Below are 72,089 nucleotides of genomic sequence, written 5' to 3'. Positions count from 1 at the left end.
TATGTTTAGTTTTCTGAGGCATCTCCATACTGTTTTCCACAGTGGTTGCACCAATTTACAATCCCACCAAAAGTGTACTAGGGTTCCCTTTCCTCCACACCCTCGCCAGCACTTATTGTTTGTAGACTTTTGGATGATGGCCATTCTGGCTGGTGTAAGGTGGTACCTCATCATGGTTTTGATTTGCATTTCTCTAATAATGAGTGACGCTGAACATCTTTGCATGTGTTTTGTGGGCATCTGCATGTCTTCTTTGGAGAACTGTCTGTTTAGATCTTCTGCCCATTTATTGATGGGGCTGTTTGTTTTGTTGGTATGGAGCTGCAGAAGGTGTTTATAAATTTTGGAGATTAATCCAATGTCAGTCGATTCAGTTGCAAAGATTTTCTCCCATTCTGTGGGTTGTCTTTTCATTTTGATTAGGGTTTCCTTTGCTGTGCAGAAACTTTGAAGTGTGATTAGGTCCCATTTGTTTATTTTTGTTTTGTTGTCAGTACTCTGAGAGGTGGATCTGAGAAGATGTTGCTGTCATTTACGTCAGAGAGTGTTTGGCCTGTGTTTTCCTCTAAGCGTTTTATAGTGTCTGGTCTTATATCTAGGTCTTTAATCCCTTTGGAGTTTATTTTTGTGTATGGTGTTAGAGAGTGCTCTGATTTCATTCTTTTCCATGTGACTGTCCAGTTTTCCCAGCACCACTTATTGAACAAGGTGTCCTTTCTCCATTGTATATTCTTGCCTCCTTTGTCATAGCCTAGTTGGCTGTAGGTGTGTGGGTTTAATTCTGGGCTTTCTCTCCTGTTCCACTGATCTATAGTTCTGTCTTTGTGCCAGTCCCATATGGTTTTGATGACTGTTGCTTTGTAGTATAGTCTGAAGTCCAGGAGCCTGATTCCTCCAGCTCCATTTTTCTTTTTCAGGATGTCTTTGGTGATTCTGGGCCTTTTGTGCTTCCAAATAAACTTTAAATTATCTTGCTCCAGTTCTGTGAAAAATGTCCTTGGTAATTTGATAGGGCTTGCACTGAATCTGTAGATTGCCTTAGGTAGTGTAGTCATTTTGATAATATTGACTCTTCCAGTCCAAGAGCATGGTACATCTTTCCATGTATTTGTGTCATCTTTGATTTCTTTCATCAGTGTCTTATAGTTTTCAGAGCACAGGTCTTTTGTCTCTTTAGGTAGGTTTACTCCTAGGTATTTTATTCTTTTGGATGTGGTGGTAAATGGGATTGCTTCCCTAATTTCTCTTTCTGGTCTTTCATTGTTGGTGTGTAGAAATGCAGTCGATTTCTGTGTATTAATTTTGTATCTTGCGACTTTGCCAAATTCATGGATGTGCTTTGAACAGTTTTCTGGTAGAGTTGTTAGGATTCTGTAGGTATAGGATCATGTCATCTGCAAATCGTGGTAGTTTTACTTCTTCCTTTCCAATTTGGATTCCTTTTTATCTCTTTCACTTCTCTGATTGCTGTGGTGCTTTCATGTTTTTTTCATTTGGTTTTCTGTCTGCTGTCCTTATTAGGTTATTTATATTATTCTCTTCCACATCACTTATTTGCTCCTCTACTTTATTCATTCTGGTCTTTATAGCCTTTAGCTCTGTTTGTATCTCTGAATCTGAATTTTCTATTTTTTTGGCTCCTCCTTTTATTTTCTTGTTCCTTTCTAAAGGAATCTGCATTACTGTCATATCCTCTCTTAATTCCTTCAATATTTTCACTATCTCCCTTTTAAACTCAAGTCTGTCAGACTTCAGAAGTCTGTTTCATTGTTGACTGCTTTAGGTGAATTCTCCTGTTGCTTTAACTGGGAATCATTTCTGAGCTTCATTTTGCTTGTGTTTTTCTTTTTCTGTGAGTTTGGGGAAGCCAAAATTTAGCCTTGTAAGGCTACTTCTATGCAAGGGAACCCCTTTGCATTTTTGGGGATGTTGCTATTTATTTTTAGTGTGGGAGTTTGAATATTTTCTGTCTCTTTCCTCAGTGTGAACAGGCTGTTATCTCCAGGATGCTAAGTGTGTTTTCAGGGAGAAGGAGGCAATGGGTAGGGCCAGCAGTCAGTGCCTAGTCATTGGTCTCTCAACAGAAACAAAGACCTGCAGGTAGGTGGCACAGGCTACTTCTATTTGCAGGGCCCTGGGTAATGGTAATGAGCTCAAGGAGGACTGGCAAGGTGAACAGAGTGTTTGGCAGAAGAAGCAGCAGGGTGTGTGAGTTCCCAGGGTTGTGAGGGCAACAACAGCTTTTGTTGGATTGTAACGCCCTTCTCTGAGGTGATTGGAACCACAGCTTGTGCCTATCCAGGGACCCTAGTGGGAGTGGGCTTTGGCTGAGCATCAATAATAAATGGTGTTTTCCCCTGACAAGCATCAGTAATAAATGGTGTTTTCCCCCTAGACCATGCATGAAGTGATCTATCTCACTTAGCCCACATAGGAGGTGCTGCACAGGTGTTCCGAGTTGCAGGATCCTGGAAAGTGACAGGGATCTGGCATATGGGTACTGCCTGTAACATATAGCAGTGGCAGCAGCAGGGCCGGTGTGTTCTGAAGCGTGCAAGAGCACCAACAGGAGGTGTTCAGTCACAGTGCTCCCCTCTGTGGCGCCCTTGTAGTGAATGAGGCTGCAAGTGGTGCCTGTTCACTGACCCCTAGTGGTATTGGGGTACTGCCACCTCTGGAGCCAGAGATAACTGTGGTGGTTTGCCCCCACCACCTGTAGATCATGCAAGAAGTACCTCATCCTACTTTGCCCCCACAGGAGGTGCTGCACAAGATGCTCTTAGTTGCAGGTTCCTGGAAAGGGAAAGTGATCAAGCATCTGGGCACTGCCCAGAACATTTGGCAGTGGCAGCTGCAGGGAGGTTGTGCTCCCAGGGGAGTGAGAGCAACATCAGGTGGTATTCCTTCATAATGTTCTTCTCTGTGGTGCCCTCTGAGTTGGCTGGGGCTACAAGCAATTTTTGTTCAGGTATCCACAGCGGCAGTGGGCCATATCCACCTCTGGAATCAGGGATAAATGTGGTGGTTTGCTTCCACAAACTGCAGGCCATGCAAGAGGCATCCTGTCCCACTTAGACCATCCAGGAGGTGCTGCAACAGCTGCTCCTAGTTGTATGGTCTTGGGAGAGGGCAGTGACCAAGTGTTCGGGTTCTGGCCCAGAGCATTTGGCTGTGGCAGCTGCAGGGCTGGTTTGTTCCCAGGGGAGTGAGAGCAACATCATATGGTACTTGGTAGGCACTGTGTTAAACTTAGCCCCATGATGCCCTTAGCCCACACTAGAGATGCCTGGCCACTGGTAGCCTGCACAAGAAGTGCCCAATCTCTCAAATATGAGCAATAGGCTTCTCTCTGTCAGCAGCCTGTGCCAGAGATATCTGGTCCACCACTGGTTAGCAAGTGGCTTCTGGCCACATGTGGCTTCTGGCCACATGTGGGCTGCACTGGAGATGCCTGGTCCACAGTGGGCTAAGAATCAGGTTCTGGCTGTGGGGGTGGGGCTGTGCCAGTGCCTCTCTGCCCTCTGTGAACCCACAGGTGCACGGCACACTCAGGCACAAGGAGTTTCCAATGGCAGCCCACCTCTCCTCTCATCCTCTCCAACAATGGCACCTTGCCGCTACTGCAGGTCTGGACCTTCTCCTAGGTTCCCTCTGATGTGGCTTTCCACTCCCGAGCCCTTAGCATGCCATTCTCCCACCCACACACACTGGTCCTTCGCCCCTTAACCTGTCTCCACACTGCCTACCCCAACCCCCTCCCAGGGACTGACCTCCAGAGGCAAAGTCTCAGCATCCAGCCCCCATCCAAGCATCTCAGGCTGTGATGTCTGTGCCAGTGTTTCAGATGATCCATGCATCTCACCCTGCCATTCTGTTCTCAGACCTGCTACTGCATTTTTCTCAGTGACTTTGTGGTCCCTCACACTTGGTTTATCTTTCCATCAGTTAGGTGGCTTCCCAGGGTATAGGTTCTTTTTTCCTTCAGAGCTCCCTCTCTGGAATGCTAGTGCTGTCCTTATTCCTTTTCTCTCTCTCTCTTTTTTTCTTTTGTTCTACCCAGTTATGTCAAGAGTTTCTTGCACTTTTTGGAAGTTTGTGTTCTTCTGCCAGAATTCAGTTGATGTTCTGTGTGAGTCACTTTACACGTAGATGTGTTTTTTTTTATGTGTTTGTGGGATAAGGTGAGCACAACCTCTTACTCCTCCACCATGTTGCTCTGTCCCCCTCAACAAAATTTTAGTCAACCAAATCCAACCACATATAAAAAAGATCATACATCACGATGAAGTGGGATTCATCTCATGTTCACAAGGATGATTCAACATATGCAAATCAATTAATGTCATACATCATATTAACCAAAGAAAAGTCAAATTCACATGATCATCTCAATATATGCAGAAAAGCACTTGAAAAAGTCCAACATCCATTCATGATAAAAACTCTTACCAAAGTGGGTATAGAAGGGTCATACCTTAACATAACCAAAGCCATTTATAACAAACCCACAGTAAGTATAATGCCCAATGGAGAAAAGCTGACAAACTTCCTGCTAAATTCTGGAACAAGTCAAGAAAGCCCACTCTCACCATTGTTTTTCAACATCTTATTGGAAGTCCTAGCCACAACAATAAGAAAAACAAAAGAAATAAAATGTATCCAAATCAGAAGAGAAGAGGTAAAACTGTCACTGTATGCAGATGATATGATACTAGATATAGAAAACCCTAAGGTTTACACTCAAAAACTGCTTGAACTGATCAAGGAATTCAGCAAAATAACAGGATACAAGATTAAAATTCAGAAATCGGTTGCCTTTCTGTATACTAAAAATGAAATATTAGAAAAGGAATATAAAAATACAACATCTTTTAAAACTGCACCCCCCCAAAAAAACACCTAGGAATATACCTGACCAAGGAGGTGGAAGACTTACATGCTGAGAACTATAAAATATTCATCAAGGAAAATAAACAGGATTCAAAAAAATGGAAAGATTCCATGTTCCTGCTTTGGAAGAATTAACGTTGTAAAGGTGGTCATACTCTCCAAAGAAATCTACAGATTCTATAGAATCTCTATCATATTACCCATGACATTTTTCACAGAACTAGAACAAAGAATCCAAAAATTTATGTGGAACCATAAAAGACCCAGAATTTCCAAAGAAAAAGTGAGGAACAAAAACCAAGGAGGAGGCATAACTCCCCCAGGCAATGTTACAAAACCATAGTAATTAAGACAGTGCGGTATTAGTACCAAAACAGACATAGGGACCAATGGAACACCATAGAGAACCCCAAAATAACCACAGTCACCTATGGTCAATTAATCTTACAAAAATGAGGCAAGAATATAAAATGGAAGAAAGAGAGTCTCTTCAGCAATTGGTGCTGGGAAAACTGAATAGCTGCATGTAAATCAATGAAACTAGAACACACCCTCATGCCATGCATAAACATAAACTCAAAATGGCTTAAAGATTTACATGTAAGACAAGACACCATCAAACTACTAAAAAAGAACATAGGCAAAGCATTCTCTTACATCAACCATACAAATATTTTCTTAGGTCAATCTCCCAAGGTAACAGAAATAAAAGCAAAAATAAGCCAATAGGACCTAATCAAACTGACAAGTTTTGCAAAGCAAAAGAAACCATTTTAAAAAAAGACAACATAAGAAATAGGAGAAAATAATTTCAAATGATGCAACTGACAAAGTCTTCACCTCTAAAATAGACACACAATTTATATAACTCAACAGCAAAAAGAAAAAAAAAATCCTAATTGAAAAATGGGCAAAAGATCTGAATAGACATTTCTCCAAAGAATATATACAGATAGCCAACAAGCACATGAAAAAAAAAATGCTCGTCATCACCGATTATTAGAGAAATGCAACTCAAAACTGCAATGAGGTACCGCCTCACACCTGTCAGAATTGTCATTATTGACAAGTCCACAAATAGAAAATGCTGGAGGGGATGTGGAGAAAACAACCCTCCTGTATTGTTGGTGGGAATGTAAATTGGTACAACCACTATAGAAAACAATATGGAGGTACCTCAGAAAGCTAAATATAGAACTATCGTATGAGCCAGAAATCCCTCTCCTGGGCTTACAATCAGACAAAACTTTCAGTGAAAAAGACACATGAACCTGTATGTTCACTGCAGCACTATTCACAACAGACAGGACATGGAAACAACCTAAATGTACATCAACAGATGAATGGTTTAAGAAAATGTGGTATGTATACACAGTGGAATACTACTCGGCCATAAAAAAGAAAAAAGAATGCCATTTGCAGCAATATGGATGGAACTAAAGATTCTCATCCTGAGTGAAGTAAGTCAGAAAGAGAAAGACTAATACCATATAATATCACATATCCAGAATCTAATATGTGGCACAAATGAACATTTCCACAGAAAGAAAATCATGGACTTGGAGAATAGAATTGTGGTTGCCAAGGGGGAGGAAGAGGGAGTGGGTGGCCCGGGAATTTGGCGTTAATAAATGCAAACTATGGCATTTGGAGTGGATAAGCAATGAGATCCTGCTGTATAGCACAGGGAACTCTATCCAGTTACTTGTGATGGGACGTGAAGAAGGATACTGTGAGAAAAAGAATGTGTGTATATATTTCTGACTGGGTCATTTTGCTGTACAGTAGAAATTGATAGAACACTGTAAATCAACTATAATGGAAAAATTAAAAATCATAATAAAGAAATAAAAATAAGCAAAAATCTATAGGCAAGAGAAAATCACAATAGGAAAGACAAATATATAAAGGATTAAACAAATAAGGCAAAGCATAGATTTAAAAAAACAGTAACAAAAAGTAAAATAGATTGTAACTGCAAATTACAGATAAACAATAAGTGTAAAAATGTAAACTTTGTCAAAAACAGAAAATATTTGAGAGAGAGTTAAAAAAAATATCTTTCAGAATGTGTTTGAAATCACATGACTATTGGTCTATGGGAAACAGATACAGTTATGCATCAACATACTTGAAAACAAGGATAACCACAAATCAAAAACATACAGTAGATTTATAGAAACCAAAAAGAAAGGAATTCAAGGATTATAAAGATGAAAACCATCAAACGACAAAAGGAAAAACAAAAAAAGAGGAAATGAAAAAATGACTATGAAATTAAATGGAAAATATGGTTTGAAATGGAAATAAATACATCCCTACAAATAATTATTTTATTATTTTTTAATCTTTAAAAATTTTATTGGAGCATATTTGACTTACAATGTTGTATTAGTTTCAGTTGTACAACAAAGTGCATCAGTTATATTAAAAAATATATATCCACTCATTTCTTCCATATAGGTTATTACAAACTAGTGAGTAGATTTTCCTGTGTTATATAGTAGGTTCTTCTTAATCTTTTGTTTTTTTACTGTAGTGTGTGTGTTATTTCCACCCTCCCAATTCCTCTCTCCCCCTGGTGGTTTCCCCTATAGCAACTATAGGGTCTGTTTTGAAATCTGAGTTTGTTCCTGTTTTTCAAATATGTTCTTTTGTATCATATGTATTATATTCCACATGTAAATGATATCATATGGTCAAGTAATCTATGATAAAGTAGGCAAGAACATACAGTGAACGAAAAACAGTCTCTTCAATGCATAGTGTTGGGAAAATTGGACAACTACATGTAAAAGAATGAAACTAGAACATTCTCTAATACTATATACAAAAATAAACTCTAAATGCATTAAGGACCTAAACTTAAGGCCAGGTACCATAAACTTCTTAGAGGAAAACCAGCAGGACACACACTGACATAATCACAGCAATATCTTATTTGATCCAACTCCTAGAATAATGAAAATAAAAACAAAAAATACACCAATGGAAGCTAATGAAATTTAAAAGTTTTGCAGAACAAAGGAAATCATAAAACAATGAAAAGACAGAACAGAGAATGGGAGAAAATCTTTGAAAACAAAGCAAATGGCAAGGGATTGACCTCCAAAATATACAAACACCTTTTGGAGATTTATATATTAAAAAACCCAAAACACAATCAATCAAAAAATGAACATGAGAGTTCTGTTGTGGCTCAGTGGAAATGAATCTGACTAGCATCCATGGGAACACAGGTTTGAACCCTGAACTTGCTCAGTGGGTTAAGAATCTGGCATTGCTTTGGTGCATGTTGCAGACACAGTTTGGATCTGGTGTTGCTGTGTCTGTGGCATAGGCCAACAGCTACAGCTCTGATTCAACCCATATCCTGGGAACCTCCATATACTGCAGGTGCAGCCCTAAAAAGACAAAAAATAAAAGATCAGAAAATCAATAATTATTTTAATTGTCAATGGAATAAATGCTCCCATCAAAAACATAGAGTTGAAGTTCAAATTTAAAAAAAAAGTTCCTACAATATGCTGCCTACATTAGACAATTTCAGGGTGCAAAACACACACAGATTGAAAGTGAGGGGATTTAAAAAAATAGTTCATTAAATGGAAACAACCATAAATGGGAGTAGCAATACTCATAACAGACACAATATACTTTTAAAACAGAGACCACAAAGAAGAATAAAAGACACTCTATATTGATGAAAGGATCAAGACAAGAAGAAAATATTACATTCCTTAATAGATATGCACCCAATATTAGACTACCTAAAAATTAAAAAACACTGACAGACATAAATGGAGAAATTGATAATAATACAATATAGTTGGGGTTTTAAACCCCATTTATATGAATATTCAGATGATCAAGACAGAAATTCTGAACAAGAAAAGTCTTAAATGATTTGATAAACCAGTTGGACTTAATATATATCTATAGAACATTTCATTCAAAAACAGCAGAATATATATTACTTTTCATGTGCACATGGAAAGTTCAACAGGTTAGATCCCATATTAGGCCATAAAACAAGATGAACAAATTGAAAGGATAGTAATTATCAAGAAAATTTTTAGACCACAACAATATGAAACTAGAAATAAATTACAGGGAAAAATGGGAAAAGCAAAACATATGGGGACTAAAACAAAAATAAAACAAAACAAAAAAAAAAACTGTGGCTCAATGATGAAATCAAAGAGCAAGTCAGAAAATACCTCAAGACAAATGAAAACAGAAATTCAATTTTTCCAAAATCAGTGGGATACAGCAAAGCAATTCTAAGAGGGAAGTTTATTATGATATAGTGATACAGGCCTATTACCAAATAAATAAATAAATTTGAAGCAAAAAACCTAAACTACTATCTAGAATTACTTTTAAAAGAACATATAAAGCCCAAGTTCAGTAGAAGAAATGAAATAATAAAGATCAGAAAAAAATAGAGATTTCAAAAATAGAAAAGATCAATGAAACCAAGAACTGTTTTTTTGAAAAGATAAACAAATTGACAGACATCTAGGCAGATTAACCAAAAAGAGGACCCAAAAGTAAACAAAGTAAGAAACGAAAGAGGAGAAAAACAACTAATACAGCTAAATAAAAAATAAGAATATTTTCCCAAGAAATTGGACAATATAGAATAGACAAGTTTCTAGAAACATAGTCTTATAGAATTGAATCAAGAAGATAATTTAAACAGACTAATCACTATAACTGATAGAATCTGCAGAAACAAACAAACAAACAAAAAATTCTTGCAAACAAAATCCAGGACTGTATGACTTTGCTGGATAATTCTACCAAGCATAGGTAAACTTATACCTGTCTTCCTCAAACTATTCCAAAACATTGAAAAGAAAGGAGTATTACCACATTCATTTTATGAAGTCATCATCTCTCTGATACCTAAAACAGACAAATACACTAGAAAATAAAAGAACCTTACAGGCTAACATATTTGCTGAATATAAACACAAAAACTTCAAAAGAATATGAGCAAATTGAACCCCAAAATACAGAAATAGAATTATACACCCTGATCAAGTTGGATTCATTCCTGGGTAGCAAGAATGTTTCAATATATGAAAATAAGTATATGTGATACATCACACAAACAAGAAAAGTCAAAAAAACACCTGATAATTTCAATAGACATAGAAAAATCATTTGAAAAAATTCGACATCAATTCCTAATAAAAGTTCTCGCTAAAGTCTGTCTAGAGGGGACATATCTCAATTAATAAATCCATTTATGATACACCCACAACAAATATAATATTCAATGATGAAAGATGAAAGCCCTCCAAATAAGTTAGGAAAAAGACTAGGATGACACTCTCACCATTCTATACTTCCAAAATAGTATTAGAAATCTTAACCACACCAATCAGAGAATAAAAAGAAATAAAAGTTATCCAAATTGGAAGGGATGAGGTAAAAATTTCATTACCTTCAGATGACATGATATAGTATATATAGAATCCTAAAGACCACACAAAAATTACTAGAACTAATAAACAAATTCAGCAAGTTAGCAGAATACAAGATTAACATGCAGAAATCTGTTGCATTTTTTACACTAACAATGACAAATCAGAAAGATAATTCTTAAAAGTTAAAAATCACATGCAAAATACTTAGCAATAAAATTAACCAGTGAAATTAAAGATGTTTAACCTGAAACTTATAAAACATTGATAAAGAAAACTGATGATTCAAAGAAATGGAAAGATAGTCCATGCTCTTGGATTGCAATAATTAATATATTTAAAGGGGGCACACTACTTAAAGCAATTTGTTTTATGTGACCCCTACCAAAATACTCATGATCTTTTTAACAAAACTAGAAAAAAAATAATTTATATGGTATAACAAAGGACCCAGAAAGGAAAAATCAGGAGTCCTACCCTACCAGACTCAGACAACATTACAAAGCTAGAGTAGTCAAAAAAAGTATGTTACTGGCAAAAAAACAGACATAGATCAAAGGAAAAGAATTGAGATCACAGAAATAAACCCACACATCAATAGTCAATTAACCTATTGAAAAAGAGGCAAGAATATGCAGTGGAGAGGACAGTCTTTTCAAAAAGTGGTGTTGGGACAGATACATGTAAATCAATAAAATTAGAACACCACCTCATAATGCATACAAAAATAAACTCATAATGATTTAAATACCTAAATATAAGACAAAATATCATAACACTCCTAGAAGAGAACACAGGCAGCACATTCTTAGACATAAATTGTATCAATGTTTTCTAAAGTCAGTCTCCCCAGGTAACAAAAATAAAAGCAAAAACCGAAGGGTCAATGAAGAAATCATGAAGGAAATTAAAAAATATCTTAAGACAAATATAATAAAGACACAACCACACAAAATCTATGGGATGCCACAAAAACAGTGCTCAGAGGGAAATTTGTAGTGATACAGGCCTTCCTCAAAAAGAAGAAAGATCCACACATCAATCATGGTGATACACCACATTAACGAACTGAAGGATAAAAACCATATGATCCTCTCAATAGATGCTGAAAAAACCTTTGACAAACTCCAACACCCATTCCTGATAAAAACCCTTCAGAAAGTGGGCATAACGGGAACCTACCTCAACATGATAAAGGCCATAGCGAACATCATTCTCAATGGTGAAAAGCTGAAAGAATTCCCACTGAGAGCAGGAACAAGACAAGGATGTCCACTCTCGCCACTACTCCTCAACATAGTTCTGGAAGTCCTAGCCACAGAAATCAAAGAAGTAAAAGAAATAAAATGAATCCAAATTGGAAAGGAAGTAAAACTACCACTATTTGCAGATGACATGATTCTATACCTACAGAATCCTAACAACTCTACCAGAAAACTGTTCAAGCACATCCATGAATTTGGCAAAGTCGCAAGATACAAAATTAATACACAGAAATCGACTGCATTTCTACACACCAACAATGAAAGACCAGAAAGAGAAATTAGGGAAGCAATCCCATTTACCACCACATCCAAAAGAATAAAATACCTAGGAGTAAACCTACCTAAAGAGACAAAAGACCTGTGCTCTGAAAACTATAAGACACTGATGAAAGAAATCAAAGATGACACAAATACATGGAAAGATGTACCATGCTCTTGGACTGGAAGAGTCAATATTATCAAAATGACTACACTACCTAAGGCAATCTACAGATTCAGTGCAAGCCCTATCAAATTACCAAGGACATTTTTCACAGAACTGGAGCAAGATAATTTAAAGTTTATTTGGAAGCACAAAAGGCCCAGAATCACCAAAGACATCCTGAAAAAGAAAAATGGAGCTGGAGGAATCAGGCTCCTGGACTTCAGACTATACTACAAAGCAACAGTCATCAAAACCATATGGGACTGGCACAAAGACAGAACTATAGATCAGTGGAACAGGAGAGAAAGCCCAGAATTAAACCCACACACCTACAGCCAACTAGGCTATGACAAAGGAGGCAAGAATATACAATGGAGAAAGGACACCTTGTTCAATAAGTGGTGCTGGGAAAACTGGACAGTCACATGGAAAAGAATGAAATCAGAGCACTCTCTAACACCATACACAAAAATAAACTCCAAAGGGATTAAAGACCTAGATATAAGACCAGACACTATAAAACGCTTAGAGGAAAACACAGGCCAAACACTCTCTGACGTAAATGACAGCAACATCTTCTCAGATCCACCTCTCAGAGTACTGACAACAAAACAAAAATAAACAAATGGGACCTAATCACACTTCAAAGTTTCTGCACAGCAAAGGAAACCCTAATCAAAATGAAAAGACAACCCACAGAATGGGAGAAAATCTTTGCAACTGAATCGACTGACATTGGATTAATCTCCAAAATTTATAAACACCTTCTGCAGCTCCATACCAACAAAACAAACAGCCCCATCAATAAATGGGCAGAAGATCTAAACAGACAGTTCTCCAAAGAAGACATGCAGATGCCCACAAAACACATGCAAAGATGTTCAGCGTCACTCATTATTAGAGAAATGCAAATCAAAACCATGATGAGGTACCACCTTACACCAGCCAGAATGGCCATCATCCAAAAGTCTACAAACAATAAGTGCTGGCGAGGGTGTGGAGGAAAGGGAACCCTAGTACACTTTTGGTGGGATTGTAAATTGGTGCAACCACTGTGGAAAACAGTATGGAGATGCCTCAGAAAACTAAACATAGAGCTACCATTTGACCCAACAATCCCACTCCTGGGCATCTCTCCAGAGAAAACCATGACTCGCAAAGGCACATGTACTCCAGTGTTCATTGCAGCACTCTTCGCAATAGCCAAGACATGGAAACAACCTAAATGTCCATTGACAGAAGCATGGATCCAGAAGATGTGGTACATATACACAATGGAATATTACTCAGCCATTCAAAGGAACGAAATACCAGCGTTTTTAGCAACATGGATGGACCTAGAAATTATCATGCTACGTGAAGTCAGCCATACAATGAGACACCAACATCCAATGCTTTCACTGACATGTGGAATCTGAAAAAAGGACAGACTGAACTTCTTTGCAGAATAGATACTGACTCACAGACTTCGAAAAACTTATGGTTTCCAAAGGAGACAGTTTGGGGGGTGGGGGGATGTGCTTGGGTTGTGGGATGGAAATCCTATAAAATTGGATTTTGATGATCATTGTACAACTACAAATGTAATAAATTCATTGAGTAATGAAAAAAAAGATGACACAGAAGAAGTAAAAAAGATATACCATGATATTAGATCGGAAGAATAAATACCATCAAAATAGCTATGCTTCCCAAGGCAATCTACAGATGTGGTGCAATCCCCATTAAAACAATTGGCATTTTTCACAGAACTAGAACAAATATATTTTAATTCATATGGAAACACAAGACACCAAGTAGTCAAAGCAATTTGGGAAAGAAACTTGGAAGTGTCTCCTGACTTCAGTCTCTACTACTATGCTATATCCATCAAAACAGTATGATACTGGCACTGAAACAGAAATTCAGGTCAGTGGAACAGTGTAGAAAGCCCAGAAATAAACCCAAGCACCTATGTTCAACAAATCTACGACAAATGACAGGAGACTGTACAATTTTAGAAAGATAGTCTCTTCAACAAGTGGTGCTGAGACAACTGGACAGCTGCATATAAATCAATGAAATAAACATTATTTTACACCATACAGAAACATAAACATAAACCCAAAATGGATTAAAGATCTAAACATTAGACCAGATACTATAAATCTCTTAGAGGAAAATATAGGCAGAACACTCTTTGATATAAATCACAACAATATCTTTTTGGTCCACCTCCTATAGTAATGAAAATAAAAACAAAAATAAACAAATATGACAATTAAACTTAAAAGTTTTTTTGCAGAAAAGAAAGCCATAAACAAAATTAAAAGACAACTAGCAGAATGAGAGAAAATATTTGCAAATGATGCAATAGACAAGGGATTAATCTCCAAAATATGCAAGTGATTTATACAGTGCAATAACAAAAGAAAATCAAAAACCCAGTAAAAAATGGGCAGAAGCTCTAAATAGACATTTATCCAAAGAAGACAGACAGATGGCCCAAAATCACATGACAATATGCTCAACATTGCTGATTATTACAGGGACCCAAATCAGAACTATGAGGTATCACCTCCCACTGGTCAGAAGAGCTGGTCAGAATAGAATAACCATCATCAAAAAATTTACAAGTATTTAATGCTGGAGAGTGTGAAGAAAAAGGAGCTCTCCTATACTGATGGCAAGAAATTGGTATAGACACTATGAATAACAGCATGGAGGTTCCTCAAAAAACTAAAAATAAAGTTTTTGTATCACCTACATATCCTATTCCTTGGCATAGAGAAAAGCCATAATTCAAAAAGAAGATGTACCCCAATGTTCATTGCAACTCTATTTATAATAAAGACAGTGAATTAACATGTGTCCGTTGACAGAAGAATCGATAAAGAATATGTGGTATAATATTTAATATACATAATATAATGATATAAATAATATATTTAATATAATAATATGAATATTATAACATAATATAATATAGTCCTATATAAAGATATAAATAATATAATAAAATATATATAATTTTATATACAAAATATAATATTAAATATATTTAGCATATTATAATTTATGTATTAAATATTTAATATACATTTATAAATATAAATATATTCTATGTATATTTATATACATTAATATATAATATAATAGAAATAATATAATATATACATTCCTCTATATATGGAATATTACTCAGCCATTAAAAAGAATGAAACAATACCATTTTTATCACTATGTCACCATGGATAGACCAAAACTTCACCTTTACTTTACTATGTGAAGTAAACCAGAGAAAGCAATATCACGTGATATTGCTTTTATGGTAAATCTAAAACATATTTACATACAAACTTATTTCCAAAACAGAAAAAGACTCACGGACTTAGAAAACAAACTTATGGTTACTGAATGGGAAAAGGAGGTGGGGAGAGGTATAAATCAGGACGTTGTTATTAACATATACACACTGCTATACATAAAATAGATAACCAACATGGAACTACTATATAGTACAGGGAAGTATACTCAATGCTTTGTAATAACCTATAAGGAAAAAAAAATCTGGAAAGGAATATATATGTGAATCACTTTGCTGCATACCTAAAACTCATATGATATACTAAATTAATAATACTTTGATTAATTCTTTAAATTTAGGGGGAGGGAGTGGGATGGATGTGGTGCTTGGGGTTGATAGATGTAGGCTATTGGCTTTGGAATGGATTAGCAATGATATCCCACTGTGTAACACTGGGAACTATGTCTGGTCACTTATGATGGAGCATGATAATGGGAGAAAAAAGAATGTATACATGTATGTGTAACTGGATCACCATGCTGTACAGTGGAAAATTGACAGAACACTGTAAACCAGCAATAATGGAGAAAAATAAAAATCATTATATATAAAAATATGCAACACTACCAACAATTTACTTCTTAAAAATCTTGAGGAAGAAGAGCAAATACTGGAGGCATCTCATAATTTCAAACAATCCTACAATGCTTTAGTAATCAAAACAGTATTGCATTTGCATAGAAATAGACATATATTAATGAGATGGAATAGATAGGCAACAAATAAATCCATACATATATGGTTAATTAGTTTTTGACAAAGATCCAAGAGTATATAATGGGGAAGAATGGTCCTTTTAAAAAACAGTGGTAGGAAAACTGGAGAGCTCCATGCAAAAGACAGAAACTGGGCCCCTATCTTACTCCACTGACAAAAGTCAAGTAAAAATGCACAAAATACTTAATTTGAGACATGAAACCAAAATAACCTGGAAGAAAATATATGAAGTAAATTACTTGACCTTGGTCTTTGCAATGTTTTTTTTTTAATTTGACACTTAACAAAGGCAAGTGAACAAAAAGAGCAAACAGCAAAGGCAAATGCACAAAAAATAAACAGAAGATACTACATGAAACTAAAAATGTTCTTCTGAACAGAAAAGAAGACCAGTGAAAAAATAAAAAGACAACCTATGAAATGAAAGAAAACATTGGCAAAACATATATCTAATAAGGAGTTAATATACAAAAGATATAAAGAAGTTATAGGACTTAAGAGCAAACAAAAAAATCTTATTTTAAAATGGGCAGAGGAACTGGAGATATTTTTCAAAAGGATATTCAAATAGTCAACAGGTACATGATATTGTGCTCAACATCACTAATCACAATGGAAATGCAAGTCAAAACCACAATGAGATCAAATCAAAGTCTTATACCTGAGGGAATGGCTATTCTCAAACAAGAGTTAAGAAGTATTGCCAAAGGTCAAAAATATGGATAGTTTATGTTGTTTGTGGGAAAGTAAATGGATGCAATGACCATGCAAAACAGTGTGGAAGATCCATAATATGTTTAAAAATATAGAAAGTCCTCATAATTTTTAAATTTATCCATAGAAATTTCTCTCTCACACATGTTTTGTGGAATGAAGTGGGGATATAAATGTGTAAGAAGGGAGGAAGGAAAGAAGGGAGGGAGGGAAGGTGTTATAAAAAAGGTATCTGCAAAAATATCGTGTCATCAATAACAGTTTCCCACGGCACCTCTATAGGCAATGCCCCCATCGCAAAGGCAAAGTGAGATAAAGATGTTTGTTTAGCAATATTTTTCAACATATTCTTAATTAATGTCCTTCTTTGACATTTGGGCATTCTCACGTTTCCTCTAGATATTATCTTGAAGGAGGATTTTCTCCAAATTGAAAATCTTCAGCAATTGCTCAACAATCCAAAAGATTATTCTCGAGCTTTAATTTCTATAGTTTAAATTTTAAAAAATAGATCTTGGAGGGATCGGGATAGTGGAGAAGTAAGAGAGCAATCACCTTTTCCCACAAACACATAAAAAAAAAAATCTCAACTATGTGTAGAATGATTCACATAAACAAAGACCAAACACTGGCAGAAAACCTTAAACCTCCAAAAATGACAAGAAATCTTCCAGATAACCGGGTAGAACAAAAGGAAAAAAAGAGAGAGAATCAGGAGGAATCAGGATGGGACTAGCACTACTGAGAGGGCAAATACGAAGATGTTAAAAAAGGACTTCAAAATTATACAATGTGAGGAAGAAATGTAAGTTAATCTATACTCTATTTTAGAATGGGTTTGAGCCTATATGAATATCAGGCTAAAGCAAGCAGATATAGGAAGGTGTTAATATACATGAAAAACAGGGCAACAACAAATAAAAACCAAACATTACATTCACACAAATTAAAAAGAAGAGGACATAAGCATAACAAAAAGAAAATCATCCAATCAAAGAAAGAAAGGAACAAAGGAGAAAGAGTCAACTGGAAAACAAGGATTAAAATGGCAATAAATACATATTTATCAATAGTTACCTTAAAAGTCAATGGAATAAATACTCCAATCAAAAGATATAGAGTGGGAGTTCCCATCGTGGCGCAGTGGTTAACGAATCCGACTAGGAACCATGAGGTTGCGGGTTCGGTCCCTGCCCTTGCTCAGTGGGTTAACGATCCGGCGTTGCCGTGAGCTGTGGTGTAGGTCGCAGATGCGGCTCGGATCCCGCGTTGCTGTGGCTCTGGCGTAGGCCGGTGGCTACAGCTCCGATTAGACCCCTAGCCTGGGAACCTGCAATGCCGCGGGAGCGGCCCAAGAAATAGCAACAACAGCAGCAACAACAACAAAAGACAAAAAAAAAAAAAAAATAATAATAAGATATAGAGTGGCAAATTTGATAAAAAAAAAAAAAAAAACAAGAGCCTACAATACACTGCCTACAAAAGACTCAGCTTAGGGCAAAGGACATATATATATAAATTGAAAGTGAGGGGATGGAAATCATATTTCATGTGAATGGAAAAGAGAGGAAAGCAGGAGTTGCAATACTCATATCAGACAAAATAGACTAAAACAAAGACCATAAAGAAAGACAAAGAAGGACACTATTTAATGATAAAAAGGATACATACAAGAAGAGGATTTTACACTTGTCAATATATATGCCTTTAATATAGGAGGACCCAAACACATGAAACAAATACTAACTGACATAAAATGAGAAATTGATGGGACTATAGTAATGGTAGGAGACTTTAACACCCCACTAACATCAATGGACAGATCCTCTAGACAGAAAATCAGTAAGGCAACAGAGATCCTAAATGACACGATAGAAGAAAAATGAGACTTAATTGACATTTTCAGGACATTACATCCAAAAAATCAGAATATACATTCTTTTAAAGTGTACATGAGGAGTTCCCGTTGTGGCTCAGTGGTTAACGACTAGGAACCATGAGGTTGAGGGTTTGATCTCTGGCCTTGCTCAGTGGGTTAAGGATCTGGCATTGCTGTGAGCTGTGGTGTGGGTCACAGATGTGGCTCAGATCCTGCATTTCTGTGGCTACAGCTCCGATTCGACTCCTAGACTGGAAACCTCCATGTGCCACGAAATGGCAAAAAGACCAAAAAAAAAAAAAAAATTTAAAGTGCACATGAAACATTCTCAAGGATCAGCCACATACTGGGGCATAAAACTAACCTCAACAATTTAGGAGTATAGGAATTATTCCAAGTATCTTCTCTGACCACAATGGCATGAAATTAGGAATCAACCACAGGAAAAAAATAAGAAAAAACTGACTACCTGGAGACTAAACGACATGCTACTGAAACAACTAATGGGTCAAAGAGGAAATCAAAGGGAAATTAAAAACCACCTTGAGACAAAGGAGAAAACACAAATGCAAATCAAAACTACAAAGAGGTACAAACTCACACCAGTCAAAATGGCCATCATTAACAAGTCAACAAATAACAAATGCTGGAGAAGTTGTGGAGGAAAGAATACCCTTCTGTATTGTTAGTGGGAACATAAATTGGTACAACCACTATGGAAAACAGTATGGAGGTACCTCAGAAAACTAAGTATAGAACTACCATACTACCCAGCAATCCCTCTGCTGGGCATATATTCAGACAAAACTTTCAGTGAAAAAGAACACCTGATGTTCATTGCAGCACTGTTCACAATAGCCAAGGCATGGAAATGGCTTAAATATTCATTGACAGATGAATGGATTAAGAAGATGTGGTATATATACACAATGGAATACTACTCTGACATAAAAAAGAACAAAATAATGCCATTTGCAGCAAAATGGATGGAATTAGAGACTCTCATACTAAGTGAAGTATGTCACAAAGAGAAAGACAAGTATCATATGATAACACATATTTGAAATCTAATATGTGGCACAAAATAACCTATATACAGAAAGAAACAAACTCATAGACATGGATAAGAAACTTATAATTGCCAAGGGGGAGGGGGAGAGAGTGGGATGGACTGGGAATTTGAGGTTAGTAGATGAAAACTATAGCATTTTGAGTAGATAAGTAATGAGGTCCTGCTCTATACCACAAGGAAATTTATTGAATCACTTGTGATACATGTTGGAGGATAATGTGAGAAAAAGAATGTGTGTGTATATATATGTATGTATGTACAAATGGGTCTCTTCTGTTCAGCAAAATTTGACAGAACTTTGTAAATCAACTATAATTAAATTTTTTTAATAAAAAGTTAAAAAACATTTAAAAATCAGTTTTAGGAATATTCCCCAAATAAAACAATGCCAAATCTTCAATTTCAAAGCACATGCTCCCTAGAGACTCCAAGGTGGCCCTCTCCCTGGAGATCCTTGGTCCAAGGCAATTATAGTCACCTATGAGACCAGACAATGCAGTGACTCCAGTGCTTGACTGTATGTTACTCTTCAGGCTTTGTCTTAATCACATAATTTTAAAACTGATGATTATGAACTATGAAAGACCATATTGTGCCTGCTTTCTTTTTACCTTTGGGGGCAGCAATAAGAGTGTGTTTGTGAATTTTTTCAAATACCCTTTGATTGCTTAGAGGAATTCATAAAGTGTCTGCAACACTTAATTAAATGAGCCAGATGTTAGGATTGTGAACAGAAGTTCAAGATGACTTACAGTCTACAGAAAACTGAGTCTCTCCAGATAGTTCATGAATTCTATATAAGGCCTCCTTCATGCAGCAAATATGGTTGAGCAAAGCTGGGAAAGAGGACAATACAAGAAAAACTGGGACTTTGAGTTCAAAAAGCACTCTGCAAGGCAAAGAGGTGAGCCTCAGATGGCAAAGGGTTCTCTAAACAGGTCATTATCCTGGCCACTGGAACAGGGCAAAAATATGTGGTATGCAGTTTCCAGCATTTCCTATTTCAATCTATCCTACCAGGCAGCAGACCCTAGAAAATACTATTTGCAACATCAGTCCCCTTCTTTAAGGATTTTAGTTCATCCATTCTATAGAAATTATCTAGATATCTTATATTATACAAACAAAGCACTGTGCAAGGTGCTTTGGGGATGCAAAGATGAAAAAAGATGAAGTGTTTTCCCTTCTGCAACTTTAATTGAACATGAGGTGAAGTCTGGACAGAATTAACATATATGTAAACTATGGCATCGCTGTGGCTGTGTCATAGGCCAGCAGCTGCAGGTCTAATTCAGTCCCTAGTCTGCGAACATCTTCACTCTGCATGTGTGGCCCTAAAAAGCAATAAATAAATAAATAAATATAATATATGATAAACCCACAACTAACATCATTCTGGTGAAAAGCTGAAAACATTTCTGCTAAGATCAGGAAAAAGACAGCTATGTCCACTCTCACCACTGTTATTCAAGATAGTGTTGGGAGTCCTATCCAAGACAGGACTCCTGAAAAGTCCACCCAGTGCCACTGGCTCTGAAGTGCATGGATTTCCAATAATTAGGAACTCAGGAGACCCAGGGGAGAACAGTGAACCTTGGATGTATTTGCATTCCAATTTGATGAACAGAGAAGTCCTGGCAAGAAGGATTTCTGGGAAGAAGAGGAAGAGCTTCTGGGATTTCCAAGAAAACCTTTTGAGAAACACTGGATGGAGATCATTTGCTGACAGCATTCTCCAACTAAAGAGAAGCTAGACCTAATGTGTCAATCACATAGAGAGATGTTACCTCAAACATCTATGGCCAAGTTTTGCCATAGGCAATAACATTTGCACTGAGTTCACTGTTCTCAGGGCTAACAGAAGGAAAAGTCCATTTTACATCTACTTTAGACAGAGTTCTTCCAGGGGTAATTTGACTGTTGGTTCCTTCCTATTGTGGCCAAGGTCTGTGCACTAAGCAGTTTCCTTGGTTGGGCAGGAGGCTGATGAGGTGGAGTGAGTGGTCACTACATAAACAGAACTTGCAGAGGTTCACCTCAGCAGACTCTCAAGCACCAATTGACAAAGACTTTAAGATCTTTGGAGTGCAGCTTTACTAGCCTGGGGAGAATTTTTCACATGCCCCACAAGTATGCATAGTCTCCAGCCTGCTGAATTGAAGTGACATGACTGTTACTTCTCTAGTGGAATTTTACCACCAGGCATGCACCAGGCCCTAAAAGATGTCCAAGCCCACTAACACAATACCATAGCCAAGGCAACTGAAGGCAGGCTGGAGAGAAAGCCATTCAGAGTGCACACCATTTTCTATTCATTCATAGAAAACGTGTGAATTTTCTGCAGCTGGAAGAAAAGGAAGGACCCAGGTGGTTCTCCTCACCTGCATAGCACTTACAGCCAGTGTCAGCAGCAGGTAACAGATTGTGGGAGGGATGTGCAGTAACACTGCCTTCTTATCCTTTCCGTAAGCTCTCTAAGCTAGCAGTGCTAAAAACAAATGGCTGTGAATTAGGTGCAGAGAGCAAAGGACAGCAAGTCTCCTAGTACAGCAAGTTTAGTCACTTTGAAAAAGTCCCCTAAATGAAGAGTTACCACATGTTCTTTCAGGGTTCCCAGAGAGTTCCCCAAGGGAGCTGGCCCTTGAGTGCATGGATTTCCAGTGATTTGGTACTTGCTAAAAGCAGGGGGTGAACAGTGACCCTAGGCTGCATTTGGGTTCCAACTGTTTATCTGCAGCAAAGCCTCACACCAGACATTTGAGTTAAAAATGTGGAAGTGGCAAAGGATATCCTGTATCCTTTTGAACTGTGAGTTTATGTTTTTTTTTTATTCTAACTGGAGTGTTCACAAAAGACCTATCATATGGCATGCTATGAATAAATTCCGCATAAAGTAAATTCATCTTTTTACTACACTGTCTAAATTTTTTTTCTGACAATATTCTCTCAGTGAGAGAAATTAGATCCAGTTTGCTTATAGTAATTTTCATTTAAATAAATGTATTACTACTCCTAGTTTAAAGTTAACTTGATTTTTAGCATCTATCTCACTGTTCTTAAAAGACAGTGAAGGGAAAGTGGAAGATGTCTTTCAGATTGCCTCAGTATATACATCTCTCTTATAAACAATATGTTTTTCTACTTTGTACTCTAGAAATTTTGTGTGCACACTGTTCTTTAGAGTAATGTGTGATATAGTTGAAATCTTGGGCATATAAGGAGTAGTTAACAAATCTATAATGCATTTGGAATCAAACAGGACCCTATGGGGCCATTCTCCCATATCCTCTTCTTTATTACCTCTCTGAAGAATAGCATGTATCTTGTTAGAGGTTTCCCAGGGTATCATGACCTGGCCTCCATGGACAGATACAAGAACAAAGGGTTTCTGCACTAAGAAGTTTGTAACAACCAACCATACCCCTCCTTCACCTTGCCTTTAAAAATGCTTTGCAATTTTAGTTTGAGGAATTCAGGATATTTTGGGGGCACAAGACACCCATCTCATTACATGGCCTTCAATAAACATTTCACTGCTCCAAACTCTGATATTTTGGTATGCTTGGCCTCACTGTGCATCAGGCATGTGGACTTGCTCTAACAATTTAGCAGAGCCGGCCTAGGAGTCTGTGCCATAGCATGCCAAACCCAGCCAGAGGCAGCCCCTTCCCTGACCCTTCAGCAGCTGCTAGAGCCCTTTTCACTCCAGAGATCTTGGGGAGATGGTCCCCAATAGGCACTGGCTGCCTATGGCATGAGGGTATTTTGAGCAGAGAAATGTTCAGAACTGTGGTTCACACTCCATGTCACTGGGGGTAAGTCACTCAGGCTTGCCCTTTTGGGAAACCTCTCTACTCCACCTGGGCTGCTTCCCTTGCTGGAATGGAGCCACTCTGGGTCCAATCTCATTTGAGAGCTGAGCCAGTCTGGAGGCTTCCTCCATCTGATAGTAGAAATGGAATCTCTGGGCTACTCCTTGCCTGATCCTTTGTTGTGTGTGCAATGTAGTACTTTCACTGATCAGTTGAGACATCTTTGGTAGTGGGGCTGTGTGTGATGACACCAGGTATATTTCCCTATTGCTTTGGGTTTCACCTGTGGTGGAGTGGTAGTTGGGATTTTCCCTTTGCAACAGATGGGAATCTCCCTTTTGTTGCTTTGTACCTGGGATCCTGAGAGACTGTTCTGCATTGCACTTATTTGTCTCATATTTGATAATAACTGCTATGATAATCAGAGCCCTATTCCATGTAATAGTCCCCCCCAGTGCAGGTTTTGCAAAACTGTAAGATCATTAGTATGCTTCTAGAAAGAGAGAGAAAGATTTTTTTTTAATATTCCATGGCCATTATACTCTTTAGACTCTGGAGAAAATCGGTTAAGGTGAAAGTCTTGAATTCCCAAAACTGGTTCTTTTTGTATATGAAGTTAGAAAAACCTGGCTTGATGGAATCACCTAGGTATAATAGAAGTTAAATAAAATCTTTTTATATCTATTATCAATTTATCAACAAGAAAAATAACTTGATATTTTGAACTGGAATTTGTCACTTGCCGTCTGTCTCTACATGGAATTTATTATGAGCCATTGCAGCTGCTAATCCTCAGCAACCCCTGAGTGGAGCTCAGGGTGGAGTCTAGAAGTGAAGCACCGTGAGTGCTGGGAAAATTGGAAGGTTTTAAGATAGATATGAATATTTTTTTCTTTTTTATTTTTATGGCTGTACCTGTGGCATTTGGAGGTTCCCAGGCTAGGGGTTTAATCAGAGCTATAGCTGCTGGCCTATACCCACAGCCACAGCAACGTAGGATCTGAACCATGTCTGTGACCTACACCACAGCTCATGGCAACACCAGATCCTTAACCCAATGAACAAGGCCAGGGATCAAATGCGCAACCTCATGGTTCCTAGATGGATTTGTTTCTGCTCTGCCATGATGGGAACCCCTAAGATAGTTAGATATTTCTAGGAGAAGATTTTATGTGCCAAATTCTTCCATCTCCTCATATCTAGAAAAACACTAAAATCCGTCATGGTGATGTCTGCTCCTCCAGACCAAAAGCAAACTCTTGTAAAATGTGTGCATGGCTGTATGCACCTCCCTCTTCACCTTTATTACATACATTGATATTATTCCCCCATGCCTTTTTGGAACAGAGCTGCCTGGCCTGTAGTTAAGTTAACAAAACAAAGGATGTCACAGCATCTGTGAATGCAGCCACCTTCAAGGGTGAGCCTGTGATCCTAAAGGGAATTCAGGAAGGAAAGAAAGAATATCTGCCATCTAGTGGCCATCAGGCTGTATGCACTCCTAACAGTGAGCCCCACACATCTGAGATGTATATCAAAGGAATTATTTCAGTGAGCCCAGACCTTTGCACCTTCTCACAAAAAAGCACTAAATTGCTTAACTTGAAATATCTGGTTTTCTGTAATCTTTTGTTCCTACTGAAGTAAGAGTTTAACTAAAGAAACAACCCGCCCACAACCACTGAGGAGGCAGCTACATGCCTGACAGCAGCTTTGCTCACCCCCATACCACCCTTCTTGTATTCTTGTAGAAACTACATGCCTTATTCCTTGCTAGCAGCTCTGCTAGCAGTGCTCCAAGCATTGCTTATCAGTTTCACTTTTGTAATCTTAGTTTACTCAGCTTCTTAGGCAGTAACTTTGTCTGCTTGGGGAAGGGGGAGGTCCCAGGTGCTTGTGCAGGAAAAACAAGACCCAGAAGTCTGTATTGTATAAAAGCTACCCAGAACAAAGACCTGTTGCTCAGATTCTGGAGGCAACTCCTCTGAGCCTGCACTGGTGCTGAATAAACCTTGTTATTCCACATCTCTGAGTGCCATTTTTCTCTTTTTGCTGCCATGGTTTCTGTAACACTACTACCTGCCTTTGTTGCAAAAAAACTCCTATATATCCTGACACCATACCTCCTCTCCTTGGAGTAGTTTTCTCAGGGTTTCCTGAGATGCAAATGAGATAAAAAGCTCTTTTGTGTGTGTCTTTTGTATTTTTTAGGGCTGCACCCATGGCATATGGAGGTTCCCAGACTAGGGGTCGAATCAGAGCTGTAGATGCCAGCCTACACCACAGCCACAGCAATGCAGGATCCCAGCCATATCTGACTTACACCACAGCTCATGGCAATGCCAGATTCTTAACCCACCTAGCAGGGGCAGGGATCAAACCCACATCTTCATGGATAATAGTCAGGTTCATTAACCACTGAGCCATGATGGGAACTCCAAGATAAAAGCTTGGTAAACTCTATAGGAATGATTCAAAACTGCCACACCTCTAAGATGGACATTTTCCAAGAAGAGATTTATGATAATTTTTAAGTTATATCACTAAACTAGGTATTTTGGAAGTCTAAACTCTGATTTCATAGAACTGTTGGTAAGAGGGATTAATTATGTAAGACTGAGTAATCTGATGAATATGGTAATGATTTTTTGGTTTTGCCTGAGATGTTATTGGCTTTTGATCTGTGTTTTTTTCCAGATGGAGGGAAAATATTTGCCCTTGGGACAGTTATTTCTATTGCTGAAACTCAGCCTCTGTTCACCAGTGCCAAATAGAAATGCAAAGACACAGTGTTGGATGAAGGAGAAAAAGAGTTTTTATTGCTTTGCCAGGTAAAGGAGGCCACAACAGGCTAATGCCTTAAAGACTGTACCATCCATTGGGAAGGATTGTGGGGAGTTTTACAGTATAAATGAGAAAAACAGGATTCCAGATAAGAATGAGGGTTGAGGGCAAAGATGCATTTTTCTTTCTTAGGGGGAATCTTAGTTATAAAAGCTGGCATCATGAAACCTAAGCATGATTATTACAGTGCTCTTGTGGGTTATTACCTAAAATAACACTACTTGCAAAAAAAAGAGGGCATATTGATCTAAGTTTAAAACAAACTAGGAAATTTCCTGAAAAAAATCATGTTCTAGTAACTGTAACTCACAGGCAATTGTGTTCAGAGTGCCTAATCTTTTTTTTTTTTTTTTGTCTTTTTGCCATTTCTTGGGCCGCTCCTGTGGCATATGTAGGTTCCCAGGCTAGGGGTCGAATCAGAGATGTACCTGCCAGTCTAGCCAGAGCCACAGCAACGTGGGACCTGAGCTGCGTCTGCAACCTACACCACAGCTCACAGCAACGTTGGATCGTTAACCCACTGAGCAAGGGCAGGGATCGAACCTGCAACCTCATGGTTCTTAGTCGGATTCGTTAAGCACTGTGCCACAAGGGAAACTCCCAGAGTCCCTAATCTTAAGCTTATGGGTGGTTGTGTTTAGGTTGCAATTAAGCCAGAGAGAAGGACAAGGAAGGATTCTAAGCTGATCAATTTTAAAGTATTCATTTCTGAAAGGAGCATAAGGAATATAACTTTTCTCTTAGGTGAATAAGATGCCTACACCATTATGTGTATTCCTTGAAATGGAACTAGGATACTGCCCCAAGTCTGTAGTATTGTTTCTTGACTATTCCTCCCTTGTCTTTACATCCCTTTCCTTATCTGATCAGCAACTGCCTAAAACTCTCCCTTGGAACTCAAGTAAGGCTATGGAGGCTGAAGAGGTCCATTTCCTAATATCAAGATATGGGGGGCACAGAAAGGCTTTTGAGCCTTGGAGCCCCACAAAACCTGACATGGTTACCTGACTTGCAGCAGTTTATTGGATTATGCTTTTGTGGACAGAGTTGAAGCATTTATACTTTCTACCTAACCCCTGCAGAAATTGGAAACTCAGATTACCAACAGAGAATTCCTATTTTTTCAGATAAAATAGGAAGGTAATTGAGCAGGACTCTGTGAGGCCTTCCCAGACTCCCACTCATGCCCTACACTTTCCTTTTTATTTACAGAAAAACTTTAGTAAATATTAGAGAAGTGCAAATCAAAACCATGATGAGGTACCACCTTATACCAGACAGAATGGCCATCATCAAAATGTCTACAAACAATAAATGATGGAGAGGGTGTGAATAAAAAGGAACCCTATTACACTGTTGGTGGGAATGTAAGTTAGTGCAACCACTGTGGAAAATAGTATGGAGATTCCTCAGAAAACTGAAAAATAGAATTACCATTTGATCCAGCAATCCCACTCCTGGACATCTATCCAGAGAAAACCATAACTTAAAAAGATACATGTACTCCAATGTTCATTGCAGCACTATATACAATAGCCAATATATGGAAACAACATAAATGACCATCGACAGAGGAGTGGATAAAGAAGACGTGGTACATATACACAATGGAATATCACTCAGCCATTACAGGGAAAGAAATAATGGCATTTGCAGCAACAGGGATGGACCTAGAAATTATCATGCTAAGTGAAGTCAGTCAGACAGTGAGACACCAACATCAAATGCTATCACTTACAAGAGGAATCTAAAAAAAGGACAAAACGAACTTTGCAGAGCAGATACTGACTCACAGACTTTGAAAAACATGGTTTCCAAATGAGACAGGTTGTGGTGTGGGGGGATGTGCTCAGGGTTTTGGATGGAAATGCTATAAAATTTGATTGTGATGATCGTTGTACAACTATAAATGTAATAAAAATTCATTGAGTAATTTAAAAATTTTAAAAAGAAAAACCTTAGTCAAAGAACCAATTTAATCAGGGAAGTGAAAAATACAGAGAAAAAAGAAAACAGTAATAATAATTTGGCCATTCAACAAAGTCAAGGACCTTCAGTTCTTCAAAGACTATAGATAAAATTCTGAGCCATGTCCTTGAAACTGTCTTGCAGGAGCTGAAGCCCCCACCCGGTAGAAGAAGTCAAATGCATGCTGCCCACAAGCACATAGATCCCAGACCAGTTGGAACCAGAAGGTTGATGACACTAACTCCCAGTTACCTCACCATGCACCATTGAGGTACATGTCCATGACTGAACATGGCCTGCTCCTCAAACACTGTAAGACTCCTCGCTACCCCCTCCAAGGGGAGCACAGTTCTTAAGGCACTAGCCTGTTGTGTTCCTCTCTTTGCCTGTCAATTAAAGGTACTTTTTCTTTTTCCTCCAACACTGTGTTTGTATTTGGCATTGAGGTACAGAGGCAACCAATATTTTGGCAAAAGGAAGGCAACCTTCACCCTTATACTACATCCCTTTCTCCTCCTGCTCCTACTTTTTCTCCTCATCTTCCTCCTCCTTCTCCTCTTGTTGGGTCTCTGTGCTCCTGCTCTGGAGCCTGTAGCCTTCCTTAGCTCATGCCAGACACTCAGACCCTACACCCTGGAAGCGTTTGTTAATGGATGTGGTGGCCCAAGAAACCACGACCCAGAAGAGCAGGTTGAAAAGATATGATGGCAGCACCACTTTGACCAGGTTCATCCTCAGACAGATTGAATCTGAAACCTCATGGTTCCTAGTCAGATTCGTTTCCACTGTGCCATGATGATAAATCCAAAGGAGATGGGATTATGATGGCAGAATAGAAGGACTGGAGCTCAACATCTGTCATAAAAACAACAAAATTACAACCAAATATTGAGAAACCTTTGACCAAATGGTCTGGAAACTTTCAAAAAGATATCCTACTCAAGAAGACAAAGAGGAGGTCACATCAAGTGGTAGAAGGGTTGATTATGTGATATAAGCAATTCCATACCTCCTGGATGGGAAGCCCCACAGACTGGAAAATAGCTGTATCACAGTCTCACCTACAGGAGTGAGAGTTCTGAGCCCCACATAAAATTCCCATGCCTGGGGATCTGGCATTTGGAGAAAGAGCTCCCAGAGCATCTGGAATTGAAGGCCAGTGGGGCTTGTGCATGGGAGCTCTATGGGACTGGGGGAAATGGATGACCATTTGATCCAGCAATCCTGCTCCTGGATATCTATCCAGAGAAAACCATAACTCAAAAAGATACATGTACTCCAATGTTCATTGCAGCACTATTTCAATAGCCAAGACATGGAAACAACCTAAATGTCCATCGACAGAGGAGTGGATCAAGAAGATGCGGTACATATACACAATGGAATATTACTCAGCCATTACAGGGAAAGAAATAATGGCATTTGCAGCAACATGGATGGACCTAGAAATTATCATGCTAGGTGAAGTCAGTCAGACAGTGAGACACCAACATCGAATGCTATCACTTACATGTGGAATCTAAAAAGAGGACACAATGAACTTCTTTGTAGAACAGATACTGACTCACAGACTGAAAAACTTATATTGGTTTCCAAATGAGACAGGTCGCGGTGTGGGGGGATGTGCTGAGTGTTTATGGTGGAAATGCTATAAAACTTGATTGTGATGATAGTTGTACAACTGTAAATGTAATAAAATTCATTGATTAATTTTAAAAAAGGAAGGCCGGAGTTCCCGTCGTGGTGCAGTGGTTAATGAATCCGACTAGGAACCATGAGGTTGCGGGTTCGGTCCCTGCCCTTGCTCAGTGGGTTAACGATCCGGCGTTGCCGTGAGCTGCGGTGTAGGTCGCAGACGTGGCTCGGATCCCGCGTTGCTGTGGCTCTGGCGTAGGCCAGTGGCTACAGCTCCGATTCGACCCCTAGCCTGGGAACCTCCATATGCTGCAGGAGCGGCCCAAGGAAATAGCAAAAAGACAAAAAAATAAAAAATAAAAAAAAAAATAAAAGCAGCAAGTCTGCTTGTTCTCACACCTGTAAAGAAATCTGAGGATGAGCATGCTTGCACTGTAGTGCTGAACAAACTGCAGCTGTTAGTACAAAAAAAAAAAAAAAACAAAAAAACAAAAAGGAAGGCCACCTTCTAATATATATAAAACAAAATCTCAAGGTACTTTGTAAACCCACAAAAAAGTGCATAATTCACCTAAGCCTGTAAGGTGAAGCTGACATTCTTTGGCATGGTTGTTCTAGCCCTGAGAAGCCTTTTAACTTTCAGTCTGAGACTCCTTATGAAAAAAATTCTAAGACAGCCAATTTAAAGGAATAAATTGTGATTAACCAGAATTATTTTTGAAAACAAACTAATCTTAATTTGACTGTATTTGATTTTAAAATGAGGGTATTTTTAGAGAGAAAGAGACTATTTCAATGGATATCAAATTCTGATTCTGTTGAGGTCTGCATGTACTGTCTAAGGCCTACCTCTCAGATAGTTACTTCATTATAGCTGGAGGATAAGTCAACTTGTTTAATCTTGTTCAATAGAACAGCATGTGAATCTAGTATAGTTAAGACAGTCTGAAAGTTAATAGGTAAGTGAACTGGAACCCAAATCCTAAATCCAATTACAAATTAGACTATAATAGAACTAAGTCAGGTTTAAATAATTGTAGATAAATAAGGAAAGAGAATTGTGTTATTTACTAAAGATTCTAAGGAATATTTGCTGCCCAAGGCTGATCAATTCTGTTCCACAAGCACCCCTCATTGCCCCAGTGTAGCTGTACAAAGCAGTTGTAACCCCTTTCCCACAAGACTGTGGAATGGACTTTGACAGTGGGGAGCTGTAGTAGGGAATAGCAAATCTGACTCTTTTACTTTAATCTTCATATATCTTATAGTACACATAATGCCCCATTTCTGGAAACCCTATCACATGTTTGCCTGTTAAATAACTTTGTTCAGCTCACAAGGAATATCCTGACCCAGCCCTCCTGTGAATGGCTGCAAGAAAGTAGAAATTAACACATCCTCTCTGAAACCAGGAGATATTTGCAACAGTGTATGATTTATATTGCCTGTTTTACAAAATTGTTTTCTCCACATTAACAAATGTGCTGCTGAGCCTCTGATAATACATAGATCCATATGAGATGCATGGTTGTAATCATGTAACTCTGGATATGGGAAGAAGCAACAAGAGGGAATATTTTCCTTGACAGTAACAGACCAGTAAGATACATGGTCCAGAGACTTTTGGTTACTGTTAATAAGGCCTCATCCAGTAATAATGCACTAAGCAGCCAAGCAATGAAATCTTCACCAGACCTGGGAATGAGTTTTCTTAGCACCACAGGATGCCCCCAAAAAATCCATGGTCAAGTCTATGACATTGAAGGGGCCCTGCCAACTAAAAATTTGCTCTTGTCATCTGCCTCTACAAGGGTAAGTCAACAGCCACTGCAGTCACTGACCTTCAACACCCCCTGAAGGGAATTCAGGGTGGACATCAGGAATGAGCTACTCTATGCTCTTAAAAAAAAACTGACAATATAGTCCTTCAGACAAATAGATATTTTCAGAAGAGTTTATGAGCCCAAATTCTTGCATTTTCTCATATCTATAAAAGCGCAAAAATCATTAATGGCGACATCTGCTTTGGCCACTGAGGAGAGAATGAATTTGGAAATAAAACTGGAGTGGCTGTGTCAAATTCATATGCCAACTGCCACTCTCAAAGCTGGTAAAACTTAGCAGGACCCTGTGGGTACCTCTGTCAAGTTTATCTGAACTTTTATTCTTTTCTTCTCTATCACTTTGAGGGAGAACCCTAAAGAAAAAGGGGTAATTGTAAGCAGGTGGGACCCTATGGGGCTTTCCTGGGGCAGGGCTTTCCCCCATATCCTCTACTTCAGCTTCTCTCTGAAGAAAAATTTATATCCTGTTGGAGGTTTAGAGGAACATTGTGACATGAATTCTGTAGACAGCAATAAGAACAAAGGATTTCTGCACCAAGAAGTTTGCAACAACCCACCATGCCCCTCCCTCACCTTGTCTTTAAAAATGCTTTGCAACTTGGCTTCAGGGAGTTTGGGATATTTGGGGGGCATAAGATACCCATTTCCTTGCACAGCCTGCAATAAATCTTTCTGTGCTCCAAAATCTGATATTTCAGTTTATTTGGCCTCACTGTGTACGGCATACATGGACTTGCACTAACACATCCACATTAAGAGAAATTTTAGGCTCAAGTTGACTAAGTGTTCTAAAGTCTTCTGTTCAAGCTATTCAGATGGCATTCAAAAACCTTCCTCATATATAAAATATATAATTTTCATACACAACATCTAAATGAAGTAACATCATTTTGTTTGTCCATATGAAACTTCCCCCAAATATGCTGCTGACTCTCCATTGTATGACTGACCTGAAATTCAATTCTTTCCCAAAGACGCTTTAAAGCTTCACTGTGCTGTGTCTTTAAGGTGATTTGGAGAGAAATCCATTCAGTGTGCATACAAAGACTTGTTTTCTGTGCAACAAATGCATGTGTTGCCTAAAAGTATATGAAATAAATTTGATACAACATGTTCTTCATCTATATAGAATTTATACCCCAGTGGTGAAAGCAAGCGGTGTGTTATTTTAGATAATTTTCTCTCTATTGTCTCTATTGTCTATATTGAAGCTTAGTTCCAAAGTGGAACAGTTCTTACTGAAAGAACATTGTCAGAGGAACTTCTTTCAATTAGAGTTGTAAAAAAATGCATTTTGTTGTAGAGGGAAGCTATTCCTACTCTTTAGATTAAAGGTTTTCCTGTGTTTTTTCAATAACATCTGGTACAGAGCTTTAATGTACCACATAGAGAAAATGCAGTGAACAGGTCTCTTAAGTAATCCACTACCTCCTTGTGCCACTGGGTCCAGTCTCATGAAAGTGTCTATTTATAACATTTCTTTCATGTAGCTTGTAGAAAGTTCTATGCCTTCTGAAAAGCTTTAATTTCAAGTCACCTCTAAAACAGAGCATAGCTCTGCTTTTCATTAAACTGTACTGCAGGTCTCTCAAAAAATTCAGGACTTCCAGCAGAGTATGGGTTCTATATATAGAGAGAACACTGTGTATCAGCTTTTTTTCATAAGGCTTAAATCAAACTTATACATTTCCTACATGGGGAACAAGTTTTCTGCGTGTAGTCTGGGAAGCTTTCACTCCAGATGAATTTAGAACTCTGAACCTAGGGCAGCTCTAAAGTTCCTGTCAATGACATTGTATCAGCATTTTGTAATTAGTCCCTATGCATACCTGACAGCAATTTTATCATCCACTTAATGAATGAACTCTGCCTAGAATTTCTCTAGAATAGAAAGTATCAAACACCTGCTTATATGTCTAACCAAGCCATCTGAAAGATTTTTCCTTCCTTTGCCTTGAGCACAGTAGCTAAAGTCAAATGCAAAGTGGCACTTAGAATCACAAAAATGACAGCTTTATGAAACAAATCACTTTTTGAATCACACACTTCTCTTCACTGAGAGAGCACTATCAGGAGACTGTTTATGTATCCTTGTAAAAAGTCCTTCTGTTTAGTATGCAAATCTATCTGTATTTTGTGAATTAACTGGTCTTTTTTTTTTTGCCATTCTCAGTTAGAACCCAGATTGACTAGAGCTTTAATGTAACCCACAGAGACACTAGAGAGACAGCCTGCTTGATATTTACTACCCACTTGAGCTGCTATGGTAATGTCCAATATCCTGAAAGAATGCTGTTTTTAATGTTTTTCATGTGGCTTGGAGTTAAAATATAGTCTTATTTGCATTTTCCTTATAAAATAATTTTTCTGGATTACTGTGCCATGTCAGGAAGGGCCTGTGCTGGCAGGAACCAGGATTTATACTCAGCCCCAGGCCTCATTGAAAAGGCCAGCCTCTGTGTCTGAATGACACTTGTGGCTTCTGATGGAATGTGATAGACCTGCCAAACATCTCATATGGTTGTCCTTTTAAAGGGTATTTCCAGGGAATTATGTTCAAAATGACAGGTGATAGCCCTCTAGCTCCTATTTGTGTGGGGAGTACCTGGGATAAGTTCAGAGCAGTGTCTGATTTTCAACAAGATTGAAAGAATTCCAGTATTCTTGGAGTTCCCATTGTGGCTCAGCAGTTTAAGAACAAAATATAGTGTCTGTGAGGATGAAGGCTTGATCCCTGGCCTCTCTCAGTGGATTAAGGATCTGGTGTTGCTGTGGCTATGCTGTAGGCCAGCAGCTGCAGCTCTGATTCAACATCTAGCTTGGGAACATCCATATGCCACAGTTGTGAATTTAAAAGAAAAAAAAAAAAAACAGAAAGAATTTCAGTATTCTAATTGGTAATGCTGTTTTCATTATGCCCAGAGTTTGGTATCATTCCCTTGATGCAACTCCCTATAATCTTTCCTCTCATATCTGTTCTTTCAAAGTTCCAACGGAAAATATCTCCACCCTCATAAGATATCAAAGCATGAAACTGTGGGAAAGATCACAGCTGTCCCACAGGGCCTGAAAGCTCAATGTGCTCAATCAAGCCCAGCTACAAATTTAAGGGACGTCAGTAACAACACTACTGGGTGTGAAAACTGGGGAATGTCTGAGACCATGGACTTTATTTGTGTGTGTGTGTTTACCCCCCACTGGTTTATTTTTACACTGTTCTGTTTGATGATAGTTTTGTCTGGATATATACCCAGGAGTGGGATTGCTGGGTCATATGGTAGTTCTATATTTAGTTTTCTGAGATACCACCATACTGTTTTCCATAGTGGTTGTACTAGTTTACACTCCCACCAACAGTATAAGAGGGTTCCCTTTTCTCCACACCCTCTCCAGCTCTTGTTATTTGTTGACTTGTTAATAATGACCATTCTGACAGTTGTGAGGTGGTACCTCATTGTAGCTTTGATTTGCACTTCTCTAATAAAGAGTGATGTTGAGCTTTTTTTCATGTGCCTATAGGCCACCTGTATATCTTCCTTGGAGAAATATCAATTCAGGTATTATGCCCATTTTTCAATTGAGCTGTTGTCTTTTTTGCTGTTGATTTTTATGAGATGGACTTTAGAAACAACACATTTGCAAGTATTATCTTGGCCATCAAGGGAAAGTGGGGATTTTTCACTGGACTAGTATTCAGATCCCTATCTTGGTAAATAAAATCTCATCCTGATCCATCCTGTTTCAGCCAGGAAGAAGTGGCCACAATGTACCTGATAGAGAGGCTAGGGGACTCCAGGGAATTTGTGCCTTAAAAATAATTTAATAAGGAAGTGAATGGCTTCTGGAAATCCTAGTTCATAGGTAACATCAATGTTTATGAAGGGAGGCTCAGCAGTAGCCTTAAAACTGTCTCACAGGGAAGTGCCCATTGTAGCTCTCTCATAAAAAAATACTGACTAGTATCCATGAGGATGCAGGTTTGAGCACTGGCTTCGCTTGGTTGGTTAAGGATTTGACTTTTCTGGGACTGTGGTGTAGGTTGAGAATGCAGCTTGGATCCTTCATTACTATGGCTGTGGTGTAGCCTGGCAGCTGCAGCTCTGATTAGGCCCAGGAACTTCCATATGCTGCAGGTGCAGCCATAAAATGGGGGAAAAAGGCTGTCTCATCTTTCCCCATGTTTATGAAACAAGAAGGAAAGGAATTGGGAGATAATTAACAAGGACACAAGAAGGATTTAAATCTAGGTAAAGGGTGATTCAGAAGCCCCTGTAGGAGGACTATGAATGTACTATCCTGCCTGCCTTTATTCTATTTGCAAATTATCTTCCTCTTGCCTTGTCCCTTCCACTTGCATGGCTTTACCTCTACAGGTTTTTCTCCATGTAATTCTGGTACAATACTAGAGGTTGGTCAAAAAAATCTCAACAAGAAACAATCTCAACAACAATTCAACAAGAAAATCAGAAAATATTCCCTCTTCCTCCAGAGCTGTAGAAAGAAAGCCACTGTCCTGGAACAGGCAGGGGCTATTATTAAAGAATCCCACATTTCAGTTGGGTTGTTGCTTTACCTGTAAAAGTGCCTCAACTTCTAAATTCCAGTAGTTCTGTCTGCTTCTTGTCCAGGTTCATGGTACTGAAATGAACATATTCCCTAAGGAGGAAGTTTGAGGGTTTCTTTCAGTAACCAAGGAGGCAGAGGTTAGCTGGTTAGCATTTCTCCCTTAACTTCCATACAATAAGCTGATAATCCTACACAATTCCTAGTTCAAGGAGGAACTTGAATGTATATATATCATTTAAATTTTCATAGATCATCATGTTGTTTTTGACTTTTCTTTTGAGAATGTGGTGTATGACATAGATTGATTTGCCTATTTTGAGCCATCTTTGTGAACCTAAGATGTATCCCACTTGGTTGTGGTGTATGGTCTTTTTCTATGTAGTTGGATTCAGTTGGCTAAAATTTTGTTGAGAAGATTTGTGTCTATATTCATCAAATATATTGGCCTATAATTTTCTTTTTTGGTAGTATTTTTGTCTGGTTTTGGTATTAGGGTGATGGTGGCTACATAGAATGTCTTTGGGGGTGTTCCTTATTCTTCAGCCTTTTGGAAGAGTTTAGGGAAAATTGGTATAAGTTCTTTGTATGTTTGGTAGAATGCCTGTGAAGCCATCTGGTCCTGGACTTTTTGTTCGTAGGTAGTGTTTCTATTACATATTCAATTTCATTTCTAGTGATCAGAATGTTCAGTTGATATATTTCTTCATGATTCAGTTTTGGTAGGCTGTGAGTCTCTAGAAAGTGGTACATTTCTTCTAGATTGTCAATTTTGTTGGCATATAATTAAAAAAAGAAAAGTTGAAAACCATATGATCATCTCAATAGATGCAGAAAAAGCATTTAAAGAAGTCCAACATCCATTCATGATAAAAACTCTTACTAAAGTGGGTATAGAGGGAACATACTTTAACATAATAAAAGTCATTTATAACAAACCCATTACAAATATAATACTCTACAGAGAAGTGATGAAAATCTTCTTGCTAAAATCTGGAACAAGACAGGATTCCCCACTCTCAACACCTTATTCAACATAGTATTGGAAGTCTTAGCCACAACAATAAGAAACACAAAAGAAATAAAAGGTAACCAAATCAGAAGAGAAGAGGTAAAATTGTCACTGTATGCAGATGACATGATACTATATATTGAAAACTCTAAGATCTCCACACAAAAACTGCTCAAACTGATCAATGAATTCAGCAAAGTAGCCAAATATAAGATTAACATTCAGAAATTGGTTGCCTTTCTGTATACTAACAATGAAGTATTTGAAAAGGAATAAAAAAATAAAATATCTTTTAAAATTGCATCCCCCAAAATTAAATTCTAGTAATAAACCTGACTAAGGAGGTGAAAGACTTATGAGAGAACTATATGCTGAGATCTATAAAACATTAATCAAGGAAATTAAACAGGATCCAAAGAAATGGAAAGAGATTCCATGCTCCTGCTTTGGAAGAATTAATATAATAAAAATGTCCATACTAGCCAAAGCAATCTACAGATTCAATGCAATCCCTATCAAATTACCCATGATATTTTTCACAGAACTAGACCAAATTATCCAAAAATTTATATGGAGCTATAAGAGAACCAGAATTGCCAAAGAAATATTGAGGTACAAAACTATGCAGGTGGTATAATTCTCCCAGACTTCAGGCACTATTACAAAGCCACAGTTATCAAGACAGTGTGGTACTGGTATCAAAACAGACAGACAGACCAATGGAACAGAATAGAGAATCCAGAAATAAACCCTGACACCTATGGTCAATTAATCTTTGACAAAGGTGGCAAGAACATAAAATGGGAAAAAGTCCTTTCAGCAAGTGTTTCTGGGAATACTGAACAACTACATTTAAATAAATGAAACTGGAACACACCTTAACACCATACACAAAAATAAACTCAAAGTGGCTTAACGACTAAAATATAAGACAAATCACCATCAAACTCCTAGAAGAGGACATAGGCAAATGATTCTCTGACATCAACCATACAAATATTTTCTTAGACTCCCAAGCCAACAGAAATAAACAAATAGGACCTAATCAAACTGAGAAGCTTTTGTACAGACAATTTAATAAAACCAAAAAGACAACCTAAGAAATGGGAAAAAATAGTTTCAAATGATGCACCCGACTGGGCTTAATCTCTAAAATATACAAACAACTTAACTCAACAGCAAAAAAAACAACAACCTAATTGAAAAATGAGCAGAAGACCTGGACTGACATTTCTCCAAAGAAGACATACAGGTGGCCTGTAGGCATATGAAAAAAAATGCTCAATATCACTCTTTATTAGAGAAATGCAAATCAAAACTACAATGAGGTACCACCTCACAACTGTCAGAATGGTCGTTATTAACAAGTCAACAAATAACAAAAGCTGGAGAGGGTGTGGAGAAAAGGGAATCCTCTTACACTGCTGGTAGGAATGTAAACTGGTACAACCACTATGGAAAACAGTATGGTGGTATCTCAGAAAACTAAATATAGAACTACCATATGACCCAGCAATCCCACTGGGTATATATCTAGACAAAACTTTCAACAAAAAAGATACATGAAAAATAAGGAATTCCCATCATGGCATAGTTGAAATGAATCCAACTAGGAACCATGAGGTTGTGGGTTTGATGCCTTGCCTTGTTCAGTGGGTTAAGGATTTGTTGTTGCCCTGAGCTATGGTGTAGGTCTCAGACATGGCTCGGATGCTGGTTGCTGTGGTTTGGTGTAGGCCCATGGCTACAGCTCCAAATGGGACCCATATCCTGGGAACCTCCATATGCCACAGAGGCAGCCCTAAAAAAAAAAAAGAAAAAAGAAAAGATACATGCACCTGTATGTTCATTGCAACACTATTCACAATACCCAAGACATGGGAACAACCTAAATGTCCATTGACAGATGAATGGATTAAGAAGATGTGGTACATGTACACAGTAGAATACTACTCAGCCATAAAAAAGAACAAAATGATGCCATTTGCAGCAACATGGATGGAACTAGTGACTCTCATACTAAGTGAAGTATGTCACAAAGAGAAAGACAAATAACAGATGGTATCACTTATATCTGGAATTTAATATATGCCACAAATGAAGCTTTCCATAAAAAAGAAAAAAATGGACTTGGAGAACAGACTTTTGGTTCCCAATGGTGGAGGGCAAGCGAGTGCAATGGACTGGGAATCTGGGGTTAATAGATGCAAACTATTGCATTTGGAGTGGATAAGCAATGTGATCCTGCTGTATAGCACAGGGAACTATATCTACTCACTTATGATGGAGCGTGAAGGAGGATAGTGTGAGAAAAAGAATGTGTGTGTGTGTGTGTGTGTGTGTGTGTGTGTGTGTGTGTGAGACTGGGTCAATTTGCTGTAAGGTAGAAATTGGCAGATACTGTAAACCAACTATAATGGAAAAATAAAAATCATTATAAAAATAATAAATAAATTAGCAAAGGAAGAAAAAAAAACCCACAACGCCCAGGCTATAAAAAACCTCCAAAAAATATTGTTCCTCCAAAAAAAGTAAACAAACCTTGGGAAAGAGGTATCAGGAAGAGTGGGAGAATGTATGTACCCTAGGTGCTTAACCAGCAGAAGAGCTTGAACTGCCACTGGACACACCTTTGACCCTGAGCTTGATAATGGCTGTTTCTTCTTGACCTTGAGAGGTCTGTTGCCCAACCCAAACTGAAACTCCAGATTGGCAGGACAGAGTGACACCTGTGAGCTTCCTGGAGCCACAATCCAGATACCAGTGTCTGCTGAGCAGCTGGAATCCAGATGCCCTAGCAGCTGTCAAAGTTCTGGGACTGACCAGGAAGCCATGAACTCAGACTCTTTATACTGGCCAGCAGAGAGTATACCTCTTCCCTCTCCCAATTCCTGCCTGGATTCAACCCTCATTCTTGCTGAGCCATTCCAGGTCCTGAAACCAACCAGACACCAAATTGCTCCCTAGGGTATAAGTTATAATTTTCTGTGGCACCTTGTGCAGCAGGATCTCTGTCATTACTTTGTATTCTTAGAACTAAAGGGAAGGAGAGGATGCAAACAGGGCTGGGTGGGGTCTTGCAGAGGATAAAAAGTGGGGCAGGGGACCAAACTTGGTTCTTTGCACACATGGGATCCTTCCTCCTTTCCAATTTCATCCTGGCCCTACCTGTTCCCAAATATTGAATAAATAGCCCCTCCTCCAAGATGTTTTCCTTGAAGCCATATCCCTTTCCAGTCCTGTTACAGATTTCCCTACCCCATACCAGCCCCACCCTGTCCTCTGTTCTCTTGAGTTGCATCCAGTCCTTATTTTCCAATCATGGATGGAATGAGACAGGGTGTCTTGGAAGCCTGGTTGTGTTGCATTCCTTCTAAAGACCAAAAGCCTGACCTTCTGCCCAGGCTGGAACCAAGGCCATATTGAGGTCTTCATCTCCCCAGGAACAGCTCAGGATATTGCTGCGCATATCAGCCTTTCTTAGTCCACTCGGGAATGTCTCCTGTGGTGTTGCCTCTGACTAACAGGGAGTGAGAGGACACTTTACTTCCTCTTTCACATGAAGGTTCTGAGGATCATTCAGGAAGGACCCACTAGAAATCCATCAGTTCCCCCACATACTTCTCATAATCTGCCCAGGGCATGTATCATTCCTGGCTAGACACCTCAGTGAGAATCCTGACTATGACTGACTCATCTGTCTCTGGTCCAGTCATTTGGCCCAAGTCTGTGCTACCCATTTGAACACATGGTTCATAGGTGTCCCCTACACTACTCAGTTCTGGGTTTAGAAGGATGTCCTTCACTTGAAAGTGTGATGAAGATAGAGGAGAAATAGGGACCTAGTTTCCTAAAGACAAACTGGTCTGGTTTAGGGATAGAAAATAACCCCCTTCCACCTCATGTACCCAAAAGCCTGGAAGAAGCTAAGTGTCAGAAGGATGAACCAGCATGGAATCCAGAGACTTGCTAATTTTGCTATTTCAGCATCCCCTACTGAAAAGCCCAGCCATCACTAGTTTACCCCATTACCAGGACCTCCTGACCCTCAATCTCCTATGGACAAAACTCTCCTCTTCCTATTAATACAGAGAAAACCATAATTTTCCAAAGAAACTTTGTTAGGAATCAAAAACACAAGTCTTGCCCAGTTCCCCTTCCTCTCTCACCCCTCTCTTCTTTCCAAACCTACAGCAGTCTTAATTTGATGAGCGGTTTCCTGCTTAGTGAATTGTCTTTGCTACACAGTATTAATTTTTTTCTGGAGATCTTCCTGATTGAAGGAAAAAAAAATAAGTGTCAAGAGTTCCCGTGATGGCACAATGGAAACGAATCCGACTAGAAACCATGAGGTTGCGGGTTCGATCCCTGGCCTCGCTCAGTGGGTTAAGGATCCGGTGCTGCCCGTGAGCTGTGGTGTAGGTTGCAGACGTAGCTCAGATCTGGCATTGCTGAGGCTTTGACATAGGCCAGTGGCTATAGCTCTGATTAGACCCCTAGCCTGGGAACCTCCATATGCAAGGAGGCAGCCCCCAAAGACAAAAAAAATAAATAAATAACAAAACCAACAAACAAAAAAACTTTCAGAAAAGGTGTGAGGTTAATGCGAAAATTTCTGTCATCTGAGAATCCCAAATATTCAAACTGCTGGGATGAGTTTTCAGTATGTTCCTCTCTGCATTAAGGTTTTATGGAACTGGAAATGGAGCTCTCAGGTTAGTCACTTGAGGCCTCCATTCCCATTTCCACTGAAAAGCTCTGTTTTAACCAGTTTGAGTTTCAACTGCATATAAAGTTCTGATGCTATAAGAGAACACTGAAAATCTCCAATTTGGATCAACTCACAATGTGATATTTCAAAAAATTACTCCTAAATCTGTAGGAATGTTGGCTCAGCATGGTTAGTCAGTCCACATGCCTAGTCCCTGTCCCTAGAGTTTGATGCCTTCCAGGAAGTCCTAGCTGACTAAGGGGCAATAGAAGACATATAAGAGTTTCCCACATCTACCCTAGACTTCCAGTGGAGTGAAGCCTACCCAACATGGAACTTTCCTGCTGGTAAATTGAGGTACTATGCAAAGCAGAGAAAGTGGCCTATGGTAAGGAAAAATTCCTGAGTACTCAGCATTCCCAAGCAAGGAAGAAAATAAGATCTGAGGTAGGGAGTTGGAACTCTATTTGCTCTAGCTTCAGTCCCCTAAATTTGAATCTTTCTTCCTAGGTGTGACCGATGACCAGAAAGCCCAGGAAGGGCATAGAAGGATTCAGTGAGTAGACTCAGTGGAAGAAAGATTTCAGCTCAACCCAAGGAAGAAGCCAGGTAGGAAGTAAACATTCCCACCACTGAAACGTGTAAGTCAAAGTCAGGATGATCCTGGCAGGAATGGCCTAAGAATTCTGCAGGGGATTAGACCACAGACATCATTCTTGAAAGCTGATGAAAGAGATAGTTCAAAAGTTCTAGAGGGGGAGAAGTGGCTGCAGTGCCGAGTGGAGGAGGCAGGAACCCGAGCATGAGCAGGAGCTGAGTGGGCACCATAGCTGGTATCACCACCATCAAGATGATGAAATGCAAGATCCAGATTCTGCAGCATCAGGCCAATGCTACTCTTCCTTTGTGTACAGAGTTGCCTCCAGAGGGAAGTAGAGGGAGAAAGGCAGGCCTGGGAACAGGCGGAAGGTGAGGTGGCTTCCTTGAACTGTAGCATCCAGCTGGTTGAAGAGGAGCTGGACTGTGCTCAAGAGTGCCTGGCTACTGCCCTGCAAAAGCTGGAGGAAGCTGAGAAATCTGCTGATGAGGGTGAGAGAGGTATGAATGAAGTTTATTGAAAACCAAGCCTTAAAAGATGAGGAAAAAATTGAACTCCAGGAAATCCAATTCAAAGAATCTAAGCACATTGCAGAAGAGGCAGATAGGAAGTATGAAAAGTGGCTCATAAATTGGTGATTATTGAGGGAGACTTGGAATGCAAAGGAGCCAGCTGAGCTGGCAGAGTCCTGTTGCCTAGAGATGGATAAGCAGGTCAGACTGATGGACCAGAACCTGAAGTGTCTGAGTGCTGCTGAAGAAAAGTACTCTCAAAAAGAAGACAAATATGAGGAAGAGATAAAGATTCTTACTGATAAACTCAAGGAGGCTGTTTGCCGAGAGATCAGTAGCCAAGCTGGAAAAATACAACTGATGATTTGGAAGGTAAACTGAAATGCACCAAAGAGAAGCAACTCTGTACACAAAGGAAGCTGAACCAGACTCTTGACCTGAATGAGATGTAGAGCAGCCCAATCCCATCCTGCCCCCACTCCTTCCTCTCACCCCGACTCTGCCTGAGGCCAGCCTGCCCGAAGATGGCCTTTAAACTGAGGGCTTACCTTTAACTGGAAGGCTGCTTTCTACTTTTGCCACCTCTCCCACCCCAAAGAGACACCAAACTGTCTCTGCCTCTCCCCAGAGAAGCCATTTGGGCTAGAGGCTGAGCTCCTTTGGGTACAACTTTAAGGGAATGTGAGCACAAATGCAAAATGTCTTTAAAGCATGCCATTATGTGCTTACTTTGTAATTACCTTTTTGTTGTTTATGTAGCAACCATTTGTAAAAAAACATTCCAGATAATTCCACAGTTTTGAAGCAGCAGTCTAATCCCTTTCTCACTTTTGAAAGGTAACTTTTTGGCTTAATGCATATTGCCCTCTCCAAAGAGGAAGGATAACAGTGTGTGGATCTGCCTTACTGAGAGCCAAACAGCCCAGAGGAGGACTTCATTATGGGAAACCTTGCTGCTCTGTGAAAAGTACCTGCCAAACCAGAAAGGTGATTCCAGGAGTTAGCCCAAAAAAAAAAAAAAAAAAAAAAATGCTGTTCAAATTTTCAGCTTTACAATATCTTTGGGCAACTTTTATGTTTTTCATCAAAAGTGACCAAAAAAATTAAGATGATGAGACCTCTTTCTGAGACCAGATCCTCTACCCCATTCCCAACTGCTCATAGAATGGATGATGTACACCTTACATTGAGATGATCACTTATTATTTGCTCCCCTGCCTCCTAGAAAAAAAGAAAATTATGTTTTGCCACTGATTTAGCCATATGAAACTCATCTCATCACCTTTTTCTAGGTCTGAAGCTGCTGTCACTAAAAGTGCCATCTCATTTTGCTTTGTGTCAGTTAGTGCTGGAGAAATCTTCAATAGCTTATGTACAAAACTGTTTTTAAATTTTATATTATTTTGAAACTTTGCTTCTTTGGGATTGGGACATACTAGTCACCATGTCTGGCTGTGAATTCTGTACAGTCTGGGCTGGGAGTGTGCTGATCTACCCAATTCTGCTCCCCACCCTTTTGGTGAGGTTTCAGTAAGGTCTGTTAGGTGTGCATCCTGAAGCTTAATTGGTTTAAAATGTACTCTTCTTTGTGGTCTCTTTGGGGGCCTATTGGGAGAAAGAAAAAACAATAATGTAACTGTTTTGATACTAAAAATTGATGTGTCTTTTTGAAATAAAGAAACAATCTCTCAAAAAAAAAAAAAAAGCTCTAGAGAGGGACTCCATGGGACCTCTCACAGCACATATGGCCACCTGGATCGAGGGCTCCGCTACCCAGGTCCTGTCCTGTGTCATCATGCTTGGGATTCCTAAGAAGATGGAGATGATGCAGCCTGGCACATTGTTGAACTAGGTGACTGTGGCACATAAAATGAGGGTCATGTGCGTATTGCCAACCTTGTTTATCTGGTACCACATGGAGCCCAGGCAATGAGGGAGAACTGCCTTCTTATATAGCTCCTGGGAAACAAGGGAAGTGTTACCCAGACCTGTCACATCCCACCTTTTCATCCCAGGACAGGTCTCTGGTCAGAGCCAAAGTTCAGGAAGCTGACAATGTGGGAACTCTTATTAGAGTCACTGGGTTTGGTTTTCTTTCCACTGAAGGCACTTAGTACAATATTTATAGGAAAAGAAGAGGAAATTTCACTCAGTTTGCCCTCACCGAGCTCCAGAAGGCAGCTTAAGTAGGATCAGCCCAAGAGGACATCTTCCAGCCATACTGACCACCTCTGCTCCGACTCCTGTTCAGATGCATGGGTCTTTGTTTTTAAGTACATTTCAGGTGTCTAATTAGTGCTGAGGCTGATGAGCTTCTTGAGTAGATGATAGTGACCCATGGACCTGGCTGCACACAGTGAACTCTCCTTCCCTAAATAATAAGAGAGGCCCTTCCCAGCTTTCACTCTATTCTATTCATTAAATCTGCTCAGCCACTCTATGAAACAGGTTCTGTTATGACCAATTTCCACTTATTTCAGGTAAATGGCAAAGGCTTGATATTTAGAAAACTGATCAGATCATATGGTCAATAGGTGGTAAATCCAGATCCTAGGAGTGAAATCAGAGAAAAGCAGATGATGGAAGAGGGAAACCTTGGTCTATCCCTACCTTTAGAATCCAGCTTCTCACCACATTTATCAGAATCAATGGGCCAGCCATCAGCCTTGATGAGAGAACACATGATCATCAAACTTCTCCTTATTCAGCTGATTCCTCCTGGTTGCAAATCAGGAAGTCTTTTGAGCTGGAGCTGGCTCTGCAGTTTTGGATCTGGAGATGGCATTCCCACAAAAGAAGATGATATAGATTACCTCAGCTCAAGACCCAGCACTTATGTTGAAGGGTCAACATTGTTCAGAATTCCTTCAGGGGCAGGGTTGGCTCCTTTTTACACCAGGTGGACAAAGAGGAAAGTATAGTCAGTGACATCACCAGGAGGGTCAACGTCTAGAACTCCCAGCAGAAACTCCTAGCACTCAGAAAGTTGGGCAAGAAAAGAGAACTGATTGCCCATACCAAAAAAATTTCTAGAATTTAAAAGTGCAATTTGATTTTGTGGTAATGATAAACTATTTCTACCATCAAGATATTGTGTTATCTTAGGAAAAATAGCACCTCCCTATATAAATACCCTGTATGAAGACCATTGTCCCAATGAGTAATCAACAAACTTCCCCGCTTCAGGTCAGAACTGAAAACTGTCCAAACTATGGGCTGCATGACATTTCAACTTAACTCCCTGAAGCTTGGTTGGTGAAGGCTCTCAAGGAAAACACATTTCTGGAAGGGTGCCAGGGGAGTCAACAGATTTGGATTTGGGGTCTGCCCCAGTCATTCTGGGATCCTGGATGTGGAGACCATTCTAGCTCACTTTTACTCCGGAGTGGTGTTGGATGTTGTTGGTAGCCTGATGCAACTGCCTCTTGTCTATGGAGATGAAGTAGTTGAAACCATCAACCAGCTCCTGGACAATGTCATGGGTTGAACTCTTCAAAGACAGAGCCCTGTACTAGGCTAGTAAGCATCAGCAATCAGTGGACACCAAACTGTGATTCAATGTTATGGCAGACCTATCAAAGTAACATATTCTATTAGGATACACTTAAGATGTTCCCTTCAGTGATACTGAAATAACAAAACTGAATCATATTAAGGTCTAATAGCACTGAAAGTCTGCACTATTGTGGCAAATGACCTCCTTTATGAGATATTATGATGAGTAAAGCCACAGCTCCTGAACTGATGGGCCTACAATGATTTCATATGTTTGGTGAGATGACAAGTTGCAGAGAAGTATGTGCAATAGATATTACTTCAATTCCCCCCCTTTTTTTTGGTATAAACTTTCCTATCAATAAGTGTTATGATATGTAAGGCTGGAAGGTCCATAAGAACAGTTTGGCTGAGCACTCCACAGGATATCTGGGTGTGTGGTAAAAGCAATCAAAACAGTAGAAAAATGCAAAGACAACATAAGGTTTTTCTCTATTGTTCCAACAAATATATGAAGGGTTTATTTCTACTCTAACATGTAGATGGTGGGTTACATGTGAAGGTACACATTCCTTTAGAGGAGTGGGACTGTGGGACACCCATGTGTGAAAGCATTTGAAAAGCCCTCGGAGTCCCCAGATTTGAGTTTGGGTCTGCCTCAGTCATCTTGGGGTCCTGGTTGTGTAGACCTCTTTTCTTCTTCTCTCAATGCAGAATAACACTGAATGATATTGGTAGCCCCTCATATGAGAAGCTGGAAGAGTTCAACCCATTGGCAGCTCATCGACAATCTCTGGGGTTGGATTCTACAAAGACAGTGCCCATTATCAATGAATCGGGGCATGCCTGGACATTGCCACTGGGAGAAACTCTCTAAAGAAATCCAGTTCTCCAGTTCAGGCCCAGAGGGGCCTGTGCAAAGAACTGTACTCAGGGAGCAAATGAGATTAGACATCTAGAGTGCAGGATTAACTTGTAGGTAGCAAAACTCATTTTCTCATACTGCCAAACATGATCTGGGATTAGAAGTTCACCAGGCTTCTAACACCTAACAACCTTTTCTTGCCCATGAAAGACCTCCCCTCATCTCTTGCCCTCCCACCTCCCAACCCCCACACCACACACACACACAAATGGTGAGGGACAAATAATGTGAGGGCCATTCAGATGGAGACTCAGATATGGCCTGGCCTGTATTGGGCTGTCCTGTGTTGCCTGTTTAGCCTTTTGGATGTCTCCTGCTGATACCAAATGGAAGTCTGTGTGCCAGAGGCACAGTGAGATCAAACAATACCAAAATTTCAGAGTTTGGAGCAAAGAAAGTTTTACTGTAAGGTCAGGCAAGGAGACAGGTGGCTCACTCCTTAAAAAAAAAAAAAAAAATCCCCAAACTCACCCAAGGCTTTCAGCAAAGCCCTTTTATTTTTTTATTTATATTTTTTTCTTTTTGTCATTTTCTTGGGCCGCTCTCACGGCATATGGAGGTTCCCAGGCTAGGGGTTGAATTGGAGCTGTAGACACCAGCCTACGCCAGAGCCACAGCAACGCTGGATCCGAGCCGCATCTGCAACCTACACCACAGCTCACGGCAACGCTGGATCGTTAACCCACTGAGCAAGGGCAGGGATCGAACCCGCAACCTCATGGTTCCTAGTCGGATTCGTTAACCACTGTGCCACGACAGGAACTCCTCAGCAAAGCCCTTTTAAAGGGAAGGTGAGGGAGGGGCATGGTTGGTTGTTGCAAACTTCTTAGTGTCAGATCCTTTGTTCTTACAGCTATCTACATGAGTCAAGTCATGGTCTGGTCATGTTCCTGTAAACTTCCAACAAAACAAATGTTATTCTCTGTTCTACAGACTTTTACCTCCAGATGACAAAAAGTAGCAAGTCAGCCTGGGGTCTTAGGTAAGGGTGAGGTTGGCCTGGAGTCAGAGAAATTGTCAGAGTCAACATGACTCAGCACAAGCAACAAGCACAAAGATCTAATATGGAGTCAGATTTCTTCTTCCTATTACAAAACTTTAGAGGAAACATAGCAAATTTGGGGGGTAGGTAGGAAATTGGATTACCTGGTAGAGTATCTGAGTTTACCAAAAGCTGACTGTAGGAAGTTGCTGGAAAATATCTAAAATTGTGTTTAAATGGATCAGACTAACAACAGGTTGTGTTAATTACCTTCTCCCATACTCAGTCACCTCAGTGCACTGATCTACCAGGCTCAGCCTGCCAGCTGTGTGTGTGGTCAACTGGTGAGGGGCCCCTGTTGTGGGACAGGAAGTCTTGGGTGGGAGGTCTGCCATCCTGATAGCTATTATACTCAATGGTGCCTCCATGTCTTCATATCCCACTACTCAACCACCTGAAGTGGCACATGTGGGACACACAGAGAGGAGAAGTCTTTCTGTTGGGATTACTGTCTTTATGCCTCTGCAGAGGAAGTATGCAAATGACTTGGGTCCACAGACTGACCCAGGGAGACTGCCTTCCCTGGTGGGATGCTGACCTTGGCAGAGCTGCCATCAATGGTCAATGCCTGCCCCACCCCAACTACACTGCCAAAGGGCAAGAGACATGGCAGATGAGGACAAAACAAACATCTACAATGACAAAAATAATTGTCACACTGGGCTTTCCTAAGCTCAGAGCCTTTGAAAAGTTGGGACCCAGCAGGAGATCATCTTCCTCAGTTGAGGGTCTCCCATAAAGTGAGCTGAATAGGTGGCTGTGTATAAGGATGTGGGTGCCTGGTTACCAGATTCTAGGTTCTGTTGAGGTCTGTGACCAAGGAAGTGAGGTCACTTTTTACAAAATTTCATTACCAGGGTCCTTTCCTTCAATCAGACTTATCCAAAGGCCCCTCTAGGCTGTCGACTGCTTAATCTCCTCCCCTTGCCATCTTACTGTACATAATCTACCAAAATCAACACTCTTAAAACTCCTTGGAAATATAACTAGGGCCCTAGATTTGAGAAGGCAGAGCTGAAAACACACTTCCTCTTTCTTTAGAGTTCTGTGCCCTGGAAAATTCACTATGCCTTTCAGGTGCTCCCCAATGTCCAAAGCTGCACAATGGCCATCAGGCTAGAATCTATCCCTAAAGACATCATCAAGATAATATCTATGGACTAAAGCTGAGGTCATGTGTATCTAAGCCACAAACTTTAATGTACAAGAATTAAAAGAACACATAGAGTGCAGCATGGAACACCACTCAAAAGAGGCCTGAGTACCAGCAATTTGCTACTAAAACTGTCAATTCCAAGTTGGCCTCCTTTTCAAGTACCATGAGGTTTTTGAAATCAAAGGAAATTAAGGTATTGCCATCTTCTAATATAAAATTGTTCCACCATTTCCTGTCATATTTAGAAAGAATTTCAAGGATATTATCTCAGCCTATGTGGTAAGCAGCTTCCACATGGTTCCCAGTGATCCACACCCTTGCTATACATCCCTAATTAACCACTAAATGGTAAGTGACTGAATTTTGGCCAACAGAATATAGGCAAAATGATAGGATATCTCACCTAAATATTAATTTCTGAAAGACTCTTAATCCCACTCTTGTTCTCTTTCTCTTACTCTCTCTCTCTATCTTTGAAACTGGGAAATGAGCAAAAATGTTAAGAGCAGCTCTATGGATAGGGACACATAAGGGAGAACTCAGGGAGAGTCTGTGCCAAAAGATAGAGTGGAACTGTGGCTCTGAGTCCAAACTAATCTTGAAAATATTCATATGTATGAACTCAAGAGAGAGTTTGGGTCAAGCCAAAGACTATGGCCTGAGAGAAATAGAACTTGAATTGCATTCTGCCAGACAGCAAAATGGAGGTGGCTTATATAGGCAAAAACTTTAAAGTTACAAAAATTGTCAAGAATTAGAATCAGGGCTGGCAAGGAGAAAGGGTGCATGTTTAGCAAGGATCAGTTGGGGTTCGTAATGGTTGCATGGTTACAAGGGGAGACCATGAAACCATAGGTGTCATTAAATTTGATACAGTGTCCTTAAATTTGACACAGTTCTGAAAATTTAAGGGTTTTTTTGTTTGTTTATTTTTTAGGGTCACACACTTGGCAAATGGAAGTTCCCAGGCTAGGGGTCTAATCGGAGCTATAGCTATTGGCCTATGCCACAACCATAGCAACACCAGATCCAAGCTGCATGTGTGACCTACACCACAGCTCATGGCAAAGCCAGATACTTAACCCACAGAGTAAGGCCAGGGATTAAATCCACAACCTCATGGTTCCTAGATGGATTCATTTCTACTGCACCACAACAGGAACTCCCTGAAAATTTAAGTTCTTAGTAATGCAAAAATATGTCTGAAACCACATCCACAATGGCCATCCAGCTCCATTTCGGATGCCTGAACTGTATTTACTCCATTTTAATTGCCATCAGATAGTATGACAATGTTAATAATATTGATTCTTCCTGTATCTTGACTGTATCAATATTAAATACTGCTTACAGTATTGTCTTATTTTTTGCAAGATTTTTGAGGAATCTGTACAGAAGATACATGGGATTTTGAATTGTTTTTATAATAGCAAACAAATCTACAGTTATCACAAAAAAAGTTTAATTAAAGAAAATTCATTTCCTCAAGTATCGCAACCCCATTGTTGAGACACTAAGACTATACTTTATATAGGAAATCAAGGTTGACCCATCCATCTCAGTAAATGGTTTGATTTCTAATAATTTATCAGTGGGTTCCACCCTCCAGTAATAAAGAAAAAGTAACTTCCTAGCAGTAAGAATCATTGCAAGTTTCGGAGTCACAGGGAACCTAGGATTCCACAATAATTGGTATTCTAGATCAGAAGTAGAGGATATGTATGAATTACTTCACTCTTTTTTTTTTTTTTTTTTTTTTTTTTGTCTTTTTGTTGTTGTTGTTATTGTTGCTATTTCTTGGGCCGCTCCCGCGGCATATGGAGGTTCCCAGGCTAGGGGTTGAATCGGAGCTGTAGCCACCGGCCTACGCCAGAGCCACAGCAATGCGGGATCCGAGCCGCGTCTGCAACCTACACCACAGCTCACGGCAACGCCGGATCGTTAACCCACTGAGCAAGGCCAGGGACCGAACCCGCAACCTCATGGTTCCTAGTCGGATTCGTTAACCACTGCGCCACGACGGGAACTCCCCGCTTCACTCTTAATTGTTGGCCTTGGATTAGGTGAGTTAATGAAAGAATGAAACAGAATCTTGGGTGGTGGAAATAACAAACCATATAGGCCTGAGTTCTACTCAGTTCTCTTTCTGAATTCTCTGGACTTGACCCATATCCAGTGTGATATGTCTTTCAATGTGATGAGAAAAAGTGATCTGTGTAAATTAAAAAGTTTGTTAATATGCAAAAATTGGAAGTATGTATCAAAATACACAGTGAGGAATTCCTGTGTGGCTCTGCAGGTTACAAACCCAACTAGCATCCATGAGGATGTGGGTTATAACCCTGGTCTCAGTAGGTTAAGGATCTGGAATTACCATGAACTGTAGTTTATGTCACAGACATGACTCAGATCCCAAGTTGCTGTGGCTGTGGCATATGCCTGACAGATGCAGCTCCATTTTGTCCTCTAGCTTGGGAACTTCCATATATAGCAAATGTGGCCCTAAAAAGACAAAAAAAAAAAAAAAGTACACAGTGAAAGAAAAACTCAAGTCAATAAAACACAATAGAGATATCTTTTGAACTGATTCAATCTTAGGATTTTGTCTAAGAAAAAAATTTTGGGGGGTCTGGGGACATTTTATCCATTCAGTCATACATTTTTCAAGTACCTTTATTTTATTCACCAATACCTAATTTTTTTTCTACTGTACAGCATGGTGACCCAGTTACACATACATGTATACACTCTTTTTTCTCACATTACCATGCTCCATCATAAGTGAATAGACATAGTTCCCAGTGTTACACAGCAGGATCACACTGCTAATCCATTCCAAAGGCAAGATGTCTGCATCTATTAACCCCAAATTCCCAATTCATTCCAATCCCTCCACCTCCCCCTTGGCAACCACAAGTCTATTCTCCAAGTCCAGGATTTTCTTTTCTGTGGAAAGTTTCATTTGTGCCATATATTAGATTCCAGATATAAGTGGTATTATATGGTATTAGTCTTTTTCTTTCTGAACTTCACTCAGGATGAGAGTCTCTATCCATGTTGTTGCAAATGGCATTATTTTATTCTTTCTTATGGCTGAGTAGTATTCCATTGTATATATATACCACTTCTTCCTAATCTAATCATCTGTCAATGGACATTTGGGTTGTTTCATGTCTTGGCTATTGTGAATAGAGCTGCAATGAACATGTGGGCGCATGTGTCTTTTTAAGGAGAGTTTTGTCCAGATATATGCTCAAGAATGGGATTGCTGGGTCATATGGTAGTTATATGTATAGTTTTCTAAGGTACCTCCATACTGTTCTCCATACTGGTTGTACCAGCTTCCATTCCCACCAACAGTGCAGGAGGGTTCCCTTTTCTCCACACACCCTCTAGCATTTGTTATTTGTGGACTTATTAATGATAGCCATTCTGGCTGGTATAATGTGGTATCTCATGGTTGTTTTGATTTGCATTTCTCTAATAATCAAGGATGTTGAGCATTTTTTCATGTGCTTCTTGGCCATCTGTATATCTTCCTTGGAGAAATGTCTATTCAGGTCTTTTGCCCATTTTCCATTGGGTTGTTGGGTTTTTTTGCTATTGAGTTGTATAAGCTGTATATTTTAGAGATGAAGCCCTTGTCAACTGAAACTATTTTCTCCCATTCTGAAAGTTGTCTTTTTGTTTTCTTTTTGGTTTCCTTTGATGTGCAAAAGCTTGTCAGTTTGATTAGGTTCAATTGGTTTATTTTTGCTTTGATTTCTGTTGCTTTGGGAGACTGACCTGAGAAACTATTCATAAGGTTGATGTCAGAGAATATTTTGCCTATGTTCTCTTCCAGGAGTTTGTTGTTGTTTTGTCTTATATTTAAGTCTTCAATCCATTTGAGTTTATTTTTGTGCATGGTGTGAGGGTGTGTTCTAGTTTCATTGATTTGCATGCGGCTATCTAGGTTTCCCAGCAATTCTTGCTGAAAAAAACTCTTTTTCCTATTTTATGTTCTTGCCTCCTTTGTCAAAGATTAATTGACCATAGGTGTCTGTGTTTATTTCTGGATTCTCTATTCTGTTCCATTAGTCTGTATGTCAATTTTGGTACCTGTACCACACTGTCTTGATGACTGTGGCTTTGTAATATTGCCTGAAGTCTGGAAGATTTATGCCTCCTGCTTGGTTTTGTTCAATTCTAGGTCTTCTGAGGTTCTATATAAATGTTTGGATTGTTTGTTCTAGTTCTGTGAAATATACCATAGGTAATTTGATAGGGATTGCTTTGAATCTGTAGATGGCTTTGGGTACTAAGGCCATTTTTACAATATTAATTTTTCCAGTCCAGGAGCCTGGAATATCTTTCCATTTCTTTGCATCTTCTTTAATTTCCTTGATTAATGTTTTATACTTCTCAGCATATAAGTCTTTCACCTCCTTGGTCAAGTGTATTCTGAGGTATTTGATTTTTTGGGGGGTACAGTTTTAAAAAGTATTGTATTTTTAGAGTCCCTGTCATGGCACAGCTGAAATGAATCCGACTAGGAACCATGAGATGGTGGGTTCAATCCCTGGCCTCACTTGTTGGGTTAAGGATCCAGAGTTGCAGTGAGCTGTGGTGTAGGTCACAGATGCAGCTTGGATCCCGAGTTGCTGTGGCTCTGGCACAGGCAGGCAGCAATAGCTCCAACTGTATCCCTGGCCTGGTAACCTCCACATGCCATGGGTGCAGCCCTAAAAGACAGAAAAAGCCAAAAAATAAAAAAAATATTGTATTTTTGTATTCCTTTTCTAATATTTCATTGTATACAGAAATGAAAATGATTTCTTAATGTTAATCTTATATCAGGCTACTTTGCTGAATTTGTCAATCTGTTCAAGTAGTTTTTGGTTTGAGTCCTTAGCGTTTTCTATATATAATGTCATGTCATTTGCATACAGTGATAGTTTTGTCTCTTCTCTTCCTATTTGGATGCCTTTTATTTCTTTTGTATGAATGCTGTGACTAGGACTTCCAGTACCATGTTGAATAACAGTAGTGAGAGTGGGCATCCTTGACTTGTTCCAGATTTTAGTGGGAAGACTTTCAGCTTTTTTCTCTTGAGTATTATATTTGCTGTGGGTTTGTCATAAATGGCTTTTTTATTAAAGTATGTTTACTCTATACCCATTTTGGTAAGAACTTTGATCTTGAATGGACTTAAATGCTTTTCCTGCATCTATTGAGATGATCATGTGTTTTTTGACTTTTCTTTTGTTAATGTGGCATATGACTTTGACTGATTTGCATATGTTGAGCCATCCTTTGTAGCTGGGATGAATCCCACCTGGTCATGGTGTATGATATTTATATGTGGTTGGATTCAGTTGGCTAAAATTTTGTTGAGAATTTTTGCATCTATATTCATCAAAAATATTGGCCAATAGCTTTCTTTTTTGGTGGTATCTTTGTCTGGTTTTTGAATTAGGGTGATGGTAGTATCATAGAATGTCTTTGAGAGTGTTCCTACTTCTTCAAACTTTGGAAAAACTTTAAGGAGAATGGATATAAGTTCCTCTTTGTATGTTTGGTAGAATTCACTTGTGAAGCCATCTGGTCCTGGACTTATATTTGTGAGGAGTTTTTTTTATTACATATTCACTTTCATTTCTAGTGATTGTTCTGTTCAGTTGATCTATTTCTTGTTGATTCATTTTTGGCAGGCTGTAAGGCTCTAGAAAGATTTCCATTTGCTCTAGGTTGTCAAATTTGTTAGCATACAATTGATCATAGTGTTCTCTCATGTTTTTTTTTTTTCTTTCTTTATCAACTTTTGCCATTTTTCTTATAATATGTCTTGGTGTGGGCCTGTTTGGGTTCAACTCATTTGGGGCTTTCTGTGCTCCCTGTATCTTGATATCAGTTTCCTTTAGATTTGGAAAGTTTTCAGCCATAATTTCTTCAAATGTATTTTCAATCTCCTTTTCTTTTTCTTCTCCTTCTGGAATTCCTATTATACTTAGATTGGCCCACTTCATACTATCCCATAGGTCCCTTATATTGCTTTTGTGGTTTTTTTTATTTGATTTTCTGTCTGCAGTGCTTTTTGGCTGATTTCAATTATTCAATCTTCAACATCACCAATTCGTTCCTCTACATTATTAATTCTGGTCTTTATTGCCTTTAGCTCTGTTTGTATCTCTGAAAGTGAATTTTCTAGTTTTTCATAACTTCTCCATATGTTTTCTAGTTCCTTTCTAAAGTAATCTGCATTACTGTTCATATCCTCTCTTAATTCCTTCAGTATTTCACTATCTCCCTTTTGAACTCAAAGTCTGTAAGACTGCAGAGGTCTGTTTTGTTGTTGACTGCTTTAGGTGAATTCTCCTGTTGCTTTAACTGGGAATGGTTTCTGAACGTCTTCATCTTGCTGTGTTTTTCTTTTTCTGTTAGTTTGGGGAAGTCAAACTTTAGTTTTGTAAGGCTACAAAATGGTACCTATGCAAGGGTACCCCTGTGTATTTTGGGGGGAGTTACTATTTACTTTTGGTATGGGAATTTGAATATTTGCTGTCCCTTTCTTCAGTATTAGTAGGCTGTTATCTCCAGGATGGTCATGTGTTTTCTTGGAGAAGGAGGCAGTGGGTAGGGCCAAATGTCAGTGCCTGGTCATTGGGCTCCCAATAGCAGCAAGGACCTGCAAGAAGGTGGCACAGGCTACTCCCAGTTGCAGGGCCCTGGGAAGTGGTAATGAGCTCTATGAAGATCCACAAGGTGACAAGAGCATTTGGCAGTAGCAGCAGGGTGTGTGTGTTCCCAGGGGGGTTAAAGCAACAACAGCTTGTGTTTGATTGCAGTGCTCTCCTCTGAGGTGATAGGAACTGCATTTGGTGCCTGTTCAGGGACCCCTCTTGGGAGCAGGCCATGACCATCTCTGGATTCAGTGATAACTGTGGCAGTTTGCCCCTACCACCTGTAGACCTGGCATGAAGCAACCCATTTCACTTACCCCACATAGGAGGTGTGTACAGGCTGCTCCTAGCTGCAGGATCCTGGGAAGTGACAGAGATCAGGCATGTGGGTACTGCCCATAGCATTTGGCAGTGGCATGAGCAGGGCTGGTGTGTTCCCAGGGGTGCGAGAGAGCACCAACAAGTGGTGTTTGGTCACAATGCCTTCCTCTGTTGTGCCTTTGAAGTGAATGTGGCTGCAAATGGTGTCTGTTCATGGACCCCTAGTGGTGGCAAGCCACTCCCTTCTCTTGTGCCATAGATAATGGCAGTGGCTACCCCCCTTCTGTAGATCATGACAGAAACACATCATCCTGCTTAACCCCCACAGGAGGTGCTGCACAAGCTGCTCCTAGTTGCAGGTTCCTGGGAAGGGAGAGTGATCAAGCATCTGGGCACTGCCCAGAGTGTTTGGTAGTGGCAGCATCAGGGTGGGTGTGCTCCCAGGGGAGTGAGAGCAACAACAGATGGCATTCTGTTGCAATGTCCTTCTCTGTGTTACCCTCTGAAATTGCTGTGGCTGCAAGTGGTTTTTATTCAAATATTCCCAGTGGCAGTGGGCCATGCTCACTTCTAGAATCAGGGATAACTGCAGGGGTTTTCCCCCACCATGTGCAGACCATGCAAGAACCACCCTGTCCCACTTAGCCCACACAGGAGGTGATGCACCAACTGCTCCTTGTTGTAGGGTCTTGGGAATGGACAGTGATCAGGTGTCTTCCTGCTGGCTAGAACATTTTTCAGGGTGGGTGTGTTCCCAGGGAAGTGAGAGCAACAGTGTATGGTGCCTGGTGGCAGTGCCCTTTTTTTTTTTTTTTTTTTTTTCCCAACCTCTGAGGTGACTGGGGTCCCAGGTGGAGCCCACTCACAGATCCCTCAGTGTGGCAAGCCATGCCTCTTTCTGGCCTCTGAGTCAACTGCAGACAGAGTCTGTCCCTGCTCCCTGTAGATTACACAAGAGACACCATATCTTACTTAGCCCCCTGATGCCCTTAGCCCATATAAGAGGTACCTGACCACCAGTAGCCTACACAAGAAGTGCCCAGTCTCCCCTAAATTAGCATGAGGCTTCTTGCTGCCCAAGGCCTGTGCCAGAGCTGCCCTACCCTCTGAGAGCTCATGGGCATGCACACACTCTGGTGCAGGGAGTTTCCTATGGTGGTCTGCCCTTCCTCCTCTCACCCTCCCTAACAATGGTGACTTGCCTCTCCTGTGGACCATCTCCTGGTTTCCCTCTGCCATGGCATTCCCCTCCTCAGCCTGCAGCATACCATTACCCTGCCCATGGCACACTGCTTCTTAGTCCCTCAGGCTGTCCCCACACAGCCAACACCAATCCTCTCCCAGAGACTGACCTCCAGAGCCTAAGTCTCAGTGCCCAGCCCCTGCCTGAGTATCTCAGGCTGTGGTGTCTGGGCTGGTGGTTCAGATGATCTGTGCCGCTCTTACTCTGCTTTGCTGTTCTCAGTCCAGCTGCTACACTTTTCTCGGTGACTTTGAGGTCTCTCTGACTTGGCTGATCTTTCTGTCAGTTATGTTGCTTCCCAGGATGTGGGTTCCTTTTCTCCTTCACAGCTCCCTCTCAGGAATGCTAGTCCCATCCTGATTCCTTTTCTCTCTCTCTTTTTTTCTTTTGTTCTCCCCAATTTTGTCAAGAGTTTCTTGCCCTTTTTGAAGGTTTAAGTTCTTCTGCCAGCATTCAGTTGATGTTCTGTGTGAGTTGTTTTACATATAGATGTGTCTTTTTGATGTGCTTGTGGGAGAAGGTGAGCACAACCTCTTCCTCCTCTGCCATCTTGCTCCACCCCTTAAGTACTCTGTCTAAAATTTCTATGAAAGGAATTCTGATCAAAATTCTCTGTTCATAGCAGTTCCCATCATGGTGCAGTGGAAATGAATATGACTAAGAACCATGAGGTTGTGGGTTTGATCCCTGGCCTCACTCAGTGGGTTAAAGATCCAGCATTGCCATGAGTTTGTGGGTTTGATCCCTGGCCTCACTCAGTGGGTTAAAGATTCAGCATTGCCATGAGCTGTGCTTTAGGTCACAGGCATGGCTCGGATCCTTTGTTGCTACAGCTGTGGTGTAGGCTGGCTTCTGTAGCTCTGATTCAATCCCTAGCCTGGGAACCTCCATATACCATGGGTACAGCCCTAGAAAAAAAGTAAAAAAAAAAAAAATCTATGTTCATCAAAATCCTGATGAACAGAGAAATTGAGTGTAAAATAATACATATTTATAAATAAATTAATATTATTGAAAATATATAATATACATTACATGAATAAATACACATTTGTGAATAAATAATCACAATTTTGTTAGTGTAGAACACACTACACCTTTGTGTAATTTCCACAATACTGTAGATTTAAAACTTACTTGATTAAGCAACAATCTTCATTAGGCATTTTAACATTAGGGTAAATAATGTCTTTTGAATTTTTATATCTATGCTTTAAGGGATCCTCATTTCTATGGGCCTAGACCTTTAAATCCATGTATGGAGTAATATTTTATTACATACTTTCCAAATATCCCTTTGATTGTTTTATGTATTCCTCTTTTCTATGACATTTCTCCACCTTGTGTTGTCTTCTACCCATTATTTCTTCTATTTTATTTTGTTTTTTTGTTGTTTTCTGTTGTTTTTTGTTTTCTTTTTTGCTTTTTCTAGAGCCACAGGTGTGGCATATGGAAATATCCAGCTAGGGGTCAAATCAGAGCTACAGCTGCTGGCCTATACCACAGCCACAGCCATAGCAACACAGGATCTGAGCTGTCTCTGTCACCTACACCATGGCTCATGGCAATGCCAGATCATTAACCCACTGAGAGTGGCTAGGGTTTGAACCCATATCCTCTTGGATACAAGTTGGGTTTGTTTCCACTGAGCCACAATGGGGACTCCTTTTCTTTTTTTATTTTTCTTTTTTCTTTCTTTCTTTCTTTCTTTCTTTCTTTCTTTCTTTCTTTCTTTCTTTCTTTCCTTCTTTCTTTCTTTCCTTCTTTCTTTCTTTCTTTCTTTCTTTCTTTCTTTCTTTCTTTCTTTCTTTCTTTCTTTCTTTCTTTCTTTCTTTCTTTCTTTCTGAAATCTACACTACCACTCACAGCAATGGAGATCCTTAACCCATTGAGTGAGGTCAGGGTTTGAACCCACATCCTCATGAATACTAGTTGGATTCATTTCCACTGTTCCACAATGGGAACTCCCTTCCCTTTTGTTTTGTTTTGTTTTTGTTTTGTTTTAATAGTTATTTAAAGTTCTTTCCTTGTTAAAAATATCTATACACATATTTGTCAGTTGCTATTGATTATCTCTATTATTCCTCAACATGTTACTAAGCAATTAAATGATATAAGCTTCCTATGATTTGTCCATTTCCTTCACTGAACACACATGTGTTGAGTGTTTACTAGACATGGAGTTCTGGACATTCTTGGGCATAATGAGGGAGAGAGTTATGGAGAGGTGAGAAAAGGAGGTGAATGTGTTTTACCATGGTGTTGGTCATGGCAGAGGGTACTATAAATTTATGAACAGTGGCTATTCTCAGGGAGGAGCTGATGAGTGAACTAGTAAGAGGTTGACATAGGGGAGATCCTAGGTTAACATGGAGGATCTTCTCAAGAGGTAGGCTAAAAGCCCCTTGGATTTATGGTAGGCTGTTATGGCCTTGATATCTGTAATTTAGGATGATGGGCAAGTCAGTCTTGTGGTTTAGGAAATGCCTGGCTTAATTGGATTTCCATTCCAAGTTGAAAATTCAAACACCAGGCAGACCCTGTCCTTTCTTGTATTAGGACAAATCTGAGAAATAGAGAAAGCCCTGGAAGATGAGGGCTTCACTTCATCTTCCAGGGCTTTCTGGAAGTTTCAAATCCAGTAGTTCAAATCCAAAAGTTTCCAATCCAGTAAGGATTAATGCAGGTATGCACTTTAAATTGTGGAAGGTATTCAGGTTCTTCATTTCCATCCTAAGAATCTCCTTTGAAACCTCCCCACTAAATGACTCCCAGAAGCAGGGCCCAACAATCTGGTCAGAGCTCTTCAGCATAGAAATATCCAGAAAAATTCTCCAAGGTTATTTTATTTAAAAGGTATTTTTTTCAGGACACTACAAGTTTCCCATTTAAATTGATGACAAGAAGCTTTCTATGACATTAATTTTATTTTATTATTTTAAAGAGAAACATTTTAGGAGTTAATGTTTTTTGTTCAGGGGTTTAATGACCCTACATAGTCTCTGTGAAGATGTGGGTTTGATCTCTGGCCTCAGTCAGTGAGTTAAGTGGCCTTGATGCAAGCTGTGGAGTAGATTAGAGATGTGGCTTGAATCTGGTTTTACTGTGGTTGTGGTTCCCCCTTTGGGTGTGTATTACTGCTTTGCTTCTGCCTTAGATAAACTATTTCTCTGTGTGCTTTCCTAGATGTTGTACTGCATTGCTGAAACCAACAACACTTATGATTTGAACTCACGTGCCAGGACTCAAACACAGGCAGGAGACAAATTGGGACTTGAACCCATGGTTTTTTAAGTAGAATCAATCACCTGGTGGCTGGACTTACTGAAATTCAGGTTCTTTGTGTCAGCAAGAGACAAAGTGATAGCTGTAAGAAACAACGTTCAATGGTCCATTTTCAAGAGTAAATGCTAACTTAAGAAACTTAAGAATGGGGATCTGCCAACAGCTCATTTGTGTAGCTTGTATAATTATTACTGGAGTTCCTGTCCTGGTGCAGTGGAAATGAAACTCACTAGCATCTGTAAGGGCTCAGGTCCTATCCCTGGCCTCACTCAGTGTGTTAAAGATCCAGAATTGCCATGAGCTGTGGTATAGGTCACAGACACAGCTTGGCTCTGGCATTGTTGTTGTTGTGGTATAGGCAAGCAGTTATGGCTCTGATTCAACCCCTAGCCTGGGAATACCCATATGCTATGGGCATGGCCTTAAAAAAATAGTCAATTACTGATATAGCAAACTATGAGGCTTATAAAACTGGAAAGTCACAGGTAATGCCTGAATAAAACATGAACTTGGGGAAAATCCTCAGCAAACAGCCCTGGAGCTACACTGCTGAGTCCTGGTGGAGGGGGGTGGGGGAATTGGGAGGTCTAAAGTTTCACACGGAATGACTCTATTAATGAATTCAAAACATATGAGTGGGAACTAGTACTTGGGAAGTGAGAAGCTAGGGGCCAGTCCATAACCAACATTTAAATGAAGAATGACCTTATAAGGGAATAATGAAACCTAGGCAACATCTGGGAAGATTGTATATCCCAGCCAATGAGGAACCAAGGAAAGGACTTGCATACTATGCAATAAATTGCTTACTGTAAGTGCACGGGGTGGGGGGGGTGCCTGCCCACCAGACACCCGATCTTGCAAGACCATCATTAAAATCTCACTTCCATTGTCCTTTGTGTCTCTGAGTCCATTCTTTGAGTTTGGATAGGTGAGAGCTTCTCACAATGTGCAAGAAATAGATACAAGCAGGCAGGCAAAGAAGGACAGCCCTGAGGATGAGTTGGGCTACATTTTTATAATCCAAGGGAAGTAGGGAGGAGAAAAGACCACCTTCTTCCTTTTTCTTTGTGTAGACATCCTTCATATCAGGTAAGAGAGTATTTGACCCTGAGGTCAATAGGACTGTCATGGCATTTATTCAAATCAACAGAAGTGTGGTAACATATGCTAAAATATGTTGAATCATCTCAGATTTCTGTATACTGAGGGTATCATACTTTGGAATGTCACCTTTTCCTTAAATTCCTCTCCTTGGGCCTAAGGATCACAATCTTGCTGAACTTGAATGCAGGCCTCATTTTATATTTCACTTAATGACCTGAGGCATATCTTGTGCTTTTATTTATGGTTTTGTAGTTAAGCAAGCATGCTTCCTTCTGATGGCTTTCTTGAACAATTATTAACTTACAGTGGTCTCCCAAAGTTACCTAGGTTTCCCTCTCTGTCTCTGGTCCCCTACTGGGACTTCTACAACTACGTGTGTAAATATCCTACTTCATCCCTATCACTTTTTTTTTTTTTTTTTTTTTTTGGTTTTTAGGGCCACCCCCATGGCATATGGAGGTTCCAAGGCTAGGGGTTGAATCAGAGCTGTAACCACTGGCCTACACCACAGCTCACAGCAATATCAGATCCAAGCTGCATCTGTGATCTACACCACAGCTCACAGCAACACCAGATGCTTAATCCACTGAGAAAGGCCAGGAATAGAACTGTGTCATAGATGCTAGTTGGATTGTTTCCTTTAAGACACAATGGGAACTCCCATACCTATCATGTCTAAGAGTAAAATTTGCACCTGTTTTTATAGTCTTTACCTCCTTGAAAGACTGTTGCTTTCAACAGAAGCAAAATCAGAGTAATTCTCCTTTTGTCTGGTCTAGTAGACAGGATTATTTGTTTTCATCCAGGCTTCCCAAGTTCATTTCCTGAGAAGAAAATTAAGATCTTCCTTCAAGCCATCCTTCATCTCTGTCTGAAATCAGCAGCTTTCTTCAACTTCTCCACACACCTGATGTAAGAACTGAAGCTTTGGGAAAACTCAGTTCATGGGTGGATACCATCCCCTAGTTAGTGTCCAGGAGGCCTACTTCAGTCTTTTGTTATGTTAAAATAACTTTTTAAAAGAATGTATATGAAAAGTAAAGCTTTACTATCTCTGTGTACATACAAACTAATACCACTTGCTATTATTATTATTGAAAAATAAAGTGCACTATTGAAAACTAAGAGAAATGCATTCCTTTATTTTGCAAATTCATCTGCCATGGTCCAAGATCTGAAAAACAAATGTACAGGAAGGTGAAGCCAGATTCATTCAGTTTCCACAGCAAATCCACTTAAGCATCCCAATTGGAAGCTTTGCTATGAAGATTTGTGATCAAAAGGAGAACATCAAAATATTTTTCAGGAGATCTTAATTTGAAAAAGTTGGTAGTCCCACTAGGATCAAATCAAGCAATTTTTGATCTTCAGTCCAAAGCCTTTTGAACTGAGTTTTTTGAGCTATAAAGAAAATGAGTGACTCACAGATGAGGATACATAGACAATTATTCATTTCCCAACTGAAAATCAGTATATGACTTCCACTTGCAGGTCCTAGAATCAATGAAGGGAAAATTTCTAAACACTCCTGCCTCTATATCTCTATATGGATCTATCCATATTGCTACTCCACTCAGGAGGTATTTAAGATGCCCCAGTAAGGAAGAGATTGCTGTCATCTAAGCAGGTCTTGTCAAGAGAGCAGGGTCTTGAGAGGTAGAAGTGAGTGATGGCTTGAAGCAAAATCTTAATTCTCTGCTCAGAAATTAAACCTGGGCAGCCTGGATGAAAACCAGGAATCCTAGCTACTAGGCCAGCTAGAGGGTAAAGTCAGTATTGCCCCGATTCTTGCCCCAGTAGAGCAAGAATGTGTCAAGGAGGCAAAGACTGTAAAAACAGATATAAAGTTTATTGTTAAAAACACAGTACAACATGTGGGAGAGCACAAAGAGAAGTAGTCTATTTATATAAGGCAGAAGCAAAGCAGTAATATACACCCAAAGGAGGAGTGCAGGTGTGCTCATACCACTCAATGAGGAGAATGCCAGAGAGGTGCATTAAAACACTTATATTGGGCAGCTCTTTTGGGTCTTTGTCTTTCTTTGGCCAATTATCTTGTTTTATCTTTCACACCTGACCAGACCCATGGCCCTCCCCTATCTGTGTTGGCATCATTTGGCCAAGCTGGATTCCAAAGCAAAGCATGATGGGAAGGTTATCTAGACTTATTATGGCCTGGCACCTCCTCCCTTTCTGACCCATATGGGTCTTTCTGCACATGTGTAGTATAAACAAGAGGCTAATTGTACCTATCTCCTGCCTCAAGAAGTGTAACTGAGAGGCCAATTGTAAATGTTTATCCTGGAGTGTATCTATCTCCTGCCTCAGTCCTAGGCATATCACACAATGTTGTGTAAAAAGCAAACTTGTAAAAACATTTTTCATACTAATCTAACTGTATATACAAATGAAAAATTTTATTTTGTGATTATGACCCCCAGTTATAAGTTTATCAGTCTAATGAAACCATAAATAATCAATGTCTGCATAAAATGCACATACTGGGACCTAAGCTACCTGAGGCATAGTGGGTCCTGGCTTTCTCTTTTCTTGCATCTCATGCTGGGTGGACCTGCTGTGCAACTTGGTCAGTCTGAATGGAGACCAGATTTTCTGTTGCAACAAAAGAAAACAGATTTTCATTCTGAATTACCACCTATCTCACTCACAAAAAGGAAAGGTAAGAACATGTATTCCAAAACTTGGAAGGGAAGTGATGGAAAAATTGCCATCAGAAAAATCAAGTCTGTGTTTAGGCATAGTAATTAGTGCCCCTGAAAACAGAGGCTTCACTGGAATATAAACCCACCAGGGGACAGGACAAGATTGTAAACTCACAAGAGGACAATTTTGTCAGTGGAAAAAAAAAAAGTTTTCCATCAAATAAATAAATAAATTATGCTGCAACAATCATGCCATCACAGTGCAGTCATCCAGATGGTGAGCCCTGAGGGAACTAAGAATAGAAATAGGATGCTGGCTATCAAGCCACCAGCTGAGGCAGCCACCACCCTGATGAGACTCAGAATGAGAAAAAACAGGATGCTGGCCCCAGATAGCTGAGGTGCATATCCAAGTAATGATTTCAGTGAGCCCTGACACTTGCATCTTCCTATACATAGAAAAGTGTCAAATTCCTGGAGTTCCCATCATGGCACAGTGGAAGTGAATCCGACTAGGAATCATGAGGTTGTGGGTTCGATCCCTGTCCTCACTCAGTGGGTTAAGTGTCTGGCATTGCCTTGAGCTGTGTTGCAGGTTGCAGATGCAGCTCAGATCTGGTGTTGCTGTGGCTGTGGAGTGGGCCAGCAGCTGTAGCTCTGATTAGACCCCATCCTAGGAAGCTCCATATGCTGTGGGTGCAGCCCTAAAAAGAAAAAAAAAAGTGTTAAATTTCTTAACTTGAGATGTCTGGTTTTCTTTAATTAACAGCAATCTTTTGATGTTCCAACTACCTGCTCTTTGCTGCAAAAACTTCTAACTATCCTGGCTCCTCCCTTACATTTTCAGACCAGCCCCTCAGAGCTATCTGAGAGGCTGTCCTGGGCTTAAGTCCTTAGTTTTGTCTGACAAATAAAACATAATTTTCAACTTTTACATTGTGTATTCTTTTTCAATCGACAAGAGGTATGGTCTTTCATGTCCTGACTCTGGGGAAATTTACCTAAGTTCCTTACTGCCACCAAATTCTTGGCCTTCATAATGGAATGAGAAATTGACAAAGAAGCTCCCTTGCTCACTTGGGGGAGTGAAGCAGTTTCTTTTATGGGAGTGAGGGTAGGGGTGTTGCAAGAAGGGGAGCCCCTTCAAGGGCCCCAGCATGGACTCTTGTACAACATTCAGAAGTGAATTGTCGGTGGAGACACATGTGCTGATAAAGAAAAAAACTTTATTGGGATGAGGTTCCTGGGCAGAGAGCAGCAGGGTGAGGGAACACAGAACTGTTCTGCCATGTGGCTCAAAGTCTCTGATTTTATGGGAATGGTGTTAGTTTCCAGATCATCTCTGACCAATCATCTTGCTTATATTTTTGCTCAGGTTCCTTCCTGGTAGTGCACCCACTTCTCAGCTAAGATGGATTCTAGCATTAAGGATTCTAGGAGGTCAGTCTTCTCTTCCCTCCACTTGGCCCCTCCCAAATATCTCCTGGTGAGTCTTCAGGGCAGCACCACGTCCCTTATCAGGACTTCCTATTGTGAGACAACACACTCAAGTGGCTATTATTGTGCCTGTCAAGGCAGGCAGTTACATTCAATGGGGTTGGGCCAGAGTGGTGGCTTAGGTGGTCTGCCCACTCCTTTTGTGGTGGTGCATGCAAGGGATATGCATAGTACCCTGTTTTGCTCCCTGCTCTTAAAAAGTTGCAGTTGGGTTTTTAGGTTTTTGTGTCTTCTTGCCCATAATTTGCCCCAACTCTCCATGTACACAGTTATTTTTAGTCCCTTGTAGTTTCTTTGTATTTTGTTGGTTGAGATGTTTGTCCGGGTGCAAGCATTGCAACTACTGGGGCAAAGGATTCCAGGTCCCATGTCCCAGGTCCCAGCCTGTCTTATTTCCCTGTGAGAGATTTTATGCCAAGAGCTAGACAACTGTCACAAACTCCATTAGCCAAAGGAAAAACAGAAGTCTTAAGTCCCCTCAAGGCTTGTCCTATCTGTTCCAACATATAAGCATGCTGTCTGATGAGATTTCCCATTGTTGCTTTATGGTAGGTAAAGCCTACCCATGGTGGTGCCAGCCCTATGGTCAGTCCTACCCCTGCTAGGATCCTTAGTGCTTTCCAGGTTCAGTAGTGGGCCTTGAGTGGTTCCATTAGAGATGAAAATCCCTATAATGTACTCTTCATTATCTATGCATTTATGGGCCATAGTTTGGTTAGAAAAGGACAGGGTCTGGCCATAATTCCAATATATATGATGGTTTGGGTGTCTGCCAAGGAAAATGAACCCTTAAGGGGTGCAGATCTGAATGTTTGTCTCATGGTGGTTTGTCTCGTGACTGTTATGTTCTTTAAGTATATAATTGTTAGTACTTTAACAATTAGAGGACAGCAGAACATTATGTTGATAATTGAGCATATGAAGCTCTAGAACATTTCTAAAAAGATGCTCATGTGTGATCCTGCTGAGTACAAGAGACAGAATGACCAAGAAATTCAACACACTGCATAATTTTCCTTATCTGTTGATGGGGCCTGCCTTTTGAATAGGTATCTCAGAGCTTCCACTGGCTCACAGGTATACTGTCCTTCAGTTGTGAACTGTGGGGTTTCTGGAGGCAAAGCTTTAGTCTGGACAAATCTACCCAACTGGCCATTGCTTGCAATTTGACAGCAGTGGCGGTAGGTAAAATTACTTTATAGGGGCCCTTCCCTTTTGGCAGTCATTGGTCTTTAGTGGACCCCTTTTTCCAGGTTTTGAGAAGGACTTGACCCCTGGGATTTATTGGTGAAGGAACCTCTTCCTCTCTATTTCCAGTGGGATCTGGCAGTGCCCTGTGTACATAATCCTCTACTGCCTTCTGAATTTGTCCTAGGTTAATAATATATCTCAGGGCCTAGTCCGCTTCCTTATCAGTGTAAAGGCTTCCAATAGGTCCTTTCAAAAAGACTAAGCTCAAACCACTCCTGAGGGTTACACATATCCTGAAGAACACAGTAGGAAGCAGGTTGGCCCAAGGTTCATGGGTTTCTTGACAGAGCTTTACTAAGGTTTTCTTTAAAGTGTGGCTCATTCTCAACCTTCGCAGAAACTGAGGATGCCAAAAAGTATGTAGCGTGTGATCTATCCTGAGGGCTGATATGAGCCCCTGTGTGGTTATGGCTCTGAAGTAGGGCGTGTTATTGCTCTAGAAGGATTTGGAAGTCCAAAGTGAGTAATTACTTTTTCTACAAGGGACTTGCAGACTTCCATAGTCTTTTCCGAATTGATGGGAAAGGCTTCAACCCATCCCATGGAAGTATCAATAAGCACAAGAAGATTATTTGTATCCTGATCATGGGAGCATTTGGGTGAAATCTAACTGCCAGTCTTCCCCCAGATATGTCCATCAGCAATGAACTCTCCTGAGTAGTGAAGGGGGGGGTTAGAGGGGCCTGCAAGTTTATTATAGGAACATAAATCACAGGAATGTATTACCCTTTTTAGGGATCTTTTAAGCTGCTGCCCTGAAAAGGGCTTTTGCTTTAAGTCCCATTGTGTTTTCCTCCCACAGTGGGTGCATCACATAAGCTCTTAGTGAGTTTCCATTGTTGGGACTCAGGGATTTGAATCTTACCCTCCTTTTTCTACCAGCCTTTGCTTCCTCTCTCAGACCCCAATTGCTCAGCATTTCCTGTCCCTGCAGGGGACACTGGGGAAGGCTGAGGGGTTTGGAGGACCAGTCACTAGGGCCATAACTTGCTCAGGCTCCTGCAATAGAGCAGCCTGTTTTGAAGTTTGATCAGCTTTGCTCCTTCCTTGTCTCACAAAATATCAATCCTTCTGATGGCCCCTACAGTGGATCACTGCTACCTCAATTGGGAGCTGTACTACTTCTAAAAGAGCCAGAATCAAATCTATATGTTTTACAGGAGAATTTCTAGAGGTTAACATTCCTCTTTTTTCAAAATGGCAGCATGAGCATGTAGCACATGGAATCAAGTAAAAACATTTAATTTCTTATCCCACCCTAATTGCAAAGCTCTCATTAATGCAACTAATTTGGCCTTATGGGATGATGCCTGGGGTGGCAGGGCCTTGGAATACCCCACCTCTCAATTTCCCATTTCTATAAAACTGCCCCACATTAGTAAACCATGCTTCCTAAGGGTTGTCAAGAGGTTCATCTAGAAGATCAGATCTTCTGGAGTAAGTTTGTTCTATGGTCTCCAAAAACTGATGCAATAAGTTTTCACTCTTGACCACTGGAAGCAGAGTTGTTGAGTTCAGGGTGTGGCATACCTTTATAGTAACATTGGGGGTGTCCTTTAAGAGGGCCTAATATCTTGTTAACCTTCCTCCAGTCAGCCAATATTGTCCTTTGACTCCAGTACAGACTGTACCTGATGAGGGGTGAGTGCATCTTAGTGTTGTCCCAGGGTGAGCTTGGAAGCCTCATTTACCAGCAGGGCTATGACTGCTACTGCCCACAGGCAGCTGGGCCATCCCAGGGCAATAGATTCCAGTTGTTTTGAAAAGAAATCCCCTTGTCTCTGATCCAGTCCCAGCCTTTGGGTAAGGGCACCTAGCACCATCCCTGACCTCTTATGAATGTACAGGGTAAAGGGCTTGTCCAAATTTGGAAGCCCCAGGACTGGTTTTCTACTCAACTCAGTCTTTAGAGGCTCAAAATTCCCACTAGTTGTGCCTATTCCATTGAAATTTTTCCCTTTCCTCTCTCTTCAGAGCCTCATATAGATGTTTGGCTTTAGGCCATAATTTGGAATCCAGGTATGACAAACCCAGCCCTTCCAAGAAAGGCTCAGAGCTGCCTCTCTATGGTTGAATATGGTAATATACTGATGGTTGTTTTTCAATCTATGGTCAGGGCTCATGCCCCTGGGTTCAAAACAAATCCTAAATTTTGAACCCATTGCTGTGAGATCTGGTCCTTGTTTGAGGTGATTTATATCCCATTTTTGTCAGGACCTTAAAAATATTTGGATCTGAACCCTGTTTGGTTTCACAACTTTAAAAAATCATCAACATATTGTAGTAGAATTAAAAAATCATCAACATATTGTAGTAGAATTCTCAAGGCTCAGTTTTCTCAGCTCCCTTATGAATGCATTTTCAAAAAGATGGGGGCTGTCCTGAAAAGCCTGAAGAAGAACTATCCAGGTATATCAGGTAGACTCCAGGTGTCAGGGTCCCTCCATACAAAGACAAAAATGTATGGAGAATCTGGATGTGAGGGAACACAGAAAAATGCATCATTGAGGTGCAAAAGAAGAGATACACTGAGCACTCCCCAGCACTTGGGTGAGGATACTTTATGGGTTCAGTACCAGTGGATGACTGGGATGATGGCCTCATTCACTGCTCATAAGTCTTGCACAAACCAATACAACCCATTAGGCTTCTGAATGAGGAGGATGGGGGTGTTGCTCAGAGATAGGGAGGGCCCAATTTGTCTGTGTTTTAGGAGTTTGGGGAGCAGTGGATGGATTCTCCTCAGGGCCTCAGTTTTTAAAGGGTATTGTCTCTTCCATGTGTACTTTTCCCCAGGCCTTAACCTTATTTTTACTGGGGAACATGTTTTGCCCTTCCTGCAACTGAGGTGTTCCAAAACACAGGATCTATTTTCCTCTCATTTCTTGGGGATGTCTTGGGGACAATTTTGATGACCAGCAGATGGGTCCCTGGGGCTACCAATAGATTCATACCCTGCTTGATTTCCCACTTCCTTGGACTTCACCCTGTCCTAAGACTCTGCTAGCTGATTTATATAGCAGCTCTCTTCCAAGTAGTTGGCAGGGCATCCTGGCACATCCACAAAAGAGGGAGTCATGATGATGGACCTGGCTTCTCAGGAGAGGGGAGATGTAATCTCCTTCCCTTTGGCTGTCCATCGTGTCCCATCACAGTTCAGTCACAGCTGAAGAGGGGGCAGCTGGCCACTGCAGAACAGAGTAGGTGGCTCCAGGGTCTACAAGAAATTCACTTATCCTACCCACCATATTGAGGGTGACCAGAGACTCCATTGGAGTGTTGAGGATGAATCAAGGGGAATCTGGAGCTGGGCAGGCTCTTGGGCTTATAGTCAGTGTGTGGGACTCTCTCATCCAAAAGACACATGGAGTTCCCATCATGGCTCAGCAGTTAACGAATCCGACTAAGAACCATGAGGTTGTAGGTTCGATCCCTGGCCTTGCTCAGTGGGTTAAGGATCCAGCATTGCTGTGAGCTATAGTATAGTTTGCAGATGTAGCTCAGATCCTGTGTTGCTGTGGCTGTGGCGTAGGCCAGCAGCTACAGCTCCGATTCAACCCCTAGCCTTGGAACCTCCATATGCTGTGGGAGTGGCCCTAAAAATGGCAAAAAGACAAAAAAAAACCTCACAAGATACTGGGGCCAAATAAGGTTTCCCCTCAGGTGTCCCACAGGAGGGTGCTGCAGACATTCCCCCTTCCAGTGCCTCTCCTTCACCCAAATTGCACAATGGCCCAGGCCCAGGTGCCTTCCTTGGTGTTGGTCTAGACTTTTGGCCCTCCAGGATCCCCTCAAGGTCATGGGTGAATCAGAGCAACCAGAAGCTTCATTTTCTTCACTAGCCTCTCCTCTTGTTGCCATTGGTCTCCTCTGTTAAGTCTCGGTTGGTATAAAACTTGAAGGCCTACTTACCAAGGTTGACGATGGGGTTTGTGGCACAGCCTCAAGATTTGGTAATTTTCTCCTGGTATCAGGAGTGGCCTAGCTGATAATATGCATAGCCAAGAGTGTTTTCCTTTCTGTGGACTCAGGGTCTCTATTATTGTCCTTCCTGATGCCTCTGTCACCCAGCTCAGGAAGACAGCTGAGTTTTCATCCTTTTCTTGTGTGACCACTCAGCCCTTATAATACACAGGCTTCAACATTCACCTTTTCATTCCCTCTGATAGACAAATAATATAATGTCTCACCCTAACCTGAC

At 40.1% G+C, this 72,089-nt stretch overlaps 1 pseudogene; it reads left to right on the top strand.

Annotated features, from left to right (window-relative positions):
* Positions 1-43,235: 43,235 nt before the first annotated feature.
* On the top strand, positions 43,236-43,693 carry LOC100512117 (tropomyosin-like; annotated as a pseudogene).
* The last annotated feature ends 28,396 nt before the right edge of the window (positions 43,694-72,089 follow it).

The sequence above is a fragment of the Sus scrofa genome, chromosome 8 (assembly GCF_054392235.1).
Source record: "Sus scrofa isolate SSC_HxYL_T2T_F1_AM1 chromosome 8, Sscrofa_HxYL_maternal_Yorkshire_Landrace_v2.0, whole genome shotgun sequence".
NCBI classification, from domain to species: Eukaryota; Metazoa; Chordata; class Mammalia; order Artiodactyla; family Suidae; genus Sus; species Sus scrofa.
Note: the sequence above shows the minus strand (reverse complement) of the source record. Positions and strands in the feature narration are given on the sequence as shown.